We start from the raw sequence: 72089 nt of genomic DNA, 5'->3' as shown, positions 1-72089 counted from the left end.
GGCTTCTAGCCACTTCTCAGACTCGGGACCAGTTATGGCCTCTTGGTAGGTCACAAGCTCATCTTGATCCATGAGTAATACATCACCTTGATCAGTTATGAGATATCCATATCTCTTAGGTAGGTGACGTATCCTGCTTGACCTACGTTGGTCTTGTTCTACTTGAGTAGGTTGCTCTTCCACAACTACTTGTGTTTCCTGCTCTAATTCCTCTATAGGTGTATCAATGCTTTGTGATTCTTGAATTTCTTCAAGCTCTACTTTCCTCCCACTGATTCCTTTGGAAATAAAATCCTTTTCTAGGAAAACTCCAGTTCGAGCGACAAACACTTTGCCCCCAGAAGGATTGTAGAAGTAATACCCTCTTGTTTCTTTAGGATACCCCTGTAAGACCCCAATTTTGTCCCTAAGATCCCTCATGGCATCATATCATACCATATCATTGCCTCAAGGATCTTTGTGCACCTTTGCTTCCCTCCTTGTGGGTGGGTTATCTTGTGAGTGTGGTTCTTGATCACCAAGCATGTATTGCATTGGTATATCATTGCTTTTCATTTGTTTACTAACCAAAAGTACAAAAATATTGTCATCTAACCATGTTACTTGCAGATGAAGCAAGCTAGGTCAAAACAGTCAAATTATCCATTGAACAGTGGATGGTGGCCATTCTTGAAGAATTTGGGCACCATGATCATTCATCAAGAGTTCATATGAGTTGCGACATCATTTTGAATCAAGATCTCAAGTGGTAGGGGCTGGGATTTCATCAGAACATGGTTCAGTCAACCAAAACCCTAGCAAAGTCAACTGTGGTCAACTGTGTATTTAATCAGTGATTTGATGGTGGGAATTGGTTTGAGAGGTCTCATTCATGTCCATACAAGCCTCATATAACATGTCAAACATACACAGTGAAGGATTTGAGGTCAGGTGAAAAATTTCCAAAAATAGTAAGTTGACCTGTAATTGGAATTTGCCAAAAATGGAAAGTTCTTCTCCTCAAAATTACATCATCATAAAAGCTTCAAATGAATTTTTGTCCAACATGAAAGTTGAAGATCTTGTTCTCCCATTTCCAAAAAGTCCAAGAACACTCATTTCTCATGTGTGGTTGGCAAGTTATGATCAAATCATTCTCAAGAATTTTTGAACTTCAAAGTGAGATAACTTTCAAACCATTTGGCCAAATTAAGTGAGGTTTTTTTTGCTACAAGTCACATTTGATATGATCTATCCAAATCCTTCATCACATTTCACCAAAAATCATCCAATCAAAATGGCCTTTTTCAAGTGCATTGAATTAAAAAGAGAGGGGTGAAAAATGGACTTTCAAATTAAGCCTTGCCTACACTTTCTACCAATTACATCTGATCAAAAACCACATTTGGAGATTGTTTAGGCCCATTTTCGCACTGTAGCATGCCATGCACATGCAACATGAGTGGATTTCACCAATTGACCAAAACACTTCATTAAGCTAAATTCAATTACCATTCCACTAACCAAGCTTAGGCATTGTTAATCAGAGTATATATTGCACACTTCAGACTAAAAAACCCTAGCCACAACTCACAAATCAGATCTGAATTTCTTTTTCTCTTAAAAAACTCTCATTCTTCACTTGGAATTTTTGCTGAAAATTGTCAAAGAATTCGTGCTTCTGTGCATTGGTCCATCATTCACTATCCTTTTGGAAGCCTTTGCAAGCTTAGAATCACAACTGTAAAGCAAGGAATAGCACTGTTGCATTGAAGCTTCATTCATGGCAGCTACTTGTTTGAGCTAAATCGTGCAAGCTGAGCTCCAAATCCTACTTCTATTCATCAATACAAACATCAAGGCGCAGCTGTTTCGCACTTACACGGCCAAAGAACTCCAGAATCATCTCTGTTCTTCAAATCAGGTGAACTTTCGAACCTTGCCAATGATGAAATCATGATATGCTTATTAAAGATCTTGCCATGCTGAGTTCAATGAGCTTTGAATCGTGAAAAATGGTTGAATATTAAGGAAGATACAGTGATTTAAAGTTTGGTTGTTAGATTTTATTTTGCTCGATTCATCCATGATAGTTTGATTTAGGTTAAAGCATTGCTGTTTTGTTGATGTACATGATGAGAGGAACACATTGGTATATTGCTTGTGGATTTTGGTTACCATTTATTCATGAGCTGGATTTTGGTTTGAAGAACACATAAACCCTAAATTTTCTGAACCCAGAAACATATTTGATCTTCCAAACCCGCGCCCTGCATGCATTCCCATGTTTTTGGCCATGAAGCGAATCAGAACGTGACACGCCCTTAAGTGAAACGCAGCGTTTCACTTAAGGGACCAGATATTTACCAATATGCCATTGCCGTGTTATTATTTAATTAAATCATTTTCTGTTTTCAATATTTATTTCATTTTGTATGCCAATCTTCAAAAATTCATAAGTTCTTCAATATTTGTCCAAATTTGATGGGATTTTTTGTGAAATGCTCCTCATGATCTCTAGTTTATTATGGTGATTTTTCCAGATTTTTTGCACGTGTAGATTTTAAAAATGCCTAGGGTTTGTTCATGTGTGTCCATTTTGTGTATGCCATGCCTTTTTGCTTGTGAAATGATGATACTTAATCCAATGCCTCTGAAATTTTTTGTGCTTAAACTAGACATGTTCATGGTGATTTTGGTATAGAGTTTGTGAATTTATCATTGCTGGTTGATGAGATATGATTTTTTTGAATAGAGGTGTGACAATTTGTGTCACACCATTCATGTCCAACTCCTTTATTTTAATTACCATACTTATGGATGTTGAGAATACATGTGAATTTTTCTGGAATTATTGATGGCATTTCCTATTTGATTGGAATTTTTCTCCCCTGTTTGGTCATTTGTTGATTTTTTGTGATACATGTTTGTATTTGGTTTGTGAAATTCTGGTTATTAATTGGATGGGTGTGAAATTTGGCATGAGTAATGTAGACATCTTAAAGTTTATCATGGCTTTGGTCCCATTCATTTATCATGTGTTGTTTCTGTTTTATGATTAATTGAAGTTGGTGCATGTTTTGATGCTTTGTATGAGTTTGCTTGAACTTGCTTTAACTTTCTGATTTTCATTGACCTACTTCCTTTGATCCAAATGAGCTGAAATTTGGTATGCTTATCATGTTTTGGATGATGGTTGATCATGAATTATTTGAGAATTTTTTGAAATGTTTGTGATTGGATTTGACTTGAATCTTTCTGTTGACTTCTTTGAGGTTCTATATGACATGCCTTGACCTAATTTGTTTGTGAAATGATAATGATGAATGATATGAATGTGAAACCACTTGGGTTTGTTTCTTAATTGTTTGAACTTGATTTTGGTTAGCTTTCACTTGCTGTTTTGGATTTTTTATCTCCTTTTGACCCTAGGCTTGTCCTAGTGGTCTTGTTGCTCATGTTTAAGTTTGGTTTTTCAGGTTAAGAAGCAAATGCTTCAAGGAGATTAATGCAAGTTGCTTGAGTTCGATTGATTATCATGAACTAACTTATTTGTTTTGTAGGATGATTAGCTCATATGCTTTGAGCTTTGTGCATTGCACATTTGACTGATTGTGTTGACTGTCGATCCTTATCTTATATTGGTTTTGAATTTGAGTTGTATACTGATTTTGTTTGATTGATTTCAGGTACCATTAGTTGCTAATAGTTCTTTGAGAACTTGCATTGCTTTGCTTGATAGCATTAGCATTGAGGTAGAATCCTTTTTCTTCATGTAGTCTGGAAGACCTGGCCTGTTACTTGGCCAGGCAACTGTCTGAAGTCCTCCTTAAGAGGCGATGTTTGTGCGTGTTTACTTTTGTCCCAAGCAGGAAAAGTCCTTTGAATAAGGCAATTGGTAGAACCCAAGAGATATGTAACCTATCTCCTACTATTCTGTGTGTCACTCACCTTGCTCACACCACATGTGTTGATGCATAGTGAGTAAAAACCCAAGATCTATCGAGTCTAACTTGTGGAGAGAGTTCCATCTTTCTGAACTCCCACACCTTCTGATATTCAATGCTCTCCCTGACCAGGGATAAGAGCGATGAGGCACACCCCTCATATCCTTTCATCTGCTTCACCTTGGCTCTCAATGTCAAGGTTAAGAGCACCATTAACCCTATTCCAGTTGGCTTCAATGCCTAACCCTTTGTATGAGCCTAATTGTTTGGTTATAGAGTGTGCTGAATGCCTTTGGTTGATTGATTACTTAGTACATTTGTACATGTCTGCTTGTATGCCTTGTGCATTTATCACCATTAATTGCTCATTAGTGCATGATCATTTCATCTGTCTTTGTGACATGTCTTTGTTGTTTGCCCATTGAGGACAATTGTAAGACCATTCATTGGCCATTGTTCCTATGATATGGAAGTGAGTATAAGACCATCTCATTGGCCACTCATCTTCTCTCTGCTTGATACATTTGTTTGTTGTATGTGAGGATGCAATTGTAAGTCCGTGTAATTTGGCATTTGTTCTCCTATGATCATTTGTTGGAGATTGGTATAAGTCCAGATAGATTGGCATCCGGTATCCACTTTTTATTTCTTTGTTGAGGAGATTGGTATAAGTCCATAGAGTGGCCTCTGATATCCAGTTTTGTTTTAGGAGATTGGTATAAGTCCAGTCATTGGCATCCGATATCCGCTTTTGTTGACTTTCTTCCTTTGCTTTGCATGTTTGTTATTGCTCATTGCCTATTCCAAAGGACACACTTGAGTCATCTTCTATATGATTCCAAGAGGTGAACCTTCTAGGAAGTTTTACACTCCATCTTCATCCGTTCATCCCTCTTTGTCCTAAACCTTTTCACACATTGCTTTCAAAACTTGAGATAAATATTGTGCAAACATCCTCATGCTTTCAAATTAGAAACCTGGACCCTAAGTCCTTGACTTTTCAAACTCCATTTCATAATACTTCTTTTGAATCAATCTTAATCATACTTTGACCCTCCTTTTGTGAATAATCATAATCAATTAACTTCACCCATTCAATTGTTTTGTGGCTTTGTCCATTCTTTTTAAGTTTTCATACACTAGCCATAGGTTTGATTTATCCTAGTTGGTTGATGTTAATCTCACCTATTTGTCCTTAGTTGACTGAATTGTAAGTCTTCCTTGCTTATTATAGGGTTAACCCCTCACTAGCAAGTTGAAGCTTTTCTCACATGGTGGACTCGTTGTTTTATAAGGTTGAGTTTTCTCTCGTGGATAACGTAAGACCTTAGGGCTTGTGTTTAAAATTGAATCCACTAACTTTTGGAAATCTTTTAGCCGAACTACGGCGTTTTGATCCTTACCTTTGATGGAAGGTACGTAGGCAACGGGTTCATCCGTTCGAACACAAAAACAATAAAAATTGTATATTCTTTTCTCATCATCCCATTCATGTTTGCACAATAAATATTTCATAACAAATAACAATTTTATACAACAAGTGTGAAAAGGGCTCCCTAGGAGTACCTAGGACGTAGTGGGTGCCTAACACCTTCCCATTGCGTAATTTACCCCTTACCCAGACTCTCTGATCTTTTCATGAGTTTTCTATGTGTAAAACTTCTTAGGCTTTTGTTCGCTTTTTAGCCAGTCCTTTGGATAAATAAAAGTGCGGTGGCGACTCGATTCATTGTATGCTTTGCTTTTGATTTAATCAATAAATCATATAGCGACGAATACACCGCTACAGAAAAGTGGCGACTCTGCTGGGGATCTCTATCCTTGGTGGTATTGCCTACTTTTCACCCTTGTTGTGTGATATATTGTTATTTGTTATATGACATATTTTTGTACCATTTGGGATAACTGTATTGATTGTAATGTTTGAATTGCTTGATATACAATTGTTGTTTGCTTTGGTGATCTTTGAGATGAGTTCTATACCCGAACTCGAGTGCACTCTAGGATAGGAGAATGGCATAGTCTTGTTGACTGGTGTGGAGTATTCCTTAGCCAGTTGACTTGCGAGTCCATTCACTTGGTGGAGGTTATGTTGGATTAATAATGTCACACAAGTTATTTGTGGTTAGGCATTATTCTTTCAATCATGTGCCGCAGAAGCCAAGGACCGTAGTTTACCAAACCCATCTTGGCCTATTTTTAGGACGTAGTGCGGAGGTCGTTCAGATGTAAGTTCTGATGCGATTGTTACGCGATACTACACTCATAAGAGTTTCTCTTGAGAATATTTTTGGAATACGAGTATTCGTTCCCCCGATAATATTCGAAAGATGGAACGATGATTATGGGAACCTCTGGTAGAACATGTCTGGCAGGTTTAAACCCTAGTACACTCCCTTTGGGTGGTTCTTAACCGAGACTCCATGCTCGTGACTCTCAGCAAACCCGTGATTCGTGGTTGAGTCGTTCAGACAACCTTAATATCAATGGAACCCGGGCGTTGATCAGGTATAAAACCTAAATCCCCCAAAACGGATGGTTGATATTAAGGATGTTCGAGCCGGTTCATGTACCGTTAATATCAATGGAACTTGGGTGTCGATAAGGTGAAAACCTAAATCCACCAAAATGGATGATTGATATTAGGGATACAATGAGCTTTCCCATGACCTTTGTTTGGTGTGATTTGTTTGATCCTTGAGTGTGATTGCTGCATGCATGCATTCATGCATTCATCTGCATTTCATGTCATCAGAAAAAAAAAAGAAGAAAATTTTCAAGGAACTTAAAAGGGTTTATTTGCAAAATTTTCAGACATGGAAAGACCAAAAAGGCATACGAAGAAGTACAACTTTAGACAGCCCGATGTAAAAGAGTTAAGGAATCTGACATCTTATGTATTAGATCCCTTGGGTTTCAAAGCTCGCTATGGAAAGCTTCTGCCTCTGCTGACTACTCAGGTTGATGAAGGGCTGATGAGTACTCTGGCTCAGTTTTATGATCCGCTGTATCATTGCTTCTCATTTCCGGACTTCCAGCTGTTGCCAACCTTGGAGGAATATTCTCATCTCATTGGGATTCCGATTCTGGATCAAGTGTCGTTCAGTGGCCTAGAGAGTATTCCGACTGCTCGAGAGATTGCCAACTTGTTGCACATAGATGAAGATTTGATTAAGGCTAATCTGACTACCAAAGGCGGAATTCAGGGTTTTCCTTCCGAGTTCCTCATTGCTCAAGCTACCTTTTATGGGAAGGCCATGAGTGAGGATGCCTTTGAGGCTTTGTTTGTGCTGCTCATCTATGGATTGGTGGTTTTTCCCAACTTCGACAAGTTCGTGGACATGAACGCCATTAGGATCTTCTCAGTTCTTAATCTCGTTCCGACTTTGTTGGGCGATGCCTATGTCTCTTTGCATCTGAGGAACACAAAGGGTGGAGGAGTTATTGTCTGTTGTCTACCTCTGCTATACAAGTGGTTTATTTCGCACTTGCCGCAGACAGTTGCTTTCAAGGAGAACAAGGGATGTCTACGGTGGTCTCAGAGACTTATGTCTCTCACCAATGATGATATCACTTGGTATGATCGCGTGTATGATACCGTCCAGATCATTGACTATTGTGGTGAATTCCCTAATGTGCCTCTTCTTGGCACATGTGGTGGGATCAGCTACAATCCCATTCTCGCACGACGTCAGCTTGGGTTCCCCCTGAAGGATAAACCTCATAACATTCTGTTAGAAGGCGTATTCTTTCAGGAGGGTAAAGATCCCCAAGGCCTGAAAGCCAGATTTGTCCGTGCTTGGCGCAGTATTCACAAGAAGAGTAGGAATGAGTTGGGTCCAAAGAACTGCATTGCTTTGGAGCCATACACCTCTTGGGTCAGACAGAGAGCTGCCGTGTACTTGATGCCATATGATCATCCGAGACCTACACCGTTGGATGTGGCTGGGCCTTCAACCCTCCCTACCCAACGTGTAGAGGAGTTGAGAGAAGAAGACCTTTCACGTGCTTGGATCCGTGAAAGAGAAGAGTTGCTTCAGCAGCTTAAGGAGAAGGACGCTATGATTGAGTTCCTCGAGCATCGAGTGATCGACGATCCGAACGACACTTGGACCTCTCTGCTTCCTCAGTCTTACAAATTCTGGAAGAGGAGGTATGATCGACTTGCAAAGGAGAAAGCAGATATGGAAGCGGCCTATGAGAGAGAGATCAAGAAGCTGTGTACTTCTCGTCTTCCAGCATCCCGAGCTTCTAGGGATCCATAGGATGTTTATTTCCCTTTTCTCTTTGTAATGATCAAAAAATGCTGTACTTCTTTGTCTCGATATATTGAATGAAATATTTTTCGTGAGAAATTAAAATGCTTTAACTATTCAAAATATTGCAAATAATACCCTAAGGGTTCCTTGAAAATAAACAAAGCATCTGCACAAGCATTTCATGCATCATTTTTGCATAAGCAGGTACCCTTTGTTTCTGGTCTTCTTGTCCTAACTCTGTGTTCTTCATTTATTTTGAAGACAAGCTGACTCACCGGTATTATACTCGAGTCAATTCTGCAAGAGTCATGGAGCAGCTAGAACAAGAGAACAGAGAACTGAAAGAAGAGGTCGCCAGACTTGGCGCTTTGATGGAGCAACTCCTTGCTGCTCAAAATCAACCTGCTCAACCGCCTGCAACGCCTGCCCAGAGGACGGTCATCTCAGAGGTCGTCGCTTCGACTGTGCCAGTCAGTGCTCATCAGGTGCCCAATGCTATGCCAGCCGGGTTCCCTTGGGGGATGCCTCCAGGTTTTATGCCTGATCGGCCTGCTCCAACTTTTGCTCATATGCCGGCATCTAGCCCGGTCCCTGTTGCTGCTCCTCCTGTCGTGCATACCATGCCAAGGGTAGACGACACCATCTATCACTCCGAGCCGTCTGAGGGCCCGGACGTTTATGAAAAGATGGACGCCATGAACGACCAATTCCTTGAGCTGAGAAAGGAATTGAAGACTCTTCGAGGTAAAGATTTGTTCGGCAAGTCTGCTGCCGAGTTGTGCCTTGTTCCCGGTGTGAAGATACCGATTAAATTCAAAGTACCTGACTTTGAAAAGTATAAAGGGAACACCTGTCCACTCGCTCACCTGGTCATGTACGCCAGGAAGATGTCTACCCAGACTGATAATGATCAGCTTCTGATTCATTATTTCCAAGACAGTCTGTCCGGTGCCGCGCTCAGATGGTACATGAGCTTAGACAGTGCCAATATCAGATCCTTCAACGACCTTGGCGAAGCCTTCGTCAAGCAGTATAAGTATAACGTCGATATGGCGCCTGACCGAGATCAACTCAGGTCCATGTCGCAGAAGGACAAGGAAACTTTCAAGGAGTACGCCCAGAGGTGGCGAGAGCCGGCAGCTCAGATTACTCCACCGCTGGAGGAGAAAGAAATAACCAAGATCTTTTTGAAGACTCTTGGCTCATTCTATTATGAGCGGATGGTAGCAAGCGCTCCCTCTGATTTCACCGAGATGGTGAACATGGGGATGCGTCTTGAGGAAGGTGTCCGTGAAGGACGATTGGCGAAAGATGAGAGCTCTTCTTCTAAACGATATGGGGCGTTTAAGAGGAAGGATGGGGAAGCACATGCTGTGCAATCCCATCCCAAGCACAGAAGACCCTCTGCTCAGAGGAAGCCTGCACGTCGTGCCGGTCATCAGCACCAGGTGGCTCATATAGCACCTGTCTTTAAAGACAATGCTCAGCAACATCAGCAGTATCAGCATCAGCAACAATATCAACAGCCTCAGTATCAGCAACAACATCGTCCACAGCAACAGGCTTACCAGCCTCGTGGAAGTACAACCAATCAAGCTAACTTGAGTTATGATAGGAAGAAGATCATCTTCGATCCAATTCCTATGACATATGCAGAGCTTTATCCTTCCTTGTTGGAAAGGAAATTGGTTTCTCCCAGGGATCCCCCTGCCATTCCTGCAAATCCACAATGGTGGTATAAACCAGATCAGCATTGTGTTTACCATTCCGGTGCTCCAGGCCATAACATCGAGAATTGCTACCCACTCAAGACTAAGGTTCAAGACCTTATGAGATGTGGAATCTTGAGTTTTGAAGATTCAGGCCCGAATGTCACCAAGAACCCATTGCCTGCGCATGGGAAATCAGTTAATATGGTTCAGGAATGCCTTGGGAAGTACAAGGTCAGATATGTAAGCCACATTAGGCAGTCGTTGGTTGAATTACATCGTTTGCTGTGTCAGTACAGCTACTTAGAGCATAACCACGACAAGTGCCGCGTCTGCTCGGTTAACCGCTTGGGTTGCGATCAAGTACGAAGAGAACTCCAAAAGTTGTTGGATGAGGGTACCATTGAGATTCTGCAGAATCGCAACGTTGATGAAGACGAGCCTGAGGTGAATGTCATTTCACCAGTGTTCAAGCTGCCTGAGCCTGTTGTTATCCGCTATGATAGCAGCAAGCCGAAGGCTTCCCCTTCTTTGGTCATTAAACCTGCAGGCCCTGTGCCTTACTCTTCAGACAGAGCCGTACCATTCAGATACAATCCTGTCGCTGTGCAAGATGGGGTAGAAGTGCCTTTGCCTTCAACTTCTATGACCAACGTCGCTGATGTAAGTGGGTTGACCCGAAGTGGTCGTGTGTTTTTCGCGCCTCCTAAGGCTGTTGCTTCTGATACGGTTGAGCGTCCGGTTGGGACCGCTATTAATATTCAGAATTAGGCACGTGATGTTGCCAAACCATCCTCCTCTGTACAAAAAACTCCCGTTTCTTCAGTTGGCCCGAGTGGCATTGTAGATGAAGAATCTGATGAGATGCTGAGGCTCATCAGAAAGAGTGAGTACAACGTTGTAGACCAGCTTCTACAAACGCCATCCAAGATTTCCATTCTTTCTCTGCTGCTGAATTCGGAACCCCATAGGGAGGCTCTGCAGAAAGTCTTGGATCTGGCGTATGTTGATCACGACGTCACCATTGAGCAATTTGATAGTATTGTTGCAAACATTACCGCTTGCAACACTTTGAGCTTTTGTGACGCTGATCTCCCTGAGGAGGGAAGAGACCACAACATGGCTTTACATATCTCCATGAATTGCAAATCTGATGCAATGTCCAATGTGTTGGTGGACACTGGATCTTCTTTAAATGTATTGCCAAAAACCACACTCTCTCGATTGTCATATCAAGGTCCCCCTATGAGGCAGAGTGGGGTTGTTGTGAAAGCATTTGATGGGTCGCGTAAGACAGTGATTGGGGAAGTTGATCTCCCAATCAAAATTGGACCAAGCGATTTCCAGGTTACCTTCCAGGTAATGGATATCCACCCATCTTATAGCTGTCTCTTAGGCAGACCATGGATTCACGAGGCTGGCGCCGTGACATCCACCCTACACCAGAAGCTGAAATTTGTCAAGAATAAGAAATTGGTGGTAGTAGGGGGAGAAAAGGCTCTCCTGGTTAGCCATTTGTCTTCTTTCTCGTACATTGACGCTGAGGATGAAGTTGGAACGCCGTTCCAAGATTTATCTATTGATGAACCAATCGAGAAGAAGTCTCCTTCATTCACTTCCTACCGTGATGCAAAGCTGGCCATTGAATGTGGTGCAGTTGCTGGATTAGGGAAGGTGATCGAGCTGGAAGACAATAGATCCCGGGCTGGCATTGGCTACTGTTCTGGGGCATATAATGAGCAAGGTTTGTTCACGAGTGGAGGATTCATTCATGATGATCAACCTGAGGAGGAAGCTGCTGCTATCTTGGAAGAGGATGCAGAGGACGTGAACAACTTCGTTATTCCTGGTGGTGTCTGCCACAATTGGGTCGCTGTAGATGTTCCTACGGTTATCCATAGATCAGAGTAATTGTTCACTTTGTTTGAAACCCTTCTCCCATGCCAAAAGGAGAAGTGATGACATTGTTGGCAAAGCATATATACAATGATGTTTTCATTCAATTAATGCATTGTTAAACATTTGTTCTTCCTTTTGTTTTCACTTTTTTGCTTTTTTGCATGAAATCAGTGATCACAAAAAACCCATAAAAACAAGAATAAAAACAATCTTTTTCATCTGCATAATGGTTTGCTTGTTTAAATGCTAAAAGTTTTTCATTAACCAAAATCATTATGCAGGTTGATCCTAAAACCCATTGAACATAATGATCCAACGCCATCTCCCAATTTTGAATTCCCTGTATTTGAGGCAGAGGAAGATGACGTTGAGGGGATTCCTGATGAGATTACCCGTCTCCTTGAGCACGAAGAGAAGATCATTCAGCCGCATCTCGAAGACTTGGAAACAGTCAACTTGGGGTCTGAGGATTGTGTTCGTCTGGTGAAGATTGGGGCACTTCTTGAAGGGTCTGTCAAGGAAGATTTGATCAATTTGCTACGAGAATATTCAGATATCTTTGCTTGGTCCTATGAAGACATGCCGGGTTTGGATACAGATATTGTGCAACATTTCCTGCCTTTGAAGCCTGAGTGCGTGCCTGTGAAGCAGAAGCTCAGAAGAACTCATCCAGATATGGTAGTGAAGATCAAAGAGGAAGTTCAGAAGCAAATTGATGCGGGGTTTCTGGTGACTTCTACATATCCTCAATGGGTGGCCAATATTGTGCCTGTTCCTAAGAAGGATGGAAAAGTCCGTATGTGCGTTGATTATAGAGATTTGAATAAGGCTAGCCCGAAAGATGATTTTCCTCTACCACACATCGACATGTTGGTAGACAATACAGCTAAATTCAAAGTCTTTTCCTTTATGGACGGATTTTCCGGATATAATCAAATCAAAATGGCACCAGAGGATATGGAGAAGACAACATTCATCACACCTTGGGGAACATTCTGTTATCGAGTGATGCCCTTCGGTTTGAAGAACGCCGGAGCCACGTATCAACGAGCTATGACTACCTTGTTTCATGATATGATGCACAAGGAGATAGAGGTCTACGTTGATGATATGATTGCTAAGTCCCGAACGGAAGTTGAACATATTGAGCATTTGTTGAAGCTTTTTCAGCGTTTGAGGAAGTTTAAACTTTGCCTGAATCCGAACAAATGTACATTTGGAGTCCGTTCCGGCAAGTTGTTGGGTTTTGTGGTAAGTGAAAGAGGTATTGAGGTTGATCCTGCAAAGGTCAAAGCAATACAAGAGATGCCTGCATCCAAAACTGAGAAGCAAGTCCGAGGTTTTCTTGGCCGCTTGAATTACATTTCCAGATTTATATCCCACATGACTGCCACATGTGCACCGATATTCAAGCTTCTTCGGAAAGATCAGTCTCATGATTGGACCGAGGATTGCCAGAAAGCTTTCGACAGTATCAAAGAATATCTGTCTGAACCTCCGATCTTGTCTCCGCCTGTGGAAGGAAGACCTCTGATTATGTATTTGACAGTTCTTGAAGACTCGATGGGTTGTGTACTCGGTCAACAAGATGAATCGGGGAAGAAGGAATTTGCTATATACTACCTCAGTAAGAAGTTTACTGATTGTGAGTCTCGGTACTCTATGCTTGAGAGGACGTGCTGTGCTTTGGCTTGGGCTGCTAAGCGTTTGCGCCAGTACATGATAAATCATACAACTTGGTTGATATCCAGAATGGATCCGATTAAGTATATCTTCGAGAAGCCTGCTTTAACTGGGAGGATTGCCCGTTGGCAGATGTTGTTGTCTGAGTATGATATTGAGTATCGAGCTCAGAAGGCTATCAAAGGTAGTATCTTGGCTGACCATTTAGCGCACCAGCCGATCGAAGATCATCAGTCTGTTCAGTATGACTTCCCTGATGAGGAAATTCTGTATTTGAAGATGAAAGATTGCGATGAGCCTACACTTGATGAAGGTCCGGAACCTGGTTCCAGATGGACGATGGTGTTTGATGGCGCTGTTAATCAATATGGAAATGGAATTGGGGCAGTAATCATTACTCCTCAAGGTTCACACATTCCGTTTACAGCAAGGCTAACTTTCAAATGCACGAATAATATGGCGGAGTATGAAGCCTATATTATGGGACTTGAAGAATGCATTGATTTGAGAATCAAGTATCTTGATGTGTATGGTGATTCGGCCCTGGTTGTTGTAACACCTCAAATTTGCACCTGTCATTGTACATACATTCTCATATTAGGTCATAGCATATCATGGTCCACTGCATAGCATTGCATTGTCCCATTTGCCTCAAGTGCAAGCCAATCAAGAAATTAGGTCAAACTGGTCAGGAGATCAGTCAGTCAAGCAAGCAAGCATAATTCTCAAGGAGCCAAGGCCTCAGGGTTGGTCCAACATGTTCACATGACTTGGGGGTCCATTTGAAGTGATTTGGTCAAGGATTGGATGTTCAGAAGTCATCAGTCAATGCACAGTCAGACAGAAACCCTAAAAGTCAACTGTTGGTCAACTGTCCATTTAATCAGTGATTTGATAGTGGGATTTGGTTTGAGAGAGCTTATTCATGTCCAAATAGTCCTCATATATCATGTCAAACACCATCATGGAAGAATTTGAAGCCAGATCAGAAATTTCCAAAAATGGAAACTGGACCTGTAACTGAAACTTACCAAAAATGGAAAGTCTTGATCCTCAAACTTACATCATGATACAAGCTTCAAATGAATTTTTGCCCAACATGAAAGTTGAAGATCTTGTTCTCCCATTTCCAAAAAGTCCAAGAACTCTCAATTCCCATGTATGGTTGGCAAGTTATGATCGAATCGTTTTCAGAAATTCTTGAACTTCAAAAGGCCATATCTCTCAAACCATTTGGCCAATTTGGGTGGGGTTTTTTCCTACAAGTCACATTTGATCCCCTCTTTCCAAAAATGTAACTTTCATGTGCCAAAACTTCACCAATCAAAATGGCATTTTTGGACTTGCTTTAATTAATTTCAAGTGAGTTGAATTTTGACTTTTCAAAATAATCATTTTTTAACCATTTGGCCAATTGAAATAGCTCAGAAATTTGGTTTTGGTCATGTTACAAAAGTCAAATTCGTGCAGTACATGTATCCATACCTAGTTGCTTGAAATTTGGAAAGAAAGTACACTTATGCAACCACTCTATCCCACATATCCATGAACCATGCTTTGTACCAGAAAAACAGCAGATGTTATGATCATTTTCTGTCATTGGAAAACACTAGTAGGAGCAGCCATCACTTTGCACAAAAAACATCTCATTCTCTAAAAAAGCTTCATTTTTGCATTTTCTAAAGGTCTGTCAAAAACTTCCAAAGAGACCAAGCCTTGCCTTGCCTAAACATCATCCAAACAACATATTGAGCTCATTCAAACATGGTTTCTCCACCTGTAGAAGCTTCTTGCAGCACTGTTTTTGCAGAGCATTCATCCATGGCAGAAGTTGTTTGAAGCTATCCCAAGCCATCTCAAGCCAAGTTCCTTGCATCATTCAACTGTAGGAAGCTTAAGGCTCATCTGTTTCGAGTCAAAACCATCAAAGAACCTCTAAATCACAACTGTACTTCAACCTTGGTGAGTTTTTCGAGTTTCGCTATTCTTAAAACTATCACATGTTTTAGATAGGTCTCTTGATGCTGAGTTTATTGATGGTTTTAGTTTTGCAAATGGTTAAGTATTTTGAAAGATATGATGACATGAAGTTTGATGCCAAAATATGTTTGTGTTTGATTCTTCCACCATGAGTTCGAATTAGTGTAAATGGTTGTTGGATTGTGAATGTGTGAGGGAAGATGCACGTATTGGTATACCTGTTTTTGAATTTGGAGAAAAAAATTCGACCTGGGTTTTGACCACGTTGCTACTGTAAATGTTTTTCTGCAAATATGAATACTGTATTTTGCTGCTACCATTGGCTTTTTCATTTCGTTGCTTTTCTTTGCCACGCCGTACATCTACCTGGGTTACTTGTTGGCTGTGCATTGTGTTTCTAAATGAAACACGTTGATTGGCTGGCCGAGTGGGCCATGCGGACGCGCAGGTGGCCGTGGGCCCCGCTAATTAGGGATTTTGAAATCCCATTTAATGGGAACGGTTGCATTCCAATACGCGGCAAGTGTCCCTCCACTGTAAATATTAAATAATTATTAAATCCTTGCCTTTTTTTTTTATTTTTTTTATTTTATTTTCTTTACAATGTTCAAGAATTCATAAATAATTAAAGGTTGATCCAATTGAGATGGGATTTTTTACATTGGTCTCCATTCTTCATCTAGTTTTTTATGAGCATTTTTTATTCAAATAGTGCACATGTGAATTTTAAATGGCATTAGGGTTTTGTTCATGTGACCAATTTTTGTACACTTTGCCAAAACATTTGTGAAATGATGATGCTTTATCCAATGGCTCCCAAATTTTTTGTGCTTAAACTAGACACACTCATGGTGATTTTGGTGTAGAGTTTGTGAATTTATCATTGCTGGTTTGTAAGTTATGATTTTTTGAATTAGGGTGTGACAATTTGTGTCACACCATTGATGTCCAACTTGCTGATTTTTGTATCCATGCTTCTTGACCTCCAATTGATCTGATTTTTTGCATGAACCTACTCTTGTATGTCTAGTTTACATGTGAATTTTCTTGGAATTATTTGTGGCATTTCCTAATTGTTTGAGATTTTCTCCCCTGTTTAGTCATATGTTGACTTTTTGTGACACTTGTTCCCATTTCATTTGTGAAATTCTCATACTTTATTGGATGGACATGAAATTTTACATGGGATAACTAGACATCCTCATCTTTGCCATGGTTTTAGTCCCATTCATTTCTCATATGCCATCTCTGATTTATGATTTTTCTAAGTCGATGCATGTTTGGTTGACTTCTTTGAGCATGTTCAAAACTGCTTTGACTTTCTGATTTTCATTGACTGCCTTCCACTTGTCCAAATGAGATGAAATTTGACATGCATACCATGCTGTGGGTTGTGATTGATCATGATTTATTTGGTGATTTTTGGAAATGTTTAAGATTGCTTTTGAGTTAAGTCTTGCTGTTGACTTCTATGAGCTTCTGTTTGCTATACCTTGACCTAAATTGTTCATGAAATGATGATGATGGTTGATATGCATGTGAACCCAATTGGCATTGATTCTTGATTGTTTGAACATGATTTTGGATGCTTGCCCTTTGCTGTTTTGACTTTCTTATTCTCTTTTGACCCTAGGCTTGCCCTAGTGGTCCTGTTATTCACCTTTGAGCTCATGTTTTCAGGTTAAGCCACAAATGCTTCAATGAGACCAATATAAATTGATTGAGTGTGATTGTTTATCATGACTAACATGCTTGTTTTGTAGGTTGCTTGGCTCACATGCCTTGAGCCTTGTGCCTTGCACATTCACTTGCTTGTGTTGACTGGTTGATATCTGTTTCATTTTGATTTAACTTTGACTTGCATACTAACATCTGCTTGACTGTTTCAGGTGCTTTTAGTTGCTTAGTTCTTTGTGAACTTTTACTTTGCTTTGCTTGTATAAGCAATTTGCATTGAGGTATAACTTCCTAACTTCATGTAGTCTGGAAGACCTGGCCTGTTACTTGGCCAGGCAACTGTCTGAAGTCCTCCTTAAGAGGCAATGTTTGTGGATGTTTAATTTTGTCCTTGCATAGAGTCAAAGACCTCCTAAGTGAAGAGGCAATTGGCAGAACCAAGGGATAAGCAATCTATCCCCTGCTATTCAGTGTGTCTTCTGCTTTGCTCACACCACTGTGTTGATGCATTGCAGATACAAACCCAAGATCTTGTACAGTTGTACAGTTGAGTCAGTTTTAAATGTGTAGAAGGGTTCCCACTTTCTGAACCCACACATTCTTGTCTTAAGCTCTCCCAGGCCAGGGATAAGAGCTGTGAAGTCTGATCTTCACCCACCTTTCATCTGCTTCACCTTAGTCTCTCAATGGCAAGGTTAAGAGCAACATTCACCCAGTTCCAGAGGTTTGTTTGTTGAGGTTGATATGACCCCTCGACTAAAACCTAACCCTTGTTTGAGCCACTTGCTTGTGTATAGTGTGTGCTATCTGTGCTTGTATGATTGTTTGACTTGCTCCCTGTGCAAGTTAGGGTTAGTTTAGACTTGCTTCCTGTGCAAGTTAGGTTTTGCTTGGCTTGCTTCCTGTGCAAGTTAAGTGGGTGTGTGGCTTGCTTCCTGTGCAAGTCATGATTAGGATAGGCTGGCTCCCTGTGCCAGTTAGCTAGAAACCTTAACTTAGGGTTGATTTTGCATGATAACATCTAGGCTCGAGTCGTAGTCTCCCTAGTTGTGTCACCCTCTGTTATCTGGTTAGGCTAGTCCTTTATCCCTCTGTAGGGGAACTACATCGCCCTGATCTTCATACCAGATGAAGTATGTAGGCAGGAGATTGAGCTGATCTCTCCGGGCGCCCTTTTCTTTTTTGTGTGTGTTGTTTGACAGTTGCTAGGCTCGAGTGCCTGACTCCTTAGCAATTTGTTGTCTGTCTGTTTGAGTGTGTGCTTGACAGTTATAGGCTCGAGTCCCTGACTCCCTATTTACTTGTTGCGTTATTGTGTGCTTGGAAGCTGATGTAAGTCCATCGAGTGGCAGTTAGGTTCCAGTGTGCGTGTGTTTGGTTCGGATGCTGATGTAAGCCCAGCTATTGGCATTCAGGCTCCACGTTTGCCTCTTTGTGTGTGTTTTGGTTCGGATGCTGATGTAAGTCCAGTGATTGGCATTCAGGCTCCACGTTTGCCTTTGCCTGTGTTTGTTTGTGTGCGTGTCAGCCGAGCTACGAATGCTCTGATTCTTCTCTCGTCCGAGAAGATACGTATGCATAGGATGCGATATCCTAGCGAGCATGTGTCGTTTCCCCAATCCGAACTACTTCGACTCTGATGTCTATGCCTGATAGACTAAGTAGGCCCAGGATGCGACATCCTGCCGAGTCAGTTTCCTGTCTGTTTTCTTGTGTCTCTTTCAGCCAGTGTGTGTGAGTGTGAGCAGCGTTTTAGTAACCATTTATCCCTCCTTTTGTGCGTGGATCCCGTAGAGTACTACGGATGCGTAGGGGTGCTAATACCTTCCCTTCGCATAACCGACTCCCGAACCCATCCTCTTTGGTCGCGAGACCATGTCTTTTCCAGGTTTACTCTGAGCGTTTCCTTTCCCTCTTTTGGGATAAATAACGCACGGTGGCGGCTCTGTTGTTCTTCGTTTCCCGCCAGTTTTTCGCGTGATGCGACAGCTGGCGACTCTGCTGGGGAACATAGAGAAGTTGACCTGTGCTGGTCCGTCTTCCCTAAGCGAGTCTCTCCTAGCGCTCTCTAGGTTAGGGCTTTGGTTGCTTTGTGCTGTTATTTATTGCATTCATTTGTATATATTTGCATTTACTGTTTGCATTTATTGTTTGCATTAATGTTTGCATTTATTCATATTCATCTGCTGGTTGTGCTGTGTTTCTCTGTTTGGGGTGGGAGTTACTCGAGGTAAAAGGCCCAATACCCAGGCTATGAGTGAAATCTAGGAAACCTAGGAATAGAGTGATTCATGGGAAGCGGGTGGTGTACGCCACTTAGCGGAACATTGATATCACGAGCAGTTCAAACCCTGGTGGGATATTATCGGTGCATACATCGGGTGTGCACAGGATGATATTCTGCGAAAGGTTATTTATGCTGCGTTTCTCTCGACCTTACCCTGGCCTAGATGACACCCGTGAGTGGGGAGGGAATGATCATTTTAACAGGTACAGTTGGTGACTCTCGGTACTGATGGTGACTATGAATCATGGACATATATTTCTGGACGCCGGAGGTTTGACCCTGGTATTGATCAGAGGGTTCCGTTTATTTCGGATCCCCGGGTTGAATTTGAGAGTACCTGTTCAAAGGAGCTGGCTGTCATCCGTTCAGTGGATGTTCCTGTGATGATAGTGATGTAATCTCCAGTTTCGTTTATTTCGGAACTCCCCAAGTCGGATTTATGGTGACTTGGTTCCTCAGATTGGTTTCAGATGCCAGTTGATCAGATTGACTTTGGGTTTCAGATGAGTTGTGGTTCAGAGTTCAAGCCAAAGCTCCGATCCTGTGTTCAGAGATGCACAGCCTGCCAGTCTTGGCTCCATCATTCGCATCATAGCATGTTTATTTTCCAAAAAAATAGTAATGCATGAAAATGAAAAAAAAAGTTAACTCGCATACGCATATCCTTTTCAGGATCATTCATGATAAAATAGCATCCGCATCATACGCATATCATGCACATATGATCCTTGCATTACAGACATGTTTTGGGGACAAGACTTCTCACTTCGGTTCTTGACTGAGACAGGATTGCTGACCGCCGACCGCATCGTTACTCAACCAGATTGAATCAACAGAGGAGTGTGGATCAGGTTCAAGCAGAATTGGCTGAGATGAGGGCAAACATGGCCCAGTTCACGACAATGATGCAAGGAGTTGTTCAGGGGCAAGAGGAGCTGCGTGCCTTAGCCCAGAGACTGGAAGCCGTGATTCCACCAGTCCACCGTGCTTCACCAGTGGGTGTACCCGTTCATGAGAATGCTGCTGTCACTATTCTCGTCAATGATTATGCCGTGGGTGATGAATTGAGGGGGATCAGAATCAGTTAATGTCAGAGCAACCCGCGCTCCGGTTCGCCATCATGGCTCTTCAAGTTCTTCCGGTTCTAAGAGGACATACTCTGGGGCACCCAAAAGGGGAGAGAGTGAAACAAATGCTGTGCACCGTCGGAGGAGTGCAAAAAGAGGACAGAATCGTCAGGTTGCTGCTGTGACTATTCCAGCTACTCAACCCCAACAGCAGAGAAGGCCAACTCAGCAATATCAGCATCAACAACATCGTCCTCAGCAGCAGGCTTCCCAGCAAGCCAGTACGAGTAATGAGAGGAAGAAGATCATTTTTGATCCAATCCCCATGTCCTACGCCGAACTGTATCCCTCTCTGTTAGAGCGGAACTTGATTACTCCCAGAGACCCGCCGGCTATACCCGTCAACCCTCGATGGTGGTATAGGCCTGAGCAGCATTGTGTGTATCATTCGGGTGCTCCTGGTCATGACGTGGATAGTTGCTTTCAGTTGAAGAGTAAGGTGCAGGACCTTGTCAGATCAGGTATTCTGAGCTTTGAGGACTTGGGTCCCCATGTTAATCAAGCTTGAAGATAACAAGTCCCGGGCTGGCGTCGACTTGTCTTCTGAGATCTTCAACAAAGAGGGTTGTTTGCTGCTGATGCAAAGGATACTGACAGTTGTCATCCCTGGAGGGATCTATCACAATTGGGTCACTGTGGGCGTTCCTACAGTTGTTCATAAGTCAGAGTAATAATCACTTTGTTTAAAAACCCTTCTCCCATGCCAAAAGGAGAAGTGATGACATTGTTGGCAACATTTTATGCAATGATATTTTCATTCAAATAAATTCATGTTAAACATTTGTTTTCCATTTGTTTTCCCTTTTCGCTTTTTGCATGAAATTGGTGATCACAAAAAACCCTAAAAACAAGAATAAAAGCAATCTTTTCATCTGCATAACGATTGTTTTGTTTGTTTTCCAAAAAGCTTTTCATATCAAAATCATTATGCAGGTTGATTCTCAAAACCCATTAAACATAATGATCGGACGTCATCTCCCAAATTTGAATTCCCTGTATTCGAAGCGGAAGAAGATGATGTTGAAGGGATTCCTGACAAGATTTCCCGACTTCTTGAGCAAAAAAGAAGATCACTCAGCTGCATCTCGAGAATCAGCAGAACAGCCAACTAGGGCATCAAAAAAAAAATAAAAAACAAAAAAAAGGAAAAAACGAAAGAGGAGGGTGCAAAATCAAAAGAAATCAAATCAGAAGAAAGAAAAAAAAGAGAAAGAAATAAAAGAAAATAGCACCCTCAAAGTCCCAAGTTGGCTGATGCTGATTTCGATCGAAAAGAAGAGATCAACTGCCATGTGTCATGGTCAGTTATATCAGCAGAGAATGAAGAAAGCATTCGATAAGAAGGTCAAGCCTCGTGTGTTCCGAGAAGGTGACCTCGTGCTCAAGAAAGTCTTGCCTTTCGTGCCCGATTCCAGGGGCAAGTGAATCCCAAGCTATGAAAGTCCATGTGTTGTCAAGAGAGCCTTTTCAGGCAATGTTTTGACACTTACAACAATGGATGGAAGTTCACTCGTCCTGTGAATTCTGATGCAGTCAAGAAATACTTCGCCTAAAAACAAAAAAAAAACAAAAAAAAGCAGAATAGCTCGCTAAGTCGGACACCCCAAAGGGCGACTTAGGCAAAAAAGGAGCGTCTCGGTGGATTGAAAACCCGAAAGGGCGATCCAGGCAAAAGTTAGAGACATTGAAAAAAAGAGAGAATTTGCATCCCGCTAGATTGATCACCTCACACTGGGGCAATCTAGGCAAAAATTAGGGATTTGGCAAGTAACTGCATCTCGACAAGACTGTGCTCTATATCTGTCATCCGTCAGGGATTCTCGATTCGTCGTCAACTGAAGCTCCGAATACATCGAAAATTCGGAATGGTAGAGGAAAGGTCATTATGTTCAATGTAGCCCTCTCCAATATATATCACCGATTTCAAACTTGTACAGATCTGTGGAGTCCTGCCCTTTGCAGACTCCCATTTCATCACATCAATTTGAGCTTTTATCCAATTATTTGCACTCTTATTTGTTTCAACTCAACAAATGTTTTGCATGTTTTAATTGATAAAGTATCATTGTTTTTCAAAATAAACAAATTTTTCAAAAAAAAATTGTTCTTAAACAAAGTGAACATTCACGATGATGGAAGGATACTTAGGAGATCCGCAGTGCTCTCCCGAGGGTGGTATGATTACCAACAGGTAAGACATTTGTTCGTATCTCGAGCATAACTTTATCTTTCTCCTGTCGAACCCCTTGTGGTTTCTCCTCAGCAAGGTTTCTCAGTGCAGTGTTGGTTGAAGTTGTTATCTTCATGTTCCCGGCAGTACAACATTCTTCCTCCAAGTCCCTGTTAGCCCTATTGTGGGGTATCTCCAGTATAGGTTTGTTTGAGCCCTACCGTGGGGCATTCCCAGCAAGGTTGCTGTTGAAGTACTTTTGTGGGGCGGTTCCCCAAGCAGAGTGTTTACTGAAGACGTTAGCGTTCGTCTCTCCAACAGAGCAGTCTTCTCCTCTCCCCGCAGGATGGTGTTGTTCCCTGAGATCCCGGTTTCCAGCAGATCGCGTTTGCTCTCTGGTGTTTTTGGCCTTCCCTATGGAAGAAGAGTAGTACCGGGCGGTTGATTCCTGGGCCTGCGTGTTGAGCATGTCTGTTTGTCAGCATTCATCATACATTTTAGGTAGAATGCATACATGCATAATCATAGCATTTGGATACTCATGATGCAGCTGTTGCCATGTATCTGTTGATGGTTGTCTCCTGCTATTTGTTAATACAGATCTCTCCAGTAGATCCTCCTAGCAGAGTTGGGTGTGTCTGATCTCTCCATGTAGAGTCAACCCCTTAAGCAGAAAGTGTCTATCCTTTCCTGCCATTTCCCCACTGAGATACATCCTCGTGGATGACGGTTGCTTCCGTTCCCTCCCTACACGGGATGGGTTTTCCCTATTGAGTTCTTTCCTCATTAGGATGAGTCTTGTTTCAGTCTGCCTTTTGGATCGATCCTAAATTGGCTTCCTGTTGGCTGTCTCCCGTGCCTCCCTGGGGCATAAATGAATAGTCGCTCACTAATCGGCACTCATTCATCTTATCCTCAGCGGAATTTGTTGGCCTCTACCTACAAACCGGTAGCTGTAAGTCCTTTCTTTACGATCTTCTACCCGTTACCCGGTAGTTGTAAATCCTTTTTTCTCACTCTGTCTCTCAGCAGATCGTTTGGTGGCTTCTACCTACGAACCGGTAGTTGTAAGTCCTATCTTTGTGGTTTTCTACCTACTAGCTGGTAGTTGTAAAATCCCACTTTCATCCCCTTGGTGGAGTTAACCCTGTGTGCTCATCCTATCGATGACTGGTTACTTTTCCGTGGTTTTCTACCTACAAACCAGTAGATGTAATCCCCTCTTTGCAGTTATCAGTATCCGGTCTGTGATATTGATATTCTTTCCCCTCTAGATACTTGCCTTGATCAAGCAGTATTGTCCCCATTGGGTCTTCCCCTGCCTTTGGGTATTTGCTCCGAGTTAGCAACTTTATCCCTTTTTGATTGGTCATCTTTTGCATACCTAGTCCTGGTACCCTGATGCCTTTCTTTTCGGTCGTTTATCCATTTAACAACCTGCAACCCGGTTATGGATAATTTTCCATGCGAGTGTATTATCTACGTTTTTGACGGCTATAGATAATATATCTCATGCACTCTTTGGTCAATCTTTCGATTGTTTTCTCCAGCAGAGTTCATCCTACCAATGGATTGGACGAATTCCCGTAGCAGGCTGATATCTGCATCCCCAGCTGAATTGATTCTACCTGTGGATTGCATGGATTATCCCCGGCGGAGTAACAGATATTTTCCAAAGCAGAGTTTATCATATCTGAGGTTTGTATGAGCCTTATCCCCAAAGAGTTGCCTGGTTTATCTTCCCCAGCGGAGCAGTTATTTCCCCAAGCGGAGTTTATCCTACCTGTGGATTGATTGGGATATCCCCAGCAATTTCACTTTTGTCAGTAGCAAGTTGCTTTATTACTCCCCAGCGAGTTGCCTTGTCTTCCCCTAGCGGAATTGTATGGATGATTCCCCGGCAGTTTCCTCGTGTTCCCCCCAGCGGAATTGTATTGAAGGTTTCTCAGCATAGTCGTCCTGTGTATTTCCCCAACGGAGTTTTCATCATTTTGCATTTTGCATATAGTAATCATCGCATCCTCAAAACTGCGTAGCATTTCCATCTCCATGTGGAGCATTACGCCATAGAAAAATTCAAACATATGCATTCATGTGTTCGAAACCCCATCAGACTGTATCCCCGGCAGAGGTGGATCATTTTTGTTCAACATCAGCATAGCACGTCTGCTACAGTTGCTTCGACAGCATTCAGAATTGATTATCCCCACAGAGGTTTATTTCCTCACCCGATGGTGACAGAAAGATTGTTTCTCCTCAGTGAGACTCCCCAGCAAGTGATCAACCCTGCCTTGACATATCTAAGATGTCCTTCTTATGATACCAGTAAGTGTCGTGTCAACACCCGCGTGTGTTCCATCATTTTTGGTGTCGGTAAACACCATTGTTTCGGTGTCGGTAAACATCGAGTCTCACCCCAGTCATCGGTAAATGTCTGGTCATTTTTGGTGTCGGTAAACACCATTGTTTCGGTGTCGGTAAACATCGAGTCTCACCCCAGTCATCGGTAAATGTCTGGTCATTTTTGGTGTCGGTAAACACCATTGCTTCGGTGTCGGTAAACATCGAGTCTCATCCCCAGTCATCGGTAAATGTCTGGTCATTTTTGATGTCGGTAAACATCATCTTTCGATGTCGGTAAACATCGAGTCTTTCCCTCAGTCATCGGTAAATGTCTGATAACTCCCCAGCTAGAAATCCCCAGTAGAGTCATCGGTAAATGTCCTACCTGGTTTTCAGTTGCGAATATTTGTTTGTATCTCCCCAATAAATTTCTCATTCCCAGTCATCGGTAAACATCATCTTTCGATGTCGGTAAACATCGAGTCTCATCCCAGTCATCGGTAAATGTCTGGTCATGCTTTGTTTTCTTGTTAATAAAATCAAGACCCCAGAAGTCGTCGGTAAACGTCTTGTCTAGTTTCACCACAAAGATTTTGTTCCTCCCCAAGCAGAGATGCCATCGGTAAATGGCCCAGTTTTCTTCGATATCGGTAAATATCGAATTCCCAGTTGCAGCAGCCATCGGTAAATGGCCTTGTTGAAGTTGATATCGGTAAATATCAAGTTGCTTTGAAGCCACCATCGATAAATGGTCCTGCTTCCACTTCTACTTCAAATTATTTCCCAGCAACCATCGGTAAATGGTCTTGCTGAAGTTGATATCGGTAAATATCAAGTTTTTAACCATCGGTAAATGGTTTCGCTTTTCTCAAGTTGTTTCCCAGCAGCCATCGGTAAATGGTCTCGCTGAAGTTGATATCGGTAAATATCAAGTTTCCAACCATCGGTAAATGGTTTTGTTTTTCTCAAATTATTTCCCAGCAGCCATCGGTAAATGGTCTCGCTGAAGTTGATATCGGTAAATATCAAGTTTCCAGTTTCTAACCATCGGTAAATGGTTTCGCCTTTCTGAAGTTGTCAATTGCAGGCGTCATCAGTAAATGACGTGGTTCTTCTTGTATCATATCCGGCAGAGTGCAAATTTCTACGGTTCTTGGTATTCAATCCCTGTTTACCCTGAAAGTCTGACAGCCGTTGCTCTCATCCATTCGGGTTCCCAGCTGATTGAATAGGGGCAGCTGTAACACCTCAAATTTGCACCTGTCATTGTACATACATTCTCATATTAGGTCATAGCATATCATGGTCCACTGCATAGCATTGCATTGTCCCATTTGCCTCAAGTGCAAGCCAATCAAGAAATTAGGTCAAACTGGTCAGGAGATCAGTCAGTCAAGCAAGCAAGCATAATTCTCAAGGAGCCAAGGCCTCAGGGTTGGTCCAACATGTTCACATGACTTGGGGGTCCATTTGAAGTGATTTGGTCAAGGATTGGATGTTCAGAAGTCATCAGTCAATGCACAGTCAGACAGAAACCCTAAAAGTCAACTGTTGGTCAACTGTCCATTTAATCAGTGATTTGATAGTGGGATTTGGTTTGAGAGAGCTTATTCATGTCCAAATAGTCCTCATATATCATGTCAAACACCATCATGGAAGAATTTGAAGCCAGATCAGAAATTTCCAAAAATGGAAACTGGACCTGTAACTGAAACTTACCAAAAATGGAAAGTCTTGATCCTCAAACTTACATCATGATACAAGCTTCAAATGAATTTTTGCCCAACATGAAAGTTGAAGATCTTGTTCTCCCATTTCCAAAAAGTCCAAGAACTCTCAATTCCCATGTATGGTTGGCAAGTTATGATCGAATCGTTTTCAGAAATTCTTGAACTTCAAAAGGCCATATCTCTCAAACCATTTGGCCAATTTGGGTGGGGTTTTTTCCTACAAGTCACATTTGATCCCCTCTTTCCAAAAATGTAACTTTCATGTGCCAAAACTTCACCAATCAAAATGGCATTTTTGGACTTGCTTTAATTAATTTCAAGTGAGTTGAATTTTGACTTTTCAAAATAATCATTTTTTAACCATTTGGCCAATTGAAATAGCTCAGAAATTTGGTTTTGGTCATGTTACAAAAGTCAAATTCGTGCAGTACATGTATCCATACCTAGTTGCTTGAAATTTGGAAAGAAAGTACACTTATGCAACCACTCTATCCCACATATCCATGAACCATGCTTTGTACCAGAAAAACAGCAGATGTTATGATCATTTTCTGTCATTGGAAAACACTAGTAGGAGCAGCCATCACTTTGCACAAAAAACATCTCATTCTCTAAAAAAGCTTCATTTTTGCATTTTCTAAAGGTCTGTCAAAAACTTCCAAAGAGACCAAGCCTTGCCTTGCCTAAACATCATCCAAACAACATATTGAGCTCATTCAAACATGGTTTCTCCACCTGTAGAAGCTTCTTGCAGCACTGTTTTTGCAGAGCATTCATCCATGGCAGAAGTTGTTTGAAGCTATCCCAAGCCATCTCAAGCCAAGTTCCTTGCATCATTCAACTGTAGGAAGCTTAAGGCTCATCTGTTTCGAGTCAAAACCATCAAAGAACCTCTAAATCACAACTGTACTTCAACCTTGGTGAGTTTTTCGAGTTTCGCTATTCTTAAAACTATCACATGTTTTAGATAGGTCTCTTGATGCTGAGTTTATTGATGGTTTTAGTTTTGCAAATGGTTAAGTATTTTGAAAGATATGATGACATGAAGTTTGATGCCAAAATATGTTTGTGTTTGATTCTTCCACCATGAGTTCGAATTAGTGTAAATGGTTGTTGGATTGTGAATGTGTGAGGGAAGATGCACGTATTGGTATACCTGTTTTTGAATTTGGAGAAAAAAATTCGACCTGGGTTTTGACCACGTTGCTACTGTAAATGTTTTTCTGCAAATATGAATACTGTATTTTGCTGCTACCATTGGCTTTTTCATTTCGTTGCTTTTCTTTGCCACGCCGTACATCTACCTGGGTTACTTGTTGGCTGTGCATTGTGTTTCTAAATGAAACACGTTGATTGGCTGGCCGAGTGGGCCATGCGGACGCGCAGGTGGCCGTGGGCCCCGCTAATTAGGGATTTTGAAATCCCATTTAATGGGAACGGTTGCATTCCAATACGCGGCAAGTGTCCCTCCACTGTAAATATTAAATAATTATTAAATCCTTGCCTTTTTTTTTTATTTTTTTTATTTTATTTTCTTTACAATGTTCAAGAATTCATAAATAATTAAAGGTTGATCCAATTGAGATGGGATTTTTTACATTGGTCTCCATTCTTCATCTAGTTTTTTATGAGCATTTTTTATTCAAATAGTGCACATGTGAATTTTAAATGGCATTAGGGTTTTGTTCATGTGACCAATTTTTGTACACTTTGCCAAAACATTTGTGAAATGATGATGCTTTATCCAATGGCTCCCAAATTTTTTGTGCTTAAACTAGACACACTCATGGTGATTTTGGTGTAGAGTTTGTGAATTTATCATTGCTGGTTTGTAAGTTATGATTTTTTGAATTAGGGTGTGACAATTTGTGTCACACCATTGATGTCCAACTTGCTGATTTTTGTATCCATGCTTCTTGACCTCCAATTGATCTGATTTTTTGCATGAACCTACTCTTGTATGTCTAGTTTACATGTGAATTTTCTTGGAATTATTTGTGGCATTTCCTAATTGTTTGAGATTTTCTCCCCTGTTTAGTCATATGTTGACTTTTTGTGACACTTGTTCCCATTTCATTTGTGAAATTCTCATACTTTATTGGATGGACATGAAATTTTACATGGGATAACTAGACATCCTCATCTTTGCCATGGTTTTAGTCCCATTCATTTCTCATATGCCATCTCTGATTTATGATTTTTCTAAGTCGATGCATGTTTGGTTGACTTCTTTGAGCATGTTCAAAACTGCTTTGACTTTCTGATTTTCATTGACTGCCTTCCACTTGTCCAAATGAGATGAAATTTGACATGCATACCATGCTGTGGGTTGTGATTGATCATGATTTATTTGGTGATTTTTGGAAATGTTTAAGATTGCTTTTGAGTTAAGTCTTGCTGTTGACTTCTATGAGCTTCTGTTTGCTATACCTTGACCTAAATTGTTCATGAAATGATGATGATGGTTGATATGCATGTGAACCCAATTGGCATTGATTCTTGATTGTTTGAACATGATTTTGGATGCTTGCCCTTTGCTGTTTTGACTTTCTTATTCTCTTTTGACCCTAGGCTTGCCCTAGTGGTCCTGTTATTCACCTTTGAGCTCATGTTTTCAGGTTAAGCCACAAATGCTTCAATGAGACCAATATAAATTGATTGAGTGTGATTGTTTATCATGACTAACATGCTTGTTTTGTAGGTTGCTTGGCTCACATGCCTTGAGCCTTGTGCCTTGCACATTCACTTGCTTGTGTTGACTGGTTGATATCTGTTTCATTTTGATTTAACTTTGACTTGCATACTAACATCTGCTTGACTGTTTCAGGTGCTTTTAGTTGCTTAGTTCTTTGTGAACTTTTACTTTGCTTTGCTTGTATAAGCAATTTGCATTGAGGTATAACTTCCTAACTTCATGTAGTCTGGAAGACCTGGCCTGTTACTTGGCCAGGCAACTGTCTGAAGTCCTCCTTAAGAGGCAATGTTTGTGGATGTTTAATTTTGTCCTTGCATAGAGTCAAAGACCTCCTAAGTGAAGAGGCAATTGGCAGAACCAAGGGATAAGCAATCTATCCCCTGCTATTCAGTGTGTCTTCTGCTTTGCTCACACCACTGTGTTGATGCATTGCAGATACAAACCCAAGATCTTGTACAGTTGTACAGTTGAGTCAGTTTTAAATGTGTAGAAGGGTTCCCACTTTCTGAACCCACACATTCTTGTCTTAAGCTCTCCCAGGCCAGGGATAAGAGCTGTGAAGTCTGATCTTCACCCACCTTTCATCTGCTTCACCTTAGTCTCTCAATGGCAAGGTTAAGAGCAACATTCACCCAGTTCCAGAGGTTTGTTTGTTGAGGTTGATATGACCCCTCGACTAAAACCTAACCCTTGTTTGAGCCACTTGCTTGTGTATAGTGTGTGCTATCTGTGCTTGTATGATTGTTTGACTTGCTCCCTGTGCAAGTTAGGGTTAGTTTAGACTTGCTTCCTGTGCAAGTTAGGTTTTGCTTGGCTTGCTTCCTGTGCAAGTTAAGTGGGTGTGTGGCTTGCTTCCTGTGCAAGTCATGATTAGGATAGGCTGGCTCCCTGTGCCAGTTAGCTAGAAACCTTAACTTAGGGTTGATTTTGCATGATAACATCTAGGCTCGAGTCGTAGTCTCCCTAGTTGTGTCACCCTCTGTTATCTGGTTAGGCTAGTCCTTTATCCCTCTGTAGGGGAACTACATCGCCCTGATCTTCATACCAGATGAAGTATGTAGGCAGGAGATTGAGCTGATCTCTCCGGGCGCCCTTTTCTTTTTTGTGTGTGTTGTTTGACAGTTGCTAGGCTCGAGTGCCTGACTCCTTAGCAATTTGTTGTCTGTCTGTTTGAGTGTGTGCTTGACAGTTATAGGCTCGAGTCCCTGACTCCCTATTTACTTGTTGCGTTATTGTGTGCTTGGAAGCTGATGTAAGTCCATCGAGTGGCAGTTAGGTTCCAGTGTGCGTGTGTTTGGTTCGGATGCTGATGTAAGCCCAGCTATTGGCATTCAGGCTCCACGTTTGCCTCTTTGTGTGTGTTTTGGTTCGGATGCTGATGTAAGTCCAGTGATTGGCATTCAGGCTCCACGTTTGCCTTTGCCTGTGTTTGTTTGTGTGCGTGTCAGCCGAGCTACGAATGCTCTGATTCTTCTCTCGTCCGAGAAGATACGTATGCATAGGATGCGATATCCTAGCGAGCATGTGTCGTTTCCCCAATCCGAACTACTTCGACTCTGATGTCTATGCCTGATAGACTAAGTAGGCCCAGGATGCGACATCCTGCCGAGTCAGTTTCCTGTCTGTTTTCTTGTGTCTCTTTCAGCCAGTGTGTGTGAGTGTGAGCAGCGTTTTAGTAACCATTTATCCCTCCTTTTGTGCGTGGATCCCGTAGAGTACTACGGATGCGTAGGGGTGCTAATACCTTCCCTTCGCATAACCGACTCCCGAACCCATCCTCTTTGGTCGCGAGACCATGTCTTTTCCAGGTTTACTCTGAGCGTTTCCTTTCCCTCTTTTGGGATAAATAACGCACGGTGGCGGCTCTGTTGTTCTTCGTTTCCCGCCGGTTTTTCGCGTGATGCGACAGCTGTTAATCAGATCAAGGGTGAATGGGAGACGAATCAACCAGGTCTCATCCCATACAGAGATTATGCAAGAAGGATTTCAACATTCTTCACAGAAGTTGAATTTTATCACATTCCTCGAGAGGATAATCGAATGGCAGATGCTCTTGCTACGCTTGCCTCCATGATTGTGGTCAGACGGTGGAATGATGTCCCCAATATTACTGTGATGCGCTTGGACAGACCAGCTCACATATTTGCAATCGAAGAAGTGAAAGATAACAAGCCTTGGTATTTTGATATCAAGAATTTCCTTCAGAACCAGGTCTACCCGCCTGGGGCATCTGTGAAAGATAGGAAAACTTTGAGAAGGTTGTCAGGCAGTTTCTACCTCAGTGGTGAAGTGCTGTATAAAAGGAATTTCGATATGGTTTTGCTCAGATGCGTGGATAGACACGAAGCAAACCTGTTGATGACTGAGGTCCATGAGGGTTCATTTGGTACTCATTCCAATGGACATGCCATGGCTAAGAAGATGTTGAGAGCAGGCTACTATTGGCTGACAATGGAGTCTGACTGTTGCAAGTATGTGAAGAAATGTCACAAGTGTCAAATTTATGCGGATAAGATTCATATTCCTCCGACACTTCTGAATGTGATTTCATCACCATGGCCTTTCTCTATGTGGGGAATCGACATGATCGGCATGATTGAGCCGAAAGCGTCCAACGGACACCGGTTTATTCTCGTAGCTATTGATTACTTCACCAAATGGGTTGAAGCCGCTTCGTATGCGAATGTAACCAGGCAGGTGGTTGTGAAGTTTATCAAGAGCCAGCTGATTTGCCGTTATGGTGTGCCAGAGAGGATCATTACTGATAATGGATCTAATCTGAATAATAAGATGATGAATGAGTTGTGCGCTGAATTCAAGATTGCACACCATAATTCCTCTCCCTACAGACCTAAGATGAATGGGGCTGTTGAAGCTGCTAATAAGAATATCAAGAAGATTATATAGAAGATGACTGTTACGTACAAAGATTGGCATGAGATGCTGCCATTTGCTTTGCATGGATATCGTACGTCTGTACGCACTTCAACAGGGGCAACCCCTTTCTCTCTTGTTTACGGCATGGAAGCTGTTCTCCCAGTAGAGGTGGAGATCCCATCAATGAGAGTCTTGATGGAAGCCAAGTTGACTGATGCTGAATGGATTCAGAGTCGTTATGACCAATTGAATTTAATTGAAGAGAAGCGGTTAACTGCCATGTGTCATGGTCAGTTATATCAGCAGAGAATGAAGAAAGCATTCGATAAGAAGGTCAAGCCTCGTGTGTTCCGAGAAGGTGACCTCGTGCTCAAGAAAATTTTGTCTTTCGCGCCCGATTCCAGGGGCAAGTGGACTCCAAACTACGAGGGTCCATATGTTGTTAAGAGAGCCTTTTCAGGCGGTGCTTTGATGCTTATAACAATGGATGGGGAGGATTTCACTCGTCCTGTGAATTCAGATGTAGTCAAGAGATACTTTGCCTAAAAAAAAAAAAAGTATATGCAAATGAAAAACAGAATAGCTCGCTAAGTTGAAAACCCGAAAGGGCGGCTTAGGCAAAAATGAGCGTCTCGGTGGAGAACCCGCAAGGGTAATCCAAGCAAAAATTAGAGACTTAAAAAAAAAAGCATATTTGCATCCCGCTAGATTGAGTACCTCACCCTGGGGCAATCTAGGCAGAAATTAGGGATTTGGCAAGTAACTGCATCCTGCTAGACTTTCTGGTCACCAGCTGTCATTTTGTCAGAGGATTCTCGATTCGTCGTCAAACTGAAGCTTCGAATACATCGAGATTCAAATTGGTAGAGAAAGGATCATTATGTTCAATGTAGCCCTCTTCCAATATATATCACTGATTTCAAATTTGTACAGATCTATGGAGTCTTGCCATTTGCAGGCTACCATTCCATCAAATCAATTTGAGCTTTTTATCCAATTATTTGCACTCTTATTTGTTTCAATTCAACAAATGTTTTGCATGTTTTAATTGATAAAATATCATTGTTTTTAAACAAATCAAATTTTTCCAAATTTGCTGTTTTTAAACAAAGTGAATATCCATAAGGTTGAAAGGATACTCAAGAATATCTCAGTGCTCTCCCAAGAGTGGCATGATCTCCAACAGGTAAGACATTTGGTTCATATTCCTGGTTTGGTTGTATCTTCTTTCTCCAGATCTTGTGATGGGGTTGTTCCCCAGCATAGTTGCAAGCAAAGTGTTGTTGAAGACTCAGTTTTCTCCAGCAGCAGTTTTCCCCAGTAGAGTTGCTTATGCAGTTGGATTCTACTTGGATGATGTTTTTCTCCTTCAATGGGTTGTTCCCCGGAGTTGTTTGGAGTTGCAGAACTTTTGTTTCTCAATTGATGCTGAGATCCCCTGCGGATCTTCGAGATTTTCTCTTGTTCCCCAACAGATTCGTCTTGGTGGCTGTTTTGCCCGTTGTGACTTTCTGTACCCTGGTTGGGTTGTTTGCTGATCCAGCGCTCAGAGATTTGGTGTTTCCTGATATCTCTAAGCCTCTGCTTCCCCAGCAGTACCCGCAGATCTATGCTTTATAGCATGTAGATCTCCGCAGATTGGCCTTCCAGTTGGTTCTCCCCTGGAAGTGTAGTACCGGGCGTTTGATTCCTGGACCTGTTTGTGTTAGATATGTCTGTTTTGTCAGCATTCATCAAACATAAATCACGCATATTCATGCATATTCATAAACATTCAGATATTCATGTTGCATTTCTCGCCATATATCTTTTGTTGATTGTTCCTTGCTATGGTGGTGCAGATCCCTAATAGATCTCCCCTAGCAGATGTCGGGTGTTAAATCTCTCCATATAGAGTCAGCCCCATAAGCAGAAAGTGTCCTTTGTCTGTCCTTCTGCAGTTCCCCACTGAGATATATCCTCGTGGATGACGGTTTCTTCCGTTTCCTCCCAACATATATATTGGGATGGATTTTCCTATTTGAGTTACATCCTCATTAGGACGTGTCTTGATTCAGTCTGTCTTTTCGGATTATTCCCGAATTGGCTATTTATCAACTGTCTTGTGCTTCCCAGTGGGTTGTTCCCCAGCGGAGTTTTTTGGGCCTCTACCTTTATGCCGGTAGTTGTAAGTCCTATTTTCTTTGCCCTTTCAGCGGAATTGGTGGTTATATACCTTTTATTCCTCGGCAAGTTTGTTTGGTTTTCTACCCCTTATTCGGTAGATGTAAACCCTAATTCATGGTTATCCCCACCAGAGTATGGCTATTACCTCGTATCCGGTAGTTGTAAGTCCCATCTCTTTTCCCCTAACAGGGTAACTTTTGTGGTTCGTCCTGGTTATAAGTGGATTTCTGTTGTTGTGACTTTATCCCTAACAGAGTTGGTGTCTCCCTGTGGTGATTTCTATCCCCAGTTGAGTCTGTGGTCTTCTACCCCGTTTTCGATAGTTGTAAATCCCAGGTGTTGATTCTTTCTCCCCAGCGGAGTTTGTGCCTTGTGGTACAGTTGGATAATTGCCGGATGCTTGCAATTTATCCCCAGCGGGTCTCCTTTCATTTACCCTTGTGTTGGTAATGTTGTTGTTCCCTTTGATTGGTCATCATTATATACCTAGTTTGGTATCCCGGTGCCTTCCTTTTCGGTTGATTTATCCTTTATTAACCCAGTAACCGGTTGTGGATAATCTTCCATGCGAGTATGTTATTCACGGTCTGCCGGTAATGAATAATATATCTCATGCACTCTTCAGTCGAAGCTTTTTGTGTTTCCCTGGTCGAGTAAGATTCGTTTTTTTCCCTTTGTGGAATCGAATATTCTTTGTTGTTGGATAATTGCCGGATGCTTGCAATTTATCCCTTTGAGTTGTCTTTCGTTTACCCGGATGCTTGGTATCGATTGTCTCTCTTTTTGGTTAGTCACCTATTATATACTTCGGTATCTCGGGTGTCTTTTCCTTTCGAGTATATTATTCACGGTCTGCCGGTAATGAATAATATATCTCATGCGCTCTTTGGTTGGAGTCCTTTGTTGATTTTCCCCAGCTGAGCAAGATTCGTATTCTCTGTAGAATCGAATATCCATCCTTTAACCAGTTTGTGTTTCAGATGATGAGTGTTTTGGCATATATACCAATTCACGTGTTCGGTAGATCACCTATTATATGCTTCGGTATCTCTGGTGTTTCTTACCATGCGAGTTTATTATCTACGTTCTGACGGTAATAGATAATATATCTCATGCGAGTATTCTTATCCACGGTCTGCCGGTAATGGATGTTATATCTCATGCACTCTTTGGGTTTGTGTCCCCAGTTGAGTAAGGTTCGTTTTCCCGTTGTGGATTCGAATGTCCATCCTGTAAGTCGATTTGCTTCTTCAAGCCCTCCTTTCGGATGATGAGTGTCTTGGCATATATACCAATTCACGCTTTGGTCGGTCACCTATTATATACTTCGGTATCCCTGGTGTTCCTTCCTGTCTGCTCCCTATTATGACTTTGGTCCCTTGTGGAGTCAGATTTTCCTGAGTTTATGTACCTTTTTCAGGTCTTTCTCAGATGTGTGGATGATTGATATCTCTCACCCTCATACCGGTCTTAGATATTCACTCTTCCTGAATTTGTTACCCTTATACTGGTAACACCTCATTCTTTGGTGCTTCCTCAGTGGAGTTTCCTTTTGCTTCTTCCCAGGAGTCAGCTTGTGTCTCTCCAATGGATGTTCTTCCTTTGGGATTTTTTTTTCCCCAGTGTGAGTCCTTCACTCCCCAGTTAGGTCTCCAGTCTGATTTCTGTTATTACCCTAATCAGAGTCGTGTCTTGTTCACGCTGTGTCAGTTTTGTTTTTCCCCAACTTGAAGTTGTGTCCTGCTCACGCATTTCTTTTTCTTTTACTATCCCCAATGAGAGTCTTGTTAGAGTCTCTGTTCCTGGTGAGTGTATTACTCCGATGGATCGTCTTTTCTTCTGTGTGAATCATATTCCCCACAGAGTTTGTGTCTTTTGCATACATACATCTGCATCATGAGGTCTCTTAGGGACCAAAATTTGTCTCATTACTGTTATTTAAGCCCATTCTACCGCGTTGAGATGAAGATTTCTAAACTTCACTTCTCCGGCTAGAATGACCTTAAATAGGGGCATCTGTAAGACCCCAATTTTGTCCCTAAGATCCCTCATGGCATCATATCATACCATATCATTGCCTCAAGGATCTTTGTGTACCTTTGCTTCCCTCCTTGTGGGTGGGTTATCTTGTGAGTGTGGTTCTTGATCACCAAGCATGTATTGCATTGGTATATCATTGCTTTTCATTTGTTTACTAACCAAAAGTACAAAAATATTGTCATCTAACCATGTTACTTGCAGATGAAGCAAGCTAGGTCAAAACAGTCAAATTATCCATTGAACAGTGGATGGTGGCCATTCTTGAAGAATTTGGGCACCATGATCATTCATCAAGAGTTCATATGAGTTGCGACATCATTTTGAATCAAGATCTCAAGTGGTAGGGGCTGGGATTTCATCAGAACATGGTTCAGTCAACCAAAACCCTAGCAAAGTCAACTGTGGTCAACTGTGCATTTAATCAGTGATTTGATGGTGGGAATTGGTTTGAGAGGTCTCATTCATGTCCATACAAGCCTCATATAACATGTCAAACATCCACAGTGAAGGATTTGAGGTCAGGTGAAAAATTTCCAAAAATAGTAAGTTGACCTGTAATTGGAATTTGCCAAAAATGGAAAGTTCTTCTCCTCAAAATTACATCATCATAAAATCTTAAAATGAACTTTTGTCCAACATGAAAGTTGAAGATCTTGTTCTCCCATTTCCAAAAAGTCCAAGAACACTCATTTCTCATGTGTGGTTGGCAAGTTATGATCAAATCATTCTCAAGAATTTTTGAACTTCAAAGTGAGATAACTTTCAAACCATTTGGCCAAATTAAGTGAGGTTTTTTTTGCTACAAGTCACATTTGATATGCTCTATCCAAATCCTTCATCACATTTCACCAAAAATCATCCAATCAAAATGGCCTTTTTCAAGTGCATTGAATTAAAAAGAGAGGGGTGAAAAATGGACTTTCAAATTAAGCCTTGCCTACACTTTCTACCAATTACATCTGATCAAAAACCACATTTGGAGATTGTTTAGGCCCATTTTCGCACTGTAGCATGCCATGCACATGCAACATGAGTGGATTTCACCAATTGACCAAAACACTTCATTAAGCTAAATTCAATTACCATTCCACTAACCAAGCTTAGGCATTGTTAATCAGAGTATATATTGCACACTTCAGACTAAAAAACCCTAGCCACAACTCACAAATCAGATCTGAATTTCTTTTTCTCTCAAAAAACTCTCATTCTTCACTTGGAATTTTTGCTGAAAATTGTCAAAGAATTTGTGCTTCTGTGCATTGGTCCATCATTCACTATCCTTTTGGAAGCCTTTGCAAGCTTAGAATCACAACTGTAAAGCAAGGAATAGCACTGTTGCATTGAAGCTTCATTCATGGCAGCTACTTGTTTGAGCTAAATCGTGCAAGCTGAGCTCCAAATCCTACTTCTATTCATCAATACAAACATCAAGGCGCAGCTGTTTCGCACTTACACGGCCAAAGAACTCCAGAATCATCTCTGTTCTTCAAATCAGGTGAACTTTCGAACCTTGCCAATGATGAAATCATGATATGCTTATTAAAGATCTTGCCATGCTGAGTTCAATGAGCTTTGAATCGTGAAAAATGGTTGAATATTAAGGAAGATACAGTGATTTAAAGTTTGGTTGTTAGATTTTATTTTGCTCGATTCATCCATGATAGTTTGATTTAGGTTAAAGCATTGCTGTTTTGTTGATGTACATGATGAGAGGAACACATTGGTATATTGCTTGTGGATTTTGGTTACCATTTATTCATGAGCTGGATTTTGGTTTGAAGAACACATAAACCCTAAATTTTCTGAACCCAGAAACATATTTGATCTTCCAAACCCGCGCCCTGCATGCATTCCCATGTTTTTGGCCATGAAGCGAATCAGAACGTGACACGCCCTTAAGTGAAACGCGGCGTTTCACTTAAGGGACCAGATATTTACCAATATGCCATTGCCGTGTTATTATTTAATTAAATCATTTTCTGTTTTCAATATTTATTTCATTTTGTATGCCAATCTTCAAAAATTCATAAGTTCTTCAATATTTGTCCAAATTTGATGGGATTTTTTGTGAAATGCTCCTCATGATCTCTAGTTTATTATGGTGATTTTTCCAGATTTTTTGCACGTGTAGATTTTAAAAATGCCTAGGGTTTGTTCATGTGTGTCCATTTTGTGTATGCCATGCCTTTTTGCTTGTGAAATGATGATACTTAATCCAATGCCTCTGAAATGTTTTGTGCTTAAACTAGACATGTTCATGGTGATTTTGGTATAGAGTTTGTGAATTTATCATTGTTGGTTGATGAGATATGATTTTTTTGAATAGAGGTGTGACAATTTGTGTCACACCATTCATGTCCAACTCCTTTATTTTAATTACCATGCTTATTGAACTCAAAATGGTCTGGATTTTTGCATGAATATACTTATGGATGTTGAGAATACATGTCAATTTTTCTGGAATTATTGATGGCATTTCCTATTTGATTGGAATTTTTCTCCCCTGTTTGGTCATTTGTTGATTTTTTGTGATACATGTTTGTATTTGGTTTGTGAAATTCTGGTTATTAATTGGATGGGTGTGAAATTTGGCATGAGTAATGTAGACATCTTAAAGTTTATCATGGCTTTGGTCCCATTCATTTATCATGTGTTGTTTCTGTTTTATGATTAATTGAAGTTGGTGCATGTTTTGATGCTTTGTATGAGTTTGCTTGAACTTGCTTTGACTTTCTGATTTTCATTGACCTACTTCCTTTGATCCAAATGAGCTGAAATTTGGTATGCTTATCATGTTTTGGATGATGGTTGATCATGAATTATTTGAGAATTTTTTGAAATGTTTGTGATTGGATTTGACTTGAATCTTTCTGTTGACTTCTTTGAGGTTCTATATGACATGCCTTGACCTAATTTGTTTGTGAAATGATAATGATGAATGATATGAATGTGAAACCACTTGGGTTTGTTTCTTAATTGTTTGAACTTGATTTTGGTTAGCTTTCACTTGCTGTTTTGGATTTTTTATCTCCTTTTGACCCTAGGCTTGTCCTAGTGGTCTTGTTGCTCATGTTTAAGTTTGGTTTTTCAGGTTAAGAAGCAAATGCTTCAAGGAGATTAATGCAAGTTGCTTGAGTTTGATTGATTATCATGAACTAACTTGTTTGTTTTGTAGGATGCTTAGCTCATATGCTTTGAGCTTTGTGCATTGCACATTTGACTGATTGTGTTGACTGTCGATCCTTATCTTATATTGGTTTTGAATTTGAGTTGTATACTGATTTTGTTTGATTGATTTCAGGTACCATTAGTTGCTAATAGTTCTTTGAGAACTTGCATTGCTTTGCTTGATAGCATTAGCATTGAGGTAGAATCCTTTTTCTTCATGTAGTCTGGAAGACCTGACCTGTTACTTGGCCAGGCAACTGTCTGAAGTCCTCCTTAAGAGGCGATGTTTGTGCGTGTTTACTTTTGTCCCAAGCAGGAAAAGTCCTTTGAATAAGGAAATTGGTAGAACCCAAGAGATATGTAACCTATCTCCTACTATTCTGTGTGTCACTCACCTTGCTCACACCACATGTGTTGATGCATAGTGAGTAAAAACCCAAGATCTATCGAGTCTAACTTGTGGAGAGAGTTCCATCTTTCTGAACTCCCACACCTTCTGATATTCAATGCTCTCCCTGACCAGGGATAAGAGCGATGAGGCACACCCCTCATATCCTTTCATCTGCTTCACCTTGGCTCTCAATGTCAAGGTTAAGAGCACCATTAACCCTATTCCAGTTGGCTTCAATGCCTAACCCTTTGTATGAGCCTAATTGTTTGGTTATAGAGTGTGCTGAATGCCTTTGGTTGATTGATTACTTAGTACATTTGTACATGTCTGCTTGTATGCCTTGTGCATTTATCACCATTAATTGCTCATTAGTGCATGATCATTTCATCTGTCTTTGTGACATATCTTTGTTGTTTGCCTATTGAGGACAATTGTAAGACCATTCATTGGCCATTGTTCCTATGATATGGAAGTGAGTATAAGACCATCTCATTGGCCACTCATCTTCTCTCTGCTTGATACATTTGTTTGTTGTATGTGAGGATGCAATTGTAAGTCCGTGTAATTTGGCATTTGTTCTCCTATGATCATTTGTTGGAGATTGGTATAAGTCCAGATAGATTGGCATCCGGTATCCACTTTTTATTTCTTTGTTGAGGAGATTGGTATAAGTCCATAGAGTGGCCTCTGATATCCAGTTTTGTTTTAGGAGATTGGTATAAGTCCAGTCATTGGCATCCGGTATCCGCTTTTGTTGACTTTCTTCCTTTGCTTTGCATGTTTGTTATTGCTCATTGCCTATTCCAAAGGACACACTTGAGTCATCTTCTATATGATTCCAAGAGGTGAACCTTCTAGGAAGTTTTACACTCCATCTTCATCCGTTCATCCCTCTTTGTCCTAAACCTTTTCACACATTGCTTTCAAAACTTGAGATAAATATTGTGCAAACATCCTCATGCTTTCAAATTAGAAACCTGGACCCTAAGTCCTTGACTTTTCAAACTCCATTTCATAATACTTCTTTTGAATCAATCTTAATCATACTTTGACCCTCCTTTTGTGAATAATCATAATCAATTAACTTCACCCATTCAATTGTTTTGTGGCTTTGTCCATTCTTTTTAAGTTTTCATACACTAGCCATAGGTTTGATTTATCCTAGTTGGTTGATGTTAATCTCACCTATTTGTCCTTAGTTGACTGAATTGTAAGTCTTCCTTGCTTATTATAGGGTTAACCCCTCACTAGCAAGTTGAAGCTTTTCTCACATGGTAGACTCGTTGTTTTATAAGGTTGAGTTTTCTCCCGTGGATAACGTAAGACCTTAGGGCTTGTGTTTAAAATTGAATCCACTAACTTTTGGAAATCTTTTAGCCGAACTACGGCGTTTTGATCCTTACCTTTGATGGAAGGTACGTAGGCAACGGGTTCATCCGTTCGAACACAAAAACAATAAAAATTGTATATTCTTTTCTCATCATCCCATTCATGTTTGCACAATAAATATTTCATAACAAATAACAATTTTATACAACAAGTGTGAAAAGGGCTCCCTAGGAGTACCTAGGACGTAGTGGGTGCCTAACACCTTCCCATTGCGTAATTTACCCCTTACCCAGACTCTCTGATCTTTTCATTAGTTTTCTATGTGTAAAACTTCTTAGGCTTTTGTTCGCTTTTTAGCCAGTCCTTTGGATAAATAAAAGTGCGGTGGCGACTCGATTCATTGTATGCTTTGCTTTTGATTTAATCAATAAATCATATAGCGACGAATACACCGCTACAACCCCACAAATAAGCATTTGTCAGATTTGGGCTCAAGCTTAGTTAAAATTTATCGTTTCACATAAACTTCGCAACCCCAAATCTTCATGTAAGACATATGTGGTTTCTTATCACTCCATATCTCATATGGTGTCTTCTCAACCTTTTTGGATGGAACACGGTTAAGTGTGTAAGCTGTTGTCAATAGTGCATGTCCCCAAAAGGAGTTTGGAAGATCGGCGTGACTCATCATGGATCGGACCATGTCTAACAAGGTTCGATTTCTTCTCTCAGATACACCGTTCTATTGGGGTGTTCCAGGAGGAGTAAGTTGGGATATGATCCCACACTCTTTCAGATGGTCATCAAACTTGTTGGTTCTAAGTGTTGGTAGCAATTTTGGTAAAACAAAGAGTGTTCACAAGATGTTATATGTGATGTCTTAACATAAGATATCTTGTAACTGCTGGAGGATTAAAATATAATTATGCAGGATTGTTTTAGGATGTCATACCCTATGTCTTGACATCTGATATAATGTACCTGCTGGATATTTAAAATGGAATTATGCAGGATTGTTCCAGGATGTCAGACCCGATGTCATGACATCTGTACATAGAACATTCAGTCAAAATGTTATGTGTTATGTGATTGCGCTTTTAATGGCAATCTATGTTTGATTGATGAGTTAATTGCAAACGCAATCAATCAATGATTACAACGTGATTTAACTTATTTTCCAAAGAGATCTAACCAACTATCATAAGAAGATTTGAATGGAAAATAGTTTTAGGGTTTTATGATGTTCAAGCCCAGCTGAAAGCTTCTATAAAAAGGACATGGAAAACCTGATTTGATACACAAGAAATACAGAACAAAATATTGAGAGAGAATAAGGGTTTGTGTCTTGTGTGGTCGTGTGACTTGAAAGCCATTCAATTCATCCATAGATGATTGAATTGGTCTGATTTTTGAGTTGTAATTTGTCACTCAAAACTTTTAAGCATGAGTGTGCGTCTACTTGATTGAAGCTGTTAAGTAAGATCAAGTGTGTGTCTTTGAAGAGTGTCTTCTTTTAATTGTAGTTCTTGTTTAATATCACTGGTGTGATTGAGGGGGAGTGAGTGGGATCTCATATCTAAGAGTTCTTAGGTAGAAGTCATACGGGTAGAGATTAGGTGAAAAAGACTGTAACTTGTGGAGTTTACTGAGAGTCTTTGAACTGATTCTATTTAGTGGATTTCCTTCCTGGCTTGGTAGCCCCCAGACGTAGGTGAGTTGCACCGAACTGGGTTAGCAATTGCTTGTGTCTCTTGCTGTACTATTCTTTATCTTTATCCTGTTTCTATTATTCAGATTGTAGTGTCGTGACATTACCTTCGACGTCTCATATTTGATACCAGAATTTCAATTAGTATCAGAGCAGGCATCCTGCTCTGGTTCTGGGTGAGATCTAGGGACGATACTTTCTGGTACTATGGAGAGAGATGGAGGATCTATTCACAGGCCACCAATTTTGGATGGATCTAACTATGATTGGAAACCTCGAATGGTAGCTTTCCTAAAATCTCTTGATAATAAGGCTTGGAAGGTTGTGTTAACAGGATGGGAACATCCAGTAGTTACTAAGGAAGGAGAAGCCACTACTGATATGAAACCTGAAGAACAATGGTCCAAGGAGGAGGATGATCTAGCCCTTGGAAATTCTAAAGCATTGAATGCTATATTCAATGGAGTAGACAAGAATATCTTCAGATTGGTAAACAACTGTGAGTTGGCTAAAGATGCTTGGGACATCCTCAAGACCACTCATGAAGGCACCTCTAGAGTAAAGATGTCTAGATTGCAGCTGCTCACTACCAAGTTTGAAAATTTAAGGATGAAAGAAGATGAACGTATCCATGAATTTCACATGAACATCCTTGAAATTGCTAAGGCCTCAGGAGCTCTGGGAGAGAAGATGTCAGATGAAAAGTTAGTAAGGAAAATACTCAGGTCACTCCCTAAGAGATTTGCTATAAAGGTGACAGCCATAGAAGAATCTCAAGACATCTCAAATATGAGAGTTGATGAGCTAATTGGATCCCTCCAAACATTTGAGATGGGAATGTGTGATGGATCTGGAAAGAAAGCCAATAGCATAGCCTTCGTGTCAAACACTGAAGGGGAAGATGAGGAAGGTGGTCAAGATATTGATGAAGATCTGGCAAATGATGTAGCAATGTTGGGAAGACAGTTCAATAGACTCATGAAAAAGATGGATGTAAGATCTAAGGCCAATGTCAAGAACATCACATATGACATCAGTAAATCCAACAATATTGGAAGAAGGACAAGGTCAGATGAAGGAAAAGGAGTTCAGTGTTATAAATGTGATGGGTATGGTCACATTAGAACTGAATGTGGAACCTACCTCAAGAAACAGAAGAGGAGTCTTGCTGCCACTTGGTCTGATGAAAGTGAAACAGAAGAGGCTGCAAATCTTGTGACTGCCTTGACTGGAAGATGGGGTTCTGATGAAGATTCAAGTGATGATGAAGTAACCTTTGAAGAGTTGGCCACTACCTACAGAGAGTTGTGTCAGAGAAGTGCAGAAGTATGCAGACAAGTGGAAAGCCAGAAGAAAGTTATAACTCAGCTGGAGAATGAGAAGGCAGAATATGTGGAAACCATCTCCAAGTTGAAGACTGAAGTTGTACTCTTGAATTCTAAACTGGATGAGATGACCAAGTATGTAAGAATGCTTAACAATGGATCTGACACCTTAGACAAGATTCTCCAGACTGGTCAAATAACGGGAGACAAATCTGGCATTGGGTTCAATGAATCTAAGGCTGAGTGTAGTTACACTGGTGGCAAACCTAAATCCAAACATAAGTGCAGCCATAGTGATAGCAAACCTGCGATGTCACATCACATGTCACAACATCATAAAGGAAGACAACAGAAAGGGAAACATCAAAAATGGAGATGTCATTACTGTGGGAAGTTTGGCCACATAAAACCCTTCTGCTATAAGCTGTATGGTTACCCTCAGCCTGCTCATTATCAACCTAAACCCAAACATCACAGACCTGTCAATAAAAAGCAATGGGTTCCTAGGACTAATGTTGCAAGTTTGATAGCTCACACTTCCTTCAGAGTTTCAGCCAAAGAAGATTGGTATTTTGACAGTGGTTGCTCCAGACACGTGACTGGAAACAAAAACCTGCTAACTGGCCTTCATCCTCATGCCACAAGTTATGTAACCTTTGGTGATGGAGCAAAGGGTGAAATCAAGGGGATTGGTAAGCTTGATTGCCCTGGAGTTCCTGACCTTGACAATGTCCTACTTGTTAAGGGATTAACTGCTAATCTAATAAGCATTAGTCAATGTGTGATCAAGGTCTAAATGTAAACTTCACTAGAACTGAATGTCTGATTACTAATAATGAAAATGAAGTGATCATGAAAGGAGTCAGGTCTAAAGACAACTGCTACATGTGGAGTTCTCAAGAAACTGGTTACTCTTCAATGTGTACTTTAGCCAAAGAGGAAGAAGTGAAGATATGGCATCAAAGATTGGGCCATCTACATCTTAAAGGTATGAAGAGGATTATATTTGTTGAAGCTATTAGAGGAATTCCCAACTTGAAGATTGATGAAGGAAAAATCTGTGGAGAATGTCAGATTGGAAAATAGACAAGGATGTCACACCAGAAGCTCAGACATGACACCACTACCAAAGTTTTGGAACTCCTCCATATGGATTTGATGGGGCCCATGCAGGTGGAAAGTCTTGGTGGGAAGAAGTATGCATATGTAGTGGTGAATGACTTCTCCAGATACACCTGGATCAATTTTATAAGAGAAAAATCTGATGTTTTTGAAGTCTTCAAGGATCTTTGTCTAAAACTTCAAAGGGAAAAGGAAAGTCCAGTTATCAAAATTAGAAGTGATCATGGGAAGGAATTTGAGAACAACAAATTTGCTGAATTTTGTTCTTCAGAAGGAATTCATCATGAGTTCTCATCTCCCATTACTCCCCAGCAAAATGGTGTGGTGGAAAGAAAAAATAGAACTCTTCAAGAATCATCCAGAGCTATGATTCATCCTAAGAAATTGCCCTACCATTTTTAGGCTGAAGCCATGAACACAACCTGCTATGTTCACAACAGAGTGACATTGAAGAAAGGGACTCCTACAACCCTATACGAAGTCTGGAAAGGAAGAAGACCTACAGTAAAATACTTCCATGTATTTGGTAGTAAATGCTATATCTTGACTGATCGTGAACAAAGAAGGAAGATGGATCCCAAAAGTGATGAGGGAATATTTCTGGGCTACTCAACAAATAACAGAGCTTACAGAGTCTTTAATTCCAGGACTAATGTAATAATGGAATATATTAATGTTGTGGTTGATGACCAACAGACTGATGTCACAGACGATGTCGAGACATCTCTGAATGATTCCCCAGCTGACTTCTCAGACAAAAACAAGGAGAGTGAACCCCCTCAAGCTGAACCTGAAGATGACAAAATCAACAAGGGACCCTCCATCAGAGTTCAGAAGGATCATCCCAAATATCTCATCATAGGAGATCCAAATAAAGGGGTCACTACTAGATCTAGGGAAGTGATCTCACATGGCTGCTTTGTGTCCAAGATTGAACCTAGGAATGTCAAGGAAGCATTGACTGATGAGTTCTGGATCAATACCATGCAGGAGGAGTTAGGTCAATTCAAGAGGAACGAAGTATGGGAACTGGTTCCTAGACCTGAAGGAGTAAATGTCATAGGTACAAAGTGGGTGTATAAGAATAAGTCTGATGAACAAGGGGTTGTTACTAAAAACAAAGAAAGATTAGTAGCACAAGGATATACTCAAGTTGAAGGAGTGGACTTTGATGAAACTTTTGCTCCTGTAGCTCGCCTTGAATCCATTAGATTATTGCTAGGAGTGGCATGTATTCTGAAATTCAAACTGTTCCAAATGGATGTAAAAAGTGCCTTCTTGAATGTTTACTTAAATGAGGAAGTATATGTTGAACATCCTAAAGGATTCACAGATCCAAATCTTCCAAAGCACGTGTACAGATTGAAGAAAGCCCTCTATGGGTTGAAGCAAGCTCCTAGGGCTTGGTATGAGAGGCTCACAGTGTTCCTCACTAACAATGGATACAGGAAAGGAGGTATTGACAAGACCCTATTTGTGAAGAATGAAGGAGGGAAGATCATGATGGCACAAATATATGTAGATGACATTGTGTTTGGTGGGATGTCGGATCAGATGGTTGAACATTTTGTTAGACAAATGCAGTCTGAGTTTGAGATGAGCCTTGTTGGAGAGATGACCTACTTTCTTGGGCTACAAGTCAAGCAGATGGAAGATTCTATATTTCTATCTCAAAGCAAATATGCCAAGAACATTGTTAAGAAGTTTGGCATGGAGAATGCAAGTCATAAAAAGACACTTGCTCCTACACATGTGAAAATCTCCAAAGATGAAAATGGTGTCAGTGTAGATCAAAGTCTATACAGAAGCATGATAGGTAGTCTGCTATATCTCACAGCAAGCAGGCCTGACATTGCATTTGCTGTAGGTGTTTGTGCTAGATATCAAGCTGAACCAAAAGTCAGTCACATAAACCAAGTGAAGAGAATACTGAAATATGTCAATGGCACCAGTGACTATGGGATGTTATATACTCATGGATCTGGATCTATGCTGACTGGTTACTGTGATGCTGACTGGGCTGGAAGTGCTGATGATAGGAAAAGCACATCAGGAGGATGTTTCTTCTTGGGGAACAATCTGATATCATGGTTTAGCAAGAAACAAAATTGTGTGTCCCTATCCACTGTTGAAGCGGAATACATAGTAGCTGGGAGTAGTTGTTCTCAACTAGTTTGGATGAAACAAATGTTGACTGAATACAATGTCACACAAGATGTCATGACATTGTACTGTGACAACCTGAGTGCTATAAATATTTCCAAAAATCCTATTCAGCACAGCAGGACAAAGCACGTTGATATTCGTCATCACTTCATTAGAGAACTTGTGGAAGAGAAAATAATAGCACTGGAGCATGTTACTACTGAAATGCAATTAGCTGACATATTCACAAAAGCTTTGGATGCTAATCAGTTTGAATTTTTAAGAGGGAAATTGGGGATTTGTATTCATGAGAATTTATAGCAATTAGTGAAGGAAACTTGTAAGGAGCTGGGAACTGGGATTAGGGTTGCCAAGGCTAGGAAAGAGGCTTTAGAGGTTCTCATTAGTAGCTTGGAGCAGGAAGAGATGGATAAGGTTGGTGAAACCAAGGAGTCAGATGCCCATACCTCAAGTGAGAGGTCCAATCCTCAAGATCAATCTAGTGGCAGTTCTGAATCTGAAGGTGAAGAAGATGTTACTTCCTCAGACTAAGTTGTGATTGTCCCCCTGTTATGAAGACTGTGTGTGCTGTGTGCTGTTTTGGATGATGTTCTGGATGATGTTCTGGCTATTTTGGATGCTGGATAATGTGTTGTTTTTCCTGGTTAATGTTTGTAATTTTTGGCAGTCCTTACTGATGCCTTGATGTGATATTTGGGCTCTTTAAGAGTTCCATGGATTTCTAATTATCTCAGCTATTGCAGCTGTGTATAATTATGGTTTGTATCTCCTAACATTTATGTTTTAACATTTTATATGTTATAACATCTCTTGTGACATTCTCTGCTAGGTTGATTGACATTTATTTTGTCTAATTGGTCACCTTTGGTCTATTTTGACTAAAAAGGGGGAGAAGTGATTATGTGGAGAGCTGCAGTTAAATGTATGGATGTGGAAATCTGCAGTGCTGATGTAGCTAGCTAGGCTAAACAGGTGAACAACTGATGTTGAACAGCTGATGTTGAACAACTGATGTTGAAGGAGATGTCTGATGTGGAACAGAATGATATTCTGTTCTGTGATGTTGGAGGAGATGTTTGATGTTCTGTGCATGCTCTGTGGTGCACAGGTGATGTTGAAGGAGATGTCATAGGGTAACTCTGAATGTTACAGGTTCTGAAAGAGATGTCTGTGTTGAACAAACTTAGGGGGAGAAGAAGTACCCATGTGCATATGTGTGTTTTACTAGTTGCTATTATAGCTAGTAATTCTGTTTGCTTTTGCTGCTGCTTAAACGCTGTTATGATGTTTAACTACTGATGTGTTTTTTTCCCTTGTGAACAAAATGGACTGATATATGTTTTAGCCAAAATTTGCCAAATGGGGATTTTGTTGGTTCTAAGTGTTGGCAGCAATTTTGGTAAAACAAAGAGTGTTCACAAGATGTTACATGTGATGTATTAACATAAGATATCTTGTACCTGCTGGAGGATTAAAATATAATTATGCAGGATTGTTTCAGGATGTCATACCCTATGTCTTGACATCTGATATAATGTACCTGCTGGATATTTAAAATGAAATTATGCAGGATTGTTCCAGGATGTCAGACCCGATGTCATGACATATGTACACAGAACATTCAGTCAGAATGTTATGTGTTATGTGATTGCGCTTTTAATGGCAATCTATGTTTGATTGATGAGTTAATTGCAAACGTAATCAATAAATGATTACAATGTAATTTAACTTATTTTCCAAAGAGATCTAACCAACTGTCATAAGAAGATTTAAATGGAAAATAGTTTTAGGGTTTTATGATGTCCAAGCCCAGCTGAAAGCTTCTATAAAAAGGACATGGAAAACCCGATTTGATACACAAGAAATACAGAACGAAATATTGAAAGAGAATAAGGGTTTGTGTCTTGTGTGGTCGTGTGACTTGTAAGCCATTCAATTCATCCATAGATGATTGAATTGGTCTGATTTTTTAGTTGTAATTTGTCACTCAAAGCTTTTAAGCATGAGTGTGTGTCTACTTGATTGAAGCTGTTAAGTAAGATCAAGTGTGTGTCTTTTAAGAGTGTCTTCTTTTAATTGTAATTCTTGTTTAATATCACTGGTGTGATTGAGGGGGAGTGAGTGGGATATCATATCTAAGAGTTCTTAGGTAGAAGTCATACGGGTAGAGATTAGGTGAAAAAGACTGTAACTTGTGGAGTTTACTGAGAGTCTTTGAACTGATTCTATTTAGTGGATTTCCTTCCTGGCTTGGTAGCCCCCAGACGTAGGTGAGTTGCACCGAACTGGGTTAACAATTGCTTGTGTCTCTTGCTGTACTATTCTTTATCTTTATCCTGTTTGTATTATTCAGATTGTAGTGTCGTGACATTACTTTCGACATCTCATATTTGATACCAAAATTTCAAAACTCTAGGCTTAAATGCTCACCACCTCGATCTGATCGAAGAGTTTTAATATTCTTACCTAGTTGGTTTTGTATTTCATTCTTGAATTCCTTGAACTTTTCAAAGGACTCTGATTTGTGTTTCATTAAATACACATAACCATATCTACTGAAATCATCAGTAAATATGATGAAGTACTGAAAACCTCCTCTAGCTGGTATGTTCAGTGGTCCACATACATCGGTATGTATGAGCGCCAAAAGATCATTAGCTCTTTCACCTTTTCCTGTGAATGGAGACTTTGTCATCTTTCCAATTAAACAAGATTTGCATGCCTCATATGATTCATAATCAAAAGAGTCCAAGAGTCCATCTTTATGGAGTTTGGAAATGTGTTTCTCATTTATGTGGCCTAATCGACAATGCCAAAGGTAAGTTGGATTTAACTCATTAGGTTTCATCCTTTTAGTATTAATGTTATAAATAGGCATTTCAAGATCAAGGACATAGAGTCCATTGTTCATTTGTGCAGTACCATAGAATATATCATTCAAATAAATGGAGCAATAATTATTCTTTATTATAAATGAAAAACCAAACTTGTCTAAACAAGAAACAGAAATAATATTCCTGCTAATTGCAGGTACATAATAACAGTTCTCTAACTGAATTATTAAACCACTAGGTAAAGTTAATACATAAGTTCCTACGACTAAAGCATCAACCTTTGCTCCATTGCCAACTCGTAGGTCAACTTCACCTTTTGCCAAATCTCTACTCCTTTTTAGCCCCTGCACATTGGTACAAATGTGAGAACCGCATCCAGTATCTAATACCCATGATGAAAAAGTAGATAAATTAATTTCAATAACAAAAATACCTGAAGTTGAAGTCTCTACTCCATTCTTCTTATCTTCTAGGTACTTTGGGCAGTTTCTCTTCCAGTGTCCGGTCTTACCGCAATGGAAGCATGTGCCTTCCTTTGTTATGCCTCCACTAGGCTTCAAAGCAGGAGCATTGGGTTTGGGTTTGCCAACTTCCTTGCCTTTCCCTTTATCACCCTGCTTGGTGGGTCTTTTGTTCTGTCTCTTTCCATTTTCGATCATCCGAATGGATTTCCCTTTTGACTTCAGATTCTGCTCAGCAGTTCTTAACATGGCTAGCAGTTCAGGAAGAGATTTGTCCATATCATTCATATTGAAATTAAGGACAAATTGACTGAACCTATCTGGCAACGATTGCAAGATCAAATCAGTCGCAAGTTCCTTTCCGAGGGGAAAAGCCAACCTCTCAAGGTTCTCCACATACCCAATCATCTTGAGCACATGCGAATCTACAGGGGCTCCCTCAGCTAACTTGCCTTGAAAAAGGGCTTTTGAAACTTCAAACCTTTCATGTCTTGCTTGCTCTTGATAGAGCATCTTCAGGTGTTCGATCATATCGAATGCTGCCATGTTCTCATGTTGCTTTTGCAACTCTGAGTTCGTGGTAGCTAGCATGAGGAAAGCAGTTTCATTGGCATCATCGACATGCTTCTTATAAGCATCTCTTTCTGCCTTAGGTGCAGAACTAGGAGGTTCCTCTTCAGGAACAAGTTTCTCCAAGACATACAGCTTTCTATCATGTTTGAGGACAATCCTCAGATTTCAGTGTCAATCTAGAAAATTTGTCCCAAACAATTTTTCCTTGTCAAGGATTGATTGCAAAATGTTGTTAGAGGTGTTTGTTGTCATGGTAATCTACATGAAAATAATGAAAATATAAGTATCAATAACATATTTAATTAGGCCTTTAATTAAATATGCTCCCATTATTTTACTCAAAACAAATGACCCTCACCATTTGATTCGGAAAATCCCGTTGGAAGATTTTCTAGTGGGTTGAGATCCACATTTCACTTTCTTTTAAGTCCGAGTAGGCAGATTATACAAAACTAGGTTATTTAGGTAGGAACTCCTTCCAACTGTATCTAATACAACTCTCGAATATTTTAGTTGGGGTGAATAACTCCTTATTCCAATCCATCACATGGATCATTTCCAACTCTTGCTTCTAAACATATATAATCTTATTATAATTTTCTTAGTTAAGTTTGACCCATTGTTTTAGCAATTGGATATTACAATTATCCCATCGCACCTTACTAATATAAAATATGCACCTCGCGTAGGCGAAACCTACATTATTCGATACTAGTCTTGATGAATGCTAAAACTTGGAAAGCATAAACTTAATATTTAATTTGAGGGAATTTGCAATTATTCTGATCTCACCGGCTTATTTATCATATAAATCGTCTCTCACATGTATCAACATACATTCACATGCATCAACATACATAATGAAACAGTTATGGCCCCTAGCGCAATTGTTCTCCCAAGCCAATGAGAGAACCTAAGCTAACCTAATAACGATCTAAGCTTCTCCAAGCAAGATCTTCAAGGTTGTCCTCCTTTGATATTGTATTCTTCTCTTTCTTCATAACATTATATTACATAAAAGAAACCCGTTTTACATACGAGGGAGTGAGATGAGAAAAGAAGTTACATTAAGAGATTAAAAGAGAGGCACAACACGCAGGTCGTATTTTAAAATCTCAAAACAATATAAAGGAAAACTAAGGCCATAACCAATCACCACAAGTCAATAATAATAAACACATTATTATTATTATTATTAATTTAAATTCTGTTAATTAATTAAAACTAAATTAAATTTCGGCGACCGATCACACTATGCGGAGTTAGTCGGAGGCAGCGCCCCGACGCAAAAATTTAATGAACAATTCATTTGAAATCGACGTCGATTTTTGCATCACCACTTGATACTTTAAAGCACAACTCTTGCGCAGTCACAACCCTAATCGCATAACTCTTTGACTGCATAACCCTTGTGCCGTCATGAACCCTAATGCACCAATTTCAGACCGTCAAACACACCTCGATTGTTAATTCAGTATGATTGATCAACACGTCATTGCTTCACCATACTAATGTCGGATCAAGAAGCAAATGACCATTGATCGCTCAAAGGAAAACAACCATTAAGTGTTTGAATGAACGAAACAGAAACAATATATCATATATACCATATTTTGCATCAGGATTACTTATATCATATATATAACTTGACCGGTCTCAATTGCGTAACCTATTGACGATCAATGTATCGCTTCTTCATCATACTAACGTCGGATTCCGAAGCATAGTCAACATCAATCATCCAAATCATACACACATGATGCCAAATTTAATTACTCGTTTAATCTTTGATTCATTATATCTTTTAATTGTATTAATACAGAAAATACAAAAAATAAACAGCTATCAGATGCATGGTTTTGTAAGTGGCTCTAATACCACTGAAGGAGAATAGCTATCCAACACGCAACGGAATTTAAAAATTTTCTCCTTTAGTGATCCTTACAAATGGGCATGATCAGTGATAGAATCGTTACCTCTTGTGGCGATTGAAAACTTTGATGCAAATCTACGGAGCGATCACGAACGTTGAACGGTGGCAACACCTCTACTCAGTCCACACAAATGGATTCCTTCAATCTCAGTGCTAGCTGCTACGAATGAAGGCTCTGAGTGTGAGAGAGAGAGAGAGAAACAAAATTACAACTGCACAAATGCTTCTGCACAAGGGTTCTATTTATAGAACCACTTGTGTGGATTGCAAGCTAAAAATTCCACTTAATTGTATGTGGCCCATATCTTATAATATGCCAAAATCACTTAAGCGCATGGTACCTTACCATATTTCGTATTCTACTTAAGTACACCGTACCTTACGATGTTCTTCAATTCACTTAAGTGCACCGTACCTTACGATGTTCCTTAGTTACTTTATCTCTCATCAATCCGTCCTTTTGTGTGTGACCCTGTAGGTTTTTGCGGCATTGACAATTATATTAAATCACGTATTTAACATAATAAATAGTGAGCGGTATCTAGCAACATATCACTGCTACCCAAGACACGAAAATGTCATGTGATATGACAAATCCTTTTGTGATAATACTTATGTGTACAATTACCCTTTTGCCCTTATGTCTATATTGAACACAAGGCATAGACCGTTTCATCCTTGTCCAGTTCAATATTGGGCCCGTAGACATTTATCCTGTTACGCAGGATGGGCAAATTCCATCTAGGTCCCTCAGCATGCTTCGTGGAGTACCCATCAACTGTCTTTATGGTTATCCAATTACGGACAATGTTTGATCAGCAATAAGTCACCCGACTCTACATTTAGGGTCCATAGTGGTTTCAGGTCGAAGGGTGGTATACACCACTATCACCATGAGAATAACTTATGACACTTTTCATAACATTCTATATAGTATTCTCATAGTGGGTCAATCCAGTATAAATATTACTCTTAATATTCATACCTATATTTAAGACTTGATAACTCCTTATCCATGATCCATGAGATGTGATCATCAGTCTATATACATAATAGTCTTAATGCTTTAATGTTATCCCATTTCACAATAAAGCTCGACTACAGATACTTTAAGAATAGTGTCCTTATGTTTAATGGGATCTCATGATTAAGTCACACTTGATACATTAAACGGACTAATTATTCTAGGGACTTTATTAAACAAACTTAATAAAGAAAAAGCCTTTTATTATTAATAAATAATTCGATACAAGTACCAAAAGTATTGGCCTCTAGGGCTTACACCAATAGTATGGTGGCTATTCAGGCGTAAACTTGAATTAGTTGTTATGTGATACTACACTCAAACGAGTTTCTCTTAAGAATATTATTGGTTGATGAGTAGTCATTTAAGTCAGTAATATACAAAAAATGGAATTATGACTCTGGGAACTTTTTTAGAACCTTGTTGTACAAGTGATTATATTCGTAGTACATACCTTATGGGTTGGTTTTTACCCTTGGCTCCATGCTCGTGACTCCGAACCTTTGAACCTTGTTTGTGTGCCTTGTGTGATCTTCTTCGTGGTTATTGCATCATGTGTTCATTGCATTCATGAGCATTTTTCTCAGTTTTCAAGGAACTTAGAGTTTCTCTTTGCAAACACCACATATATTTTGACCATGGATATTGGAAGAAGGAATACTCGGAAATACAGTTTCAGATGTCCTAATCTTAAGGAATTGAGAAAGCTAGCATCTTTTATGGATGGTCCTAAGGATTTCAGAGACTGTTTTGAAAGACTTTTGTTTGTTCTATCTACTGATGTTGAAGATGGTATTCTTAGTACTCTGGTTCAGTTCTACGATCCCGTCTACCGGTGCTTCACTTTCCCTAATTATCAGTTGTTGCCTACCATGGAGGAGTATGCTTATTTTTTAGATATACTAGTTTCTAATAAGGTTCCTTTTTATGGTTTGGAAGGAATTTTGGAGTCTCAAGTTATTGATGGAGCTATTCATCTGAAGAAATATTACATAGATGCTAACGTCACTATCAAAGGAGGTATCACAGTGTTGACTTCAAAATTTCTGATTGAAAGAGCTTTTTCTTTTGCTAATGCCGATAGCATGGTGGCCTTTGAAGCTATTTTCCTTAGTCATCTATGGTTTGATCTTGTTTCCCAACATTGACAATTTTGTTGATGTTGATGCTATTAGGATCTTTTTGGTTGGGAATCTTGTTCCAACTTTGCTTGGTGACACCTATTTCTCCATTTACCATAGGACTTCTAAAGGAAGTGGAAATATTTTCTGTTGTGAACCTTTGTTGTACAAGTGGTTTATTTCGCACTTGTCACGGTCTCCTATCTTCAAAGAAAACAAGGGTTGTTTAAGGTGGTTTCAAAGACTTATGTCTCTCACCAATGATGACATCACTTGGTATTCTTCTGTTTATAACGATGTCGAGATTATTGATAGGTTTAGGGAGTTCTCTAATATGCCTCTTCTTGGTACACAAGGAGAAATCAACTATAATCCAGCTTTGGCGAGACGCCAACTTGGGTTCGCTATGAAGGACAAACCTAATAACACATTGTTAGAAGGTTTATTTTTCCAAGAAGGGAAAGACACTCAAGGATTGAAGGCTAGGATGGTGCATGCTTGGAACAATATTCATAGGAAAGGAAAAAGTGAGCTTGGATTGAAGAATTGTGTAGCTTTGGAGCCTTACACTAGTTGGGTGAAGAAGAGAGCAAAAGAATTCAAGATGTCATACGCTTATGAGAGACCTATGTCTTTAGTAGGGGTCAAATCACCCACTATTCATATTGAAGGAATAGAGGAGTTGCAAGAAGCTTTGGTTAGGATGAAGCAAGAGAGGGATTCTTGGGAAGACAAGTTTCACGCTTCGAACCTCTAGAAGGTAGAATTGCAAAAGCAGTTGAAGGAAAAGGATGACTTGATAGAGATGCTTGAGCAACATGCTATGAAGAGGCCAAGGAACCAAGAGGATTTATTTTCCTATAACAGTTGATCATCTACTTATCTTCCTACTTCCGGTGTTTGGAAAGGCATTGTAGATCAGCTCGTGATGGATGTGGATGGCATGGAGAGCAACTATGAAAGAGAGATCAAAAGACTTCGCAAGAAGTATCAACTTGGAATTGGGTCATCATCGGATATGATTCCATGGACCTAATTTCTTTCCTCTTATGTTTTAGGATTGTTGATATTGTATTTCAGATTGTAATCCTTTCCATTATTAATAAAATGAGATCTTTAGTATTTTAAAATATGTTATTTCCTTTATGATGTTTGCAATTGGCTTTATATCTTGAAGTTCCTTGAAAACTTTGCATTTTGATTTGCATATCAAGCATCATGTTGCATCTTGGTCTTGATTTGTGTATGTTTTATAGGTGTGTCATTGCTTCCTTTTCTTGGTCTTTATTTAGACAAGCTGTCTCACCAGTACAACACTCGTGCTAATCAAAAGAAGAAGATGGATCATTTAGAGCAAGAGAGTTGTGAACTCCATAAAGAAGTGACTACTTTGAGAGGAAGTTTGGAAAGGCTCTCTACTATGATGGAAGTTCTGGCGGCTGCTCAGAATAAGCCTCCTCCTCCTCCCCAGACTCTACTTCAGAGGACTGTGATTTATGAAATCGCTTCTACGCCCATTTCTATGGCTACGATCAGTTCTCCACAACACCAAATTCCTTCTGGTTTCCCTTGGGGTATGCCTCCTCACTTTGTACCTGAAGGATATGAGCCAACTATTGTTCCTATTGCTCAACCTGTTATGTCTGTACCACCAAATATGGCACATGCTAATCCTTATATGGAAGAACCTATTTTCCATGCTGGTCAGAGTGAAAATGTTGGTGTTTACAAAAGGATGGATGAATTTCAAGACCAGTATCAAGCAATGCAAAAAGAGATTCAAACTCTGAGAGGAAAATAATTGTTTGGAAAGAATGCTCATGATCAGTGCTTAGTTCCTAATGTGAAGATCCCTCATAAGTTCAAAGTTCCAGATTTAGAGAAATATAAGGGTAACTCTTGTCCTTTGAGTCATTTGGTGATGTATGCTCGCAAGATATCAACTCAAACTGATAACTATCAACTGTTGATTCATTACTTTCAAGATAGTTTGACTGGTGCTGCTTTAAAGTGGTACATGGGACTTGATAGCATCCAAATCCGCACTTTCAATGATCTAGGTGAAACTTTTATTGGTCAGTACAAGTATAATGTTGTGACGGCGCCGGACCAAGATCAAGTTTGTGCTATGTCCCAAAAGGATAAGAAAACTTTCAAAGAGTATGCGTAAAGATGGTGCAATATTGTCGTGCAGGTCAGTCTCTCGTTAGAAGAGAAATAGATGACAAAGCTGTTTTTGAAGACTTTGAGTCCATTTTACTATGATAGAATGGTTGCAAGTGATCCCAATGATTTTACCGAGATGATCAACATGGGGATGAGACTAGAAAAGGGCGTCCATGAGGGACGATTGAAAGAGAGTGGTTCGTCTGACAGTTCAAGGAAGTATCAGAATGGTTTGCCTAAGAAAAAGGAATATGATGCTAATGCTATTTCATAAGAGAAGCATAGGAGATCTTCTAGAAGCAATCACCATCATCATCATGTGGCGTTAGTTGCCCCGATTATTAATCCTGCTCTAGTTGTTCAAGCAACACTAAATTATCAACCATGTACTCATCAACAAAATCATGAACATAATCGTGTCCCAAGATCGGCTTAATTTGATCCAATTTCGATGTCCTATATGAAATTATTTCCTACTTTGATACAAAAGAATTTGGTACAGACGAGGACTCCACCAGCTATTCCGAAGGAACTTCCATGGTGGTATAAATTTGATCATCATTGTGCATTCTATCAAGGTGCACCCATTCATGACATTGAAAACTGTTTTTCTTTGAAAGCTAAGGTGAGAAGACTGGTGCAAAGTGGTATTTTGTCTTTTGAAGACTTTGGTCATAATATGCAAGCCAATATGTTGCCTAAACATGGCGGTGCAACTATGAATATAGTCGAGGGATGTCCTGGAAAGTACTGTGTCTTTAATGTCAATTTGATTAGAAGATCCTTGGTCGAGATGCATGCAACCTTGTGAGAGCTATGTTATTATGTGCATGGTGATGTTGCTTGTCGTATATGTTCAAGAAACCCTTGAGGGTGTGATGTGGTAAAGAGAGATTTACAAGAGATGCTGAATGGAAATCTTATTAAGATTACCTGAGATATGGATGAAGATGAGCATGGTGTGAATGTTATAGTTCCTTATTTCAATAATCCCGAACCAGTTGTGATTGCGTACAGTAGTCAAAAGTCTGTCGTTTCTCCTTTGGTTATTCGTCTGGTGGGTCCTACACCCTATGAATCTTACATAGATGTTCCTTACAAATGCAATGCTACAATGATCGAAGATGGAAAGGAAGTTCTCATCCCCTCCCTTTCTTCTGTTATGAATATTGCTGATGTGAGCGGTGTAACCCAAAGTGGTTGAGTGTTTGCAGAAGTTGATAAAGCTCGATCTGGTCAGGGCACTTTAGAAGGTCTTAGAGCTTGGAAATTGTTGCGAAAGCTTCACAGAAGACCTAAGGTGCTAATGGAATCAAGAAATTGGATTGAAGAAAGCTGAAATTAAAAACACGATACCTCAATTTTTTGGAAAAATTTCAGAGTGAAACAGGGGTTTCTTGGCTCTCAAAAGCTTCGGAATGAAGCAAGAATTTTGCTTTATATCTAGGGAAGGGACTGGTGATCTCATACGTGCCAAATGATGCTTAATTCGTGCAAAACAAACTTGATCAGAATGTGTGGAAAGTGTGACTTACAATCCATCAAAACTCAGCCAAATCATGTGTTTTAAGAGTTAATTAACTTCTAGAGACTTGATTAAACATTTTTAGGTCCAAAACATATGGTAATTTGGCTTGCAAATAAGATTAGTGAAGTTCAAATTTTGGATCATGGCGATTTCTTCAGTTCCAGGTCACCATGTTCAATTCAATGGGGAATCTTGCTCAGGAGGATTTTTGATTCCATTCTTCTTAAAATTGGTTGACATCATATCAAATATCACAAGGTTCCAAGAAAGGTTGCATTTGGGTGCTTGAGCACAAAGTTATGGCATGTTGAAGTTGGCACGAAAATCTGGTCATGTAACTTAGAAAATTATAAGTACCAAATGGCTGAAAATGACTTATAATGTCTCAAAGAATTCCATGGTCTTCCAAGAATAATTTGACTTTGGTCCTTGAGGCAAACTTGTAGAGGGCATCACAAATGATATTGTGCAAAAAGAATCATCCCCAAATGTTGAAAATTGAAAGAGTTATAATCCTTGAAAGTTGACAAAAAGTCCAAAATAACCTATAATGGCTTCAAACTTTTGATGATTATCTAAGCATAATTGACTCTTGTCATGTAAAGAGAAGTTGTAGAGGATAATGATAAGAGTCATGTGCAAAAACAAGCATTCTAAAATATTGAGAATTGAAGGAGTTGTGATTCTTTGAACTTTGACTTCAAGTGTTGATTTTTTGGTCAAACCTCTTGGAATAAACTTGTGTACTTGGAATTTTCTTGCATTTCAAGGTACATGGATGATCATATGAACTCAAAATAAGGTGTCCTTGAATGTATTTTGATTGAATTTCTCAATATTTGAGGTAACTTGTTAAAGAAGGCATGGAAATAAACACATGAACCTTTGACTTCTCTTGAAAAACAGGCAACAAAACTTTGATATTCTCTTGATCAAAATGAGATTGAAAGATGCTTGAAAGCCTTAGAGATCATTCTTTGAGTGATAGCCCCTTGAAAATTAATGGTTGAACACACTTTGATGATGAGTCAAAGAAAACCCTACTTGAGGAACCATGTTTGATACTCTTGATGAAAAGCCTTACCTTGCACAATAAACTTAAAGAAAAAAATATATTTTTTCTATTTTGATTAGTAGTTAGATAAGCAATGAACATATAAGAATAAAGGTAAAACACTAACAAAGAGGTTCTTGATGATCTCTGCAAAAGGAAAAACCCCAAAGATGAAAGGGAGATGAAAAAGGTGTGATCTTGTTTGTATTCAAGGATGCAAATGATATGTGGGATCTTAGGATTAAAAATTAGGGTATGACACCTATATTTCCCACAGATACTTCAGCCAACCCCGACAAATAACCATAAACAAAAATCTATCTTTCATTTCATAACCACAATAAACAAAATCCCAATAATACACTTACATTTCATCATTCCCTTCTTGACAGCTAAAAATTACGAGTATTCTAGTATTTAATCCTCTTCTACCTCGAATACCTGAAAGTCGTTGCTATTCATGCCTTCAGGTCTAAGAAGATTAAATAGGGGCAACTGTCACACCCTCATTTTTATCCTAGTATTCATATCATTCATTCATCATACATTCCTCATAGCATTGATCCTTAAGCATGGTTGTTAGTACCTTAGGATTGGCATTAATTTTGTAAAATAAATAATGTTATCACCTCTGTTGTTTTAATATGTTGGGTTGAAGAAGTTCAACATCTGGACCAACATGTCAGATACGATGTCACGACATCGTGACTGTGACATCAAGCAGGAGTATAAAACTGAATTAGTTAATTCTGGCATGTGTTAACTAATTTAATATTCTGGGATTAGTTAAGATATTTGGTGAATATCCTAACTTCTATGTGGAGATCTTGAAGACTCAATCAGAATATTTGGTGAATATACAATTTCCAAATAAGGAGATCCTTTAGGAAATAAAAGATTGAAGACCTTGATTGTAGCAGAAGGATTCTGCCAGCTCTGTAACAGCAAAGGAAATATTTGCTGCGATTTCTGAAGGCCCAAATCCAGTTGGGTGGTTAGGTTATAAATAGTAGATTGTAACCTAGGTTTTGTAAGCCTCAAACAATGTAAAATTAGGGGTATGTGTGAGGTAAACCTCCCAACCTGTGGGAAGGTTACCAAGTGTTTCTCAGTGCTTGAAAGCATGAGATTATTTGTAACTCAAAGCCTGTAGGCAAGAGTTGGTATGTTCTTGAACGAAGCTATGAAGCAAGTTCAGGTTGTTTAAACATTACATGGTAATTGTAGTGATAGGAATGGAAACTGGAGGTTTCTATCTAGGAGTGCCTAGGTATAGATTGCATTGGGTAGGGATTAAGTGAAGAGTTGTAAACGGGGGAGTTTAACTCTGAATTAATACTGCTAATAGTGGATCTTCTTCCTGGCTTGGTATGCCCCCAGAGTAGGTAATGTTGTACCGAACTGGGTTAACAATTACTGATGTTTTTACCTTCTGCACACTATATTTTGTCTGTTATAACTCAGTCTGTTTCTAGTCTGTTTATGAAGAGAACAACAGACTTGACACATAGCCTGTAGTATGATTGCAAAACATAATGTTATGACATTCATTATTGACTGCTGTTACTGATAGACTGGTTGGTCTGTTACAGTTCATCCTTCTGTAATGTTGGAACAGGTGCTGTTCAAATCAATGTTGAGACATCATGCTGATAACTGGGCAGGATCAATAAACATAAGTGCCATGTTTGATCTCTACTGTGTCTTTGTACTAGATGGACAAAACTGGATGTTCTTCTGTCCATGGTGGTAGAGTAGCAGATGTCGTGACATCTGGGACTGTGTGCATATGAGCACTGGGGTTTATTTTTCCCAACTGTCTTGTTGTATTAGTAACAATGTTGGATTAGATGTCATGACTTCGTGTAGAACATCTGAACTCTGACTATACCAGAATTTCAATTGGTATCAGAGCAGGCATCCTGTTCTGTTTCTGGATGAGATCCATGGGTGATACTTTCTGGTATCTTGCAAGGAGTTATGTTAGTACTGATGTTGGAACCAGTGGAAGGTTCTGTGATTTCCCTGAATGGTCCCTTGAAGTAGGTGGTTGGACTATTCATGACAGGAACTGTGTATACCTGTCTCTGGAGGTTGGCAATTGACCTTTGTATGGAACAGCTGTGCTAGTATTGAAACATATTCAAACTAGGTATGTTCTTGGAGGCTGATCTGGTGAAGTGCGTGGTCATAGGTTGAGTTGTATTATGATTTCCGCTGCATAATACCTGGTTAAACTCAAACTCTGATGAAGGTTCCCCTCATGTGGATGAAAGGCTGCTGTATTCAAGATTTCATCATAATCTACTGAAGATGTCAAAGATACTTGAGTCTCCTCAAGTCCACTCATCATGACGTTCTCACTTCAGGATGGTAAGAATCACCTGATCACTGATTCTTTTACTCTCTTGGGTAGTGTATATGAAGACCTTGAAGATTTTCAAGGAGGGTCTGTTACAAGGAGGTGGAACTAATGTTCTATGTAATGTTAGAACATGTTGTTCAACAAGTATGCAGCTACTGGTTGAAGAGCAGATGTGTTTAGGTATCAAACAAAGGGATACTTTTGTTTGCAACCTACTCCTGACCTGGAAGAGGAGACATCTGTGTATGCTCAAGAAGGTCACTTTTAGAAGTGGAGCGGGTTGAGATGTGACATTGTGAAATTTCCTGCTGGTTGGCTTATTCCTGTAGATTGATCAGGGTTGGATAGTTGTTCCCTGAAGTACTATGTTGTGTTGGAAGACAAGTCCCCTGGATGTTAGAAGTCAATAATGGGGTAACCTGATTGCTAGTTCATTTAAGAGGATTGGGACCATGAATCTAGTTATTCAAACACCACGCTCAGAAGTGGCAGTTCTTTCAAGGAGTGAGAATATGAAGATTCAGAGGTTGGTTGAGGTAGTATGCTCTGGCAATGCATATCTACTATTGACTGGTGTTGTTTTCTTTCACTAGTACTGATGGTCAGCTGGAGTCTGATAGGTGTGATTGGAGTATGTATAGGTATAACTCATAGAGTTACTTGCCACTGGTAGGGATGGTGTATGTCATGTTGAGACATGTGTGTACAATGCATGGATATTGGTATGGAGTTTCCATGATTGTTAATTTAAGGGGGAGTTTTGGTTAACCTCCTCACGTTCGGTCAGCCTAGGGTCTGGTTGGCTGTTGACCTGTGTCACATGGGTTCTGGTGGTTGTGTGACACATTTGCAAGGAAGGATTCATCTCTCTCATTCCTAAGGGTGAATTTAATCTGGGAAGACTTTCAAATCTGTTGAGGTGCTTGCAAGCAGAAGATGTTGACACTAAAAGTATTCTTATGGTGGAAGTATTTGAAAGGAATATTGGGAAAGGATTTAAGATCAATGTCTACTTGTGCCAAGTACAAGTATTTAATTGATTATCCTTGGAGCTCAAGATAAATGATGTTTTAATAGATGTTGGAACATCTCATCTTCAAGATCCTGTGCAGAATCACAGGAAGGATAGTACATTGGTTTATGATCTATCACTTTGGTGGCAACAAAAGCATATGATCACTGAAAAGGTTTCCTGGCAAGAAACATGCTCAGCCCTGGTATGTACAAGAAGAAGAAAACATCATAGTCCTGATGGTGGTTACTTGGATCAGTTTACTTCTGATCTAGGTAAGGAAGTGCATTAGCTAATGCACACTATGGAGTCAAGAACAAGTGGCAGCAGTCTTGACATCATGGAAACAACTTTGCTTTAGGAAGTGGAACCCTTGGCACAGCTGAAGGGATAGTTTCTAACTGGTCCTTCTGAAGACTCATGCATCAGAGTGTCTGATGTATTTGGAGAAGAAGCAGGGATTCATCAAGGTGTGAGCTTGGATGACTTAATTGCAAACCTGCAGGATGGAGGATGTTTACTCAAACTTGGTTCCACAATCAAGTCTATGAGAACATTGAACTCTTGTTCTGTGAAGGGAGGAAGTTCTTTCAAGTGGCAGAAGAAGGAGCTTTTTCAATAGCTAGATGTCAAAACACAATGTTATGACATTTGGTTCAACATTAGAATCTTAGTTGGTGAAGTGGCACATCAACTTGAGATAGAAGGGTCTACAGGGTTGTAGATTGGATACTTCAAACAGCTTGAAGTTCAAGTCTCACTTGGAAGGTCAGAATATCTTTGGGAGAAGTCTGATAAACGTGGAGAGGTCAAAGAATGGCATTTGACTTTTTCATATGAGGATTCATGAAGGAGGTAATCAACCAATGGCATTTGGTCTATCTCAGAAGTGAGTTCGAAGAATCAAGATAATCTACATATGGCAACTGATTATTCTTGAGGATAGTCTGAGACAAGTTACTCTTGAGCAGAAAAGTAGTATGTTGAAGACAAAAGGAGGTGTTTTCTATTCATCTCTTGGAGCTTGTGGAAGAAGTGTTGAGCTATCTATGGAAGACTATCTCGTGTAATGGGATGAGAACGTATATGTCCCAATTGGTATCTGATGTCTTGTGGATCAAGCTAATGACTCAGTAATAGCTGAAGATTATCAGATGGTGTTATGTTGTGAAGAATGTCCTAACTCAAGTTAGAGCATGGTGCGAAGTAGTTTTTTGTTCTGATTAGAAGAGAGATTGACACAGAGTATGGATGTGTTCAGCCAAGAGGGTTGAACAGAGGGTGTGCTCTTGAAGACATGAAGATGCGTCTTATGTTTTCCATTCATCAAGTGGTCTGGGTTCTCGTTGAATTAGGAAGTTAATGAAGGTCCAACCTTGGGGTGTTGGATATGTTCATATGTGATCTCCATGTTTCAAGAGGAGAGTTGGTTGTTCATGACAAGGGGAGTTCTGTCTTTGCACTGCAAGTAATCATCAAGCTTGTGGTCTATGTGTTCTCAGATAACAAGGTATGGAACCTTGTTAGTTAGTGGGATGATATGGTGTGTGTCAAGGCTGAGTGAGCAGAAGAATGTCTGACCGGATGTCATGACATTGCCTTGGACAATATTGTTATTTCCTTCTGAAACTTACAGTCATAAGGAAATATGGAAGCAGATGCCAGTAGGACATTCTGGCTGGTACAGGTGCTGGAGTTACAGCAGCTGTTATTTGATGAATGCACAGATTTAGGGGGAGAAGAAGTACCCTTGTGCATTATGCATTTGTGTGTCTTACTAGTTGCATCCATAACTAGTAATTCTGTTGATTGTTGCACAGATTTAGGGGGAGGAGAAGTACCCTTGTGCATGTGTGTATTACTAGTAGCCATAACTAGTAATTGTTTTGCTTCTGCTGCTGATTAAACTACTGTTATGTGGTTTAACTGCTGATAGTATGCCTTGTGAACAAAAAGGACAGAGTGTTCACAAGATGTCATATGTGATGTCTTAACATAAGATATCCTATGTACCTGCTGGAAGTTATATAAGATGTGTGGTGCCAGATGTCAAGCTACCATTGGAGGTGAGAAAGTGGCTTTAGAAAATGGTGATAGGGAGGATGTATGAAGAACACAGACAAAAGCAGTATCAAATGTTAAGACATAGCTTGTAACGTGTCTGACAGCATTTATGGAATAGTCTTGGAACTGCTGTTTCTGGAAACAGTCAAGAGCTGTAAAAGGTATTCAAAGATTGTCTGGGATATTGGTGGTGATTCTCTGACTGATTCTCAGCAAATATGGATGGATCTTGACCAAGCATTTACTCATACCATTAATTCCTAAGCATGGTCTGGCCTATTTAAAGGATGCATCAGCACTCCTCTTCTCACAAGAGCGACATTTCATTCCCACTAAACAATGGGGTTTGTTAAGATCTGGGCATACTGCTCCTGGATCTGGTTTTGTGAAGGTGTCATTTATAAATGTTTAGCTAAAAAGGGGGAGAGAAACATTGTCCTGAGGATGCACCAGAAGCAAGCAATATCTGGTGGCAAGGAGAAGATGGGTTCAGACACAAAAGTCACTAACTGGGTATATCAGTTGTGTCTTGTGATCTGAGTTAAGAAGACAGTTGTGTCTTGTGATCTGAGTTACATTATCTATGTACTCAGCATTACATATTCTTCAAGAAGCCCTACTGTTGAGGGGAAGGGCTGTGATGCAGCTGATCCTTGTTCAGCTTCTTCCTCATGTACACCAAAAGTGGTGTTGGTAATGGGGCTGGCAATGACACAGAGGAAGTGGTGTCTAGTGCAATGGTTATTTGTTTTAGCTAAAACTTGCAAAAGGGGGAGATTGTTAGTACCTTAGGATTGGCATTAATTTTGTAAAATAAATAATGTTATCACCTCTGTTGTTTTAATATGTTGGGTTGAAGAAGTTCAACATCTGGACCAACATGTCAGATACGATGTCACGACATCGTGACTGTGACATCAAGTAGGAGTATAAAACTGAATTAGTTAATTCTGGCATGTGTTAACTAATTTAATATTCTGGGATTAGTTAAGATATTTGGTGAATATCCTAACTTCTATGTGGAGATCTTGAAGACTCAATCAGAATATTTGGTGAATATACAATTTCCAAATAAGGAGATCTTTTAGGAAATAAAAGATTGAAGACCTTGATTGTAGCAGAAGGATTCTGCCAGCTCTGTAACAGCAAAGGAAAGATTTGCTGCGATTTCTGAAGGCCCAAATCCAGTTGGGTGGTTAGGTTATAAATAGTAGATTGTAACCTAGGTTTTGTAAGCCTCAAACAATGTAAAATTAGGGGTATGTGTGAGGTAAACCTCCCAACCTGTGGGAAGGTTACCAAGTGTTTCTCAGTGCTTGAAAGCATGAGATTATTTGTAACTCAAAGCCTGTAGGCAAGAGTTGGTATGTTCTTGAACGAAGCTATGAAGCAAGTTCAAGTTGTTTAAACATTACATGGTAATTGTAGTGATAGGAATGGAAACTGGAGGTTTCTATCTAGGAGTGCCTGGGTATAGATTGCATTGGGTAGGGATTAAGTGAAGAGTTGTAAACGGGGGAGTTTAACTCTGAATTAATACTGCTAATAGTGGATCTTTTTCCTGGCTTGGTATGCCCCTAGAGTAGGTAATGTTGTACCGAACTGGGTTAACAATTACTGGTGTTTTTACCTTCTGCACACTATATTTTGTCTGTTATAACTTAGTCTGTTTCTAGTTTATTTATGAAGAGAACAACAGACTTGACACATAGCCTGAAGTCTGATTGCAAAATAGAATGTTATGACATTCATTATTGACTGCTGTTACTGATAGACTGGTTGGTCTGTTACAGTTCATCCTTCTGTAATGTTGGAACAGGTGATGTTCAAATCAATGTTGAGACATCATGCTGATAACTGGGCAGGATCAATAAACATAAGTGCCATGTTTGATCTCTACTGTGTCTTTGTACTAGATGGACAAAACTGGATGTTCTTCTGTCCATGGTGGTAGAGTAGCAGATGTCGTGACATCTGGGACTGTGTGCATATGAGCACTGGGGTTTATTTTTCGTAACTGTCTTGCTGTATTAGTAACAATGTTGGATCAGATGTCATGACTTCGTGTAGAACATCTGAACTCTGACCATACCAGAATTTCAATGGTCATCTATTAGTTAGAGTATGAAATATAGGAATTAGGGTTTGCCTATTTTTGGTTGCATCTTATTGTACCTCTAACTATTGTGCATTCATGGTGGATTTTTCTTTTCAACATGTTCAGATATGAAGTTGTGTTCCATATTAATTACAAGTGAAAAATTCAAGGATCATTGTGCTTGAATTAAAGTGTATAATCAAGGCATTGTCACGAAGAGTTTACTTTGGTCAAAGAAAAGTCAAAGGAGATTTCAAAATGTTAATCATTTCTTAGGTGACAAACAATTGGCAAAGTCATCCATTCATGGTCAATATCTCATTTCAAGTATGCTTCATTCATTTTCAACTTGATCTTGGTGAAGATTCAAGATTTGTGTAGAAAGCCATTCCAAGCATGATTCTTAAATTAAGCCTAAATTCATGTTGGATCACTTATTTACAAATCATGATTTGGAACAAGTGTGCATCATGTATCATTCTTATTCAAGTGTTCCATTTTGCAAGTTCAAGTTAGGCCATTCATCTTTCATCATCAACATGAGATTGATTCCAAGGCATACATAATGCATGGTTTAAAGTACATTTTGATAAGTTCAAGTTAAACCTCATACTATGGTTCAAATTGGCACTTTGGTCCAAACATGAGTAAATTGGCAACACGATTACATTCATCAAGCAAAGGAAAAGCAAGGCAAGATTACATCATTCAATTTCAAATACAAAGGTCAAGCCCGATTCAAAAGGTTAGCATGAAAGTCTAATACACGTGCAAACTCGAGCTCATTGGTACATGTATATTAACTATATTACCAATGAAATGCCATTATCATACAGTCCATGTGTGAAGGGAGTTTGAGCTGCCATGAATAATGCAGCAACAACATCATCAATACATCACCATGAATAAAACTCGGGCAACCATGAAAATGCCAAGTTAAGCCATCCAACTCAAGTGTGATTAAAGAAAGCATGAGCAATCAAATCCTATGTAAAAAGCAACAAAATGGAAATCAAATGCATGCCCAACCAATTGCATAATGCATCAGGTATAATTTGCAACAAGAAAAGAGAAAAATCGGGTACAAGAGAAAAATGCAATTTGAGAGAGTTCCTAGAAGGAGTAGGGACCATAAATGATTGGCAAGAATATTCCTTATGTACTGCACGAAATGAGAGGTGGATTGGCACAACAATTCAGTGTGACACCTCACCATTCTTAGCAAGCAAGTCACATTTTTTTTTACTTTTTGGTTCAGACGAGTATCACTTATTCTTTGCACATATTAAGCTCCTTCATCCTCTTTATAAGTAGGGAATGATCCTCCCTCATTTGTTCAAGCTTGAGATCCATAAAACCCCTACTAAATTCACTTCAAAAAACACTCTAAAACAGAGCATACGGGTAGAACATTTGAGCCATCCTCAAAGCACCTTGAGCATTCAAACATTTTCCCTAAGCACCATTGAAGCTAAGGGGACCAAGAACCATCATTGAAACAGCGATATCGGAGCTCTACAACTTCGTCGAAATCTGTATTTGAACAACTTTCTGACAAGGTAGAAACCACAAACATTTCACTTCAAACTAGTTACCGGTCTACTCAATTTGTTGCACTGATCATTAACCCTATGGTTTGATTATCTATTGTTACATATTTGTTATATAATTTAGCTTTTAAGGTTTTGTGTTCGTCTGGTTTTGACTGAAATTCTCCATACTCATAGCCAACCAATGGCTCATGAGTATAGAGGTTGCAACGATGATCCAAAAAGGAAGTGGAATCCATGATTAATTTCACTTAAAACCTTGAGTTGCTAAGCTTCAATTTTTCACTTGTTGGAGGTTGACGATGAAGTTCCCGTGTCTAATTCCCTCAATTTCTCTCTTTTTGATTCAAATATTTTCCACTTGTATGTTGCTGGTTGGTTGTTGTACGTGATGTGGCATCCTTGGCTATGTATGGTTTGGTCAAGACACGTACACATGGACCTTTTGATCTGAGCCTTCTATCTTGCATACTTCTTTCAAGTATTTAGATCCACTGGCCAATGTGGGTCTCTCTTGTAGCATGTCTGGACCTTCAGATCAGATCCAACGGATCTGATTGTTTGGTGGCCAGTGTGGGTCTCTCTTGTAGTATGTCTGGACCTTCAGATAAGATCCAACGGGTCTGATTGTTTGGTTTTTTTTTCCTTTGACTCTGGTCAGACCTTGACTTGGTGATGGGCTTTTAGCGCTGGGCCTTGGTGTTTCACTTTTTGGACCCCCCAATTGCAGCCTGCACCCCCTTGCTTCTAATTTCATTTTTATTTCTTTCTTTCTTTTTCTAATTGTTTTTTTATATTATTTATTTTTATTTTATTTTGACTTTTAGATATTGATTTTACTTTTATTTTAGTTTAATCAATTTTAACTGTTTGCAAACTTAATTCAAGTTTACTTTTCCACTTTATTTTGCTAATTAATTCCTTATATTATTTGGAAAACTAATGTGATTTTCATTTTATATTTTTATTTTTATTTTAATTTTCAATTTAATAATTGATATTATTTTTGCAAATTAATTTCTTCTTTTTTCTAATTCAATTTTATTTTCACATTAAATTGGAATTTAATTATTATTATTATTTTGCAATTTGATCTTGATTCTATCTTTGATTTTCATCTTATTTTTAGAATGTTAGTTTGATTAATAGTATTTTGGTTTGATGGTTAATTCTCTTATAATCTATTGTACTAATTTCATCTAAATATCTAACTTCTAATTCATTTTAATTCAATTTTATTCTTTTTGTTTTGTTTTGACTTGAGGTACTGTTTGGTTGATCTTGTCTTCCATATTTCAAATGATTGATAGATGATCCATTGGTTGATTCAATCTTCTTCAATTCAAACATGTTGGTAAATGATCATTTGATCATTTTTTATACTTTGAGTTGACGATAGGTTATCCCTTTGTGTACCATATTTTGAGTCATTTGACTTGTGGATAGATGACCCCTATGTGATTGCCTTAGCTCTCCTCTTCACTCTTCTCATCTTCATCTTTTTTTTTACTTTTTACTTTTGTTTTGAATCATTGTGTTACATGTTTTAGAAGATTAACTTTTGTCTTAATTCTCTAACATGTTTGGCAAACAAATTGTTATTGATCGACCTTGGATAAGTATGACTTCTACGTAAGCATACTTACGATTACTTAACATAGCACTACATTGTCCCGATTCGATCAATTGACCATCAACCCTCATCATTAACCATTGCATTATTGACTTTATCTTATTTTCATTTAATTCTTGCAATTTACTTTCTCATTCATCATCATTATCATCTATCTCATGAATTTTATTTTCTATGTCATTAAATGTCCTCTTATTTTATCTTTTTATTTCTTGTTATATTATTAAAGAAAAGAACAAAAACATGATAAAATGAAAAGACCAAAAAGAGTAATATTTGGGACCTAATGTAGGACATAGAGGACTTGTAATGGACGTTTGGACATTGTGATTGACCTATGCTTAACTTGGAGTTTTCAACATAAACTTGTAATCTTTTATTACAAGAATGGTATTCATGGCACTACCCTAGGGAGACACGTAATGATTCCATTATCCATTTGTTTAACTTAGTCCACTTTGAACACACAAGACTTTCTCTTGGGCTACCTTACAACGAGACCTTTTATTTCTCGCATTATCTCCCTTGCAATTTTCTTGTATCCCTCTCCCCATTTTGGTGTATTTTTTTTCTTGTTTCCCTTTGTCTGTTGTTGCTTGTTAGCCAATCTTAGGAGCTACGATCGACAACATATTTTCTTAAACAATAAATAAATCTTTGATCCAACGTCAAGCGACATTTTCTCAACCAAGTTCAAAACACAATAAATACGATTAGGATTGTAGGCCATGAGCCTTAAATGGTGGAGAAGGAGTGGGAATGGAACTTTCCTACCCTCACTCTGAGTATTTTGGACACAAGACGCTTGACTTGGTAGTTTGATATATTCTCCTCTACACATAGTCTTTAGTGCGATTCAAATAAAAATAATATCTTTTCAAAACCCTAAAAACAAC

Source organism: Lathyrus oleraceus, chromosome 1 (assembly GCF_024323335.1).
Source record: "Lathyrus oleraceus cultivar Zhongwan6 chromosome 1, CAAS_Psat_ZW6_1.0, whole genome shotgun sequence".
NCBI lineage: Eukaryota > Viridiplantae > Streptophyta > Magnoliopsida > Fabales > Fabaceae > Lathyrus > Lathyrus oleraceus.
This window is presented reverse-complemented; position numbering follows the sequence as displayed.